Source organism: Mytilus trossulus, chromosome 9, assembly GCF_036588685.1.
Source record: "Mytilus trossulus isolate FHL-02 chromosome 9, PNRI_Mtr1.1.1.hap1, whole genome shotgun sequence".
In the NCBI taxonomy this organism is placed as follows: domain Eukaryota; kingdom Metazoa; phylum Mollusca; class Bivalvia; order Mytilida; family Mytilidae; genus Mytilus; species Mytilus trossulus.
In genome coordinates this window covers 13,539,984-13,612,072 of record NC_086381.1, presented here as the reverse complement: position 1 = coordinate 13,612,072, position 72,089 = coordinate 13,539,984, and the positions used below count along the sequence as shown (strand labels likewise).

The following is a 72,089-nucleotide window of genomic DNA, read 5'->3' as shown; positions in this document are numbered from 1 at the left end:
AATTTAAAATTTCTTTTATCTACATTGTGAACTTACATTTTCTTATAATTGTTCGTTACATATTTCAAATTTCTCCCCCCCCCCCCCCCAGAATGTAAAAATAATACGAAAAGTACATACATTATGCTATGGTTACGTTGTAACTGTAACGCTATAGTGAGTGACGTTATTGTATTATGCATTACCTATCACGACAGTCAAAGGTAAATAGAAAACACAACGCATTTATTGAGATTCTTCAACAATCATAAATTCGGAACTCCTAAGATTGCTTTACGGCAAAGTTCCGAACGGGACCTAACTCATTTCAAAGGTATTGACCCAAGCTATTACCCACTTAAATATTTTTCTGGGATCCGGGCCCGTCTGGCCACCACAGAGATTCAAAGTTGCCCATCTACGTATTTTTCATATATACCACACATTCGGTACTTTTCGGCATATCCCTACGGCAAAGTTCCGAACCGGACCTTGCTCACTTCGTAGGTATTGACCCAAGCTATTCCCCACTTAAATATTTTTCTGGGATCCGGGCCCGTCTGGCCACCACAGAGGTTCAAAGTTGCCCATTTACGTATTTTCCATATCAACCACACATTCGGTACTTTTCGGCATATCCCTACGGCAAAGTTCCGAACGGGACCTAGCTCATTTTCAATACCCATAACCCAAGATCCTTTTAGAAACGTTTGTATATCACCCAAATTTATATATTACAGAGTCTATATAATATGTTGAATTTGGGACATTGAAAGCCCACGGGGCTATAGGTTTCACTATATATGTTTTTGGCTTTCCATAGATATTTCTATTTATATTTCAGTATGTTTTTACAGTGGCCGGCTTTAGTTTTAGTTTTATTTATCAAGTTAAATCTTTGATGAATCTTTGATGTCGTTTTATTGATAAAAATCTATATAACATAAAGACAAATATGCAACTTATATAAGGGTTTATATTCGAGGACAACGAGAACTTATGACAGACTGAAGGGGTCATTCATAAAACTATTTGCGGCGTATCTTTTCACTACTGTTAATTGTGAAAATCATACTTTTAACTGATTTTCAACTAAATTTTAATTTTGAACCGACTACTTTCAGCCGGTTGGATATTGAATATCGAATATCGAATAACAAACCGGCAGCTTACTTCATATACATATTAAAAACGGAATGAAATACTTTAAAAATCAATAGAAACTGTGAAATTGTCGATTTCTCCTGTTAGATTGCATTTTACTAAGATTTAGCGATTTTTGGAACGTTTGGGTCTCATTCAGTTTTTTGGTTTTTAGATATATCGTCAAAATTGGCTGCTGGAAAAAAGTGGCTGCTATCTTGATTGGCCGATAAAAGTGGCTGCCAGCTTGAGTCTAGTAATCAAAGCAGAATATTTAAAAGTCAAGTATGTATAAGAACCGAAACAGCCATTCTTGAGTGCAACGTGCTTTCTGGAGACGCAATAAATACTTTTGATGAAATTTTGATTTTAGTTCGTCTCCGCCAGAAGTTTATTGAAGCCATGCCCCCCAACCATCACACACACACACATACACACATACTCACAAGATACCACGAGACCAACGATGCGTTTACATAGCCTTTAATTTTTAAGGAAGAATTAAAATTAAAAAAACAGGACACAATTGATAAGATATTTTCCTTGTAAATGAAATAATATCTTATAGACTGTGACTTATATGAACATTTAAAGTTAACCAATGATAAACAGTTCTATGCACATAATTCATGAACAAAACTGAATGTGCATGGGTATATATAAGTACAAAATATTTTAATTTCTACAGTCAACACGTAAAGTTGCATGCATACAGTTATTGAAGTAAGTGACAATTTCATATATTTTGTTTAATCTTTTTTTTGCGCTAAGAAATTAATTTCCTTATTGAATTAACATGTTATCATTTATGGTAAATCCAAAGAGAAATTAGATAGCAATAAAAAATGACAGACAATGAGGACAAGACCAACTAGAGAGTGGAAAGTGATAAATTTAAGTTGAAATAACTTGTTTCCAAATCCACTATAAATAAATATGTTTCAACTAGATACACGCATTAGTAATTTAATTTAATAAACGTTGTATGCAATATCCTTTGATTATCGCTATTTTGTGCATTTTTCCTTTGATCTTTTTTTGTGATAATTTTCATATCATGCTTCTCGCTTGAGATGGAAAAATTATCGCTAGAAACTAAGGAGGCCACGTGGCGTTGCTAACGAAATTGACATTGAAATTGACAACGTCGTCTTAGGTCAAATAGCGATAAACAGATTACCATTGGTCATCTCAACTCGATTGCTTTTCTCACTTTCGCTGTACCAGCTCAAGCGAGAAAATCAATCTCGTTGAGATAATCAACGATAATCTATAAATATAGCTTTACAGATTTAAAGATATCAGTGTATGTGGTAGGTTGATGCATATATCTCACACTCAACAAACGAATTTTTATACATCTGATACGCATTTTAAAAATTATTATATCAGTGACACTCGAAGCAACAATAACTGTGAATAAACTCACAAAAGGGTATCACATGTTTTATATTGTCTACAAAACATTTTTTCATTGTGTACGTTACACCTTTGTAAAGTTTCATCAAAACCAACAAAGCCGTTTAAAACAATTCCAATTAAGTAACATCGGTTATCTCCCTCTCAACATCTAGGGCTAGGAAGATATTCCTACATCTTCATTCTCAGATTTTTTGTTCTACATCTGTAAATTTTCATCAATTTCCGAAGATAACTTACATTCCTAAGCATGTAAACTTTTTTCGGTCCAGGTGGCTTATAATTACTGTTTCGTTTTTCTATGATTTCTTTTGTTATTGGTTTATATTGTAGCGATATTCTTATGTTTCTAGATGGACAATTTATGATTCTTGTCTTGTATCACATGTTTTACATGTGCTATGTTTTCTATAATTCTTTATAATATACGATGTATGATACATTAAGTGAGAACTCAACTGAGAGGTCTTAACATACTTATTCCCAATTTCATGACTGTACCAAAGCATATTTTATGTTTTGTTTTGATTATTCAGTGATCATGCTATGACTCTTTTTTTAGTAATGGAATTTCCAGCCGCGCCGCTGAAGTCAAATTTCTCACTAGAACTATTTGATTTTCTCTGCAAAATTGTTGGCTCTGAAAAAGACGTCCGATCACGACGAATTTTCTTTAAAGTGCTAGATCATGCTTTACAGTACAGTCCTAAGTGGCGAGTAGTGACAAGTGGAAGTAAATCAGAAGGATTAGACTTACAAGGGAGCGACTTGGATATTATGTATATCAACCAGGTGGACACAGTATACAATACACAATCTGAAATACCGAGTGACTTGCCATATGGACTCTTTTTAGATTTCGAAAATACACCACCGGGGTATGTTCAAATTGCGCTACATTTGAAAAAAAGAAATGGGAAAAAACTAAATCATGAGTACTCTGGAAACCATATTTTATTATCAAATGAACACTACAAAAACTTAATACAAGAAATGAATATTCCAAAAGCTCGAAGCAAAATATTAGACGAATTTTCAGAGATACACGGACCTTGTTCTTCTACCATTCGTGGAACGTTTGATTTCTTGTCTACTTACAAATGTCATTCGTGGCCGACCATAGCTGTTGAGTGGATAACAAGACCTCGCAATTATGAATGGCCACCTACAGAATTGATTGAATATATAGTACGAGATAATGTCTTACTTGCTCCTATCGGAAGTAAATTTAATAACAAGAAGGACAATCCTTACGAATGGAGAATGTCATTCTCAATTGCGGAAAAAAAACTTGTTCATTCATTCAGTCATACACAAATTATGTGTTATGCATTACTGAAATATACATTAAAAGAAGTATTAGTAGTTCACGAAAAAATAAAAGATTCCTTGTGTTCATACTTTATTAAAACGGTATTATTCTGGATGATTGAAGAATCTCAGATCTCCGAATGGCAACCTTCAAAATTGTTTAAATGCTTTCAAGCATGCATTAAAAGACTAGTATTTTTTATACAGTACAATATCCTTCCGAACTATTTTATACCACAAAACAATTTGATAGAAGGTAAAATAGATGGACCTAAAAAGAAGTTTTTACTGTCAATTTTACGCAATTTTTTAACTAATGGAAATGATTCCTTAAAACAAGTACATACTCTTTCATATTTTTTTGACCATATTGAAGCACCTTTAACATATAAAATGTTTAAATTAAACTATTGTAACATAGACTCAATCATATATCCGCTTTTACATTATATGCACGGGATAGGATATGGAGGTAGTAATACCATATATCAGCCGATTTATTTAATAATGGCTCCTAGAAAATGTAAGCTTTTAAAGCACATATGCTTCCTTTGGTTTTCAAAACTGTGCGGATCGTTGGCGAAGCATTATCCATTTATGATATGCCTTAATGGATATACAAATTTACAAAATCGAAAATGTAATAAAACATTTTATCCAGACTACAAAAAATGCATTTGGTATACCATACTTGGTACGTTTTCTGATTCATATACCGGTTGGCTTCTACTGGCCGAATTCTTTTTTCAACGCAATCAACTAAGAAAAGCTGTGGAAATTATTCAACTATGTCAATATAAAAGTTCGACCAAACCTCAGATGATAACTCCTGGTTTGAAACCACCCTCCAGTAGTAAAATGTTGGAAAAAATTGGATTACATTTTGTGCAGCGATTTAAGCATTCGTGTTCGGATTTGTTTTATCTAACCCCAAGAGGAAAGCCACATATAATGTTTTATCAAGAAGATTCTCAAACTATAAATATTGAGGAGGACGTGCTAATTGTGCATCCGCAGATACGAATGTATTATTTACAGTTTCTCTGCCATCATTATTTAGGGAACAACCTTGAAAAATGGAAGGCTCTTCGTTTACTGAAAGACTTTAATCTACAAAGTACAACTTCGGTGGATTACCTAAATTCGATACTGAATTTGGGTCTAGCAATTCGAGAAGCTGATGAGACAATACCTGTTTTCATATTAATGGATTTTTATCGCTTCTACTTCAAACTTCCTCTTATATACAAGGATTTGTTTGTTAAACATTTTAATCCTGGTAAACGTATTGCAAAAAATAAGGCAATTGAGATTCTGCAGCCCTTAGTTGAGGGTGATTCGCTGCCGCCTGTTTTGAAAAAAGGTTTAAGCTTAGTATCTGATTTCTTAAATATTGAATTTTAGTAACGTTTATAAATATTACAAACGTTACATACAGTTTTAATGTCATGTTTTCTACAAAACTTTTAATATCCGAGAAAAAATTTGTGTGAAATCTTGCAGACAAGGAGATAGAGAGTTTTACGCTAACTAGCTGTCATCTAACCAGATAATTTTATATATTCAGCTACTACTTCTAACTTTCATGTACACTACACATTTTTTTATATAATTTCTTCATTGTAATTGTATATGCACATACTAGTAATATAAAATATGTATATTATGTATCATGTATCGTGTTCTACTCGCTCTTTCCGAGACTCTTATACCCCATTCACAATGTGAACCCAAAGTGAAGTTAATGTGAGGTTGTTGCTATAGTGACACTTGACGTTTGCTTTTAAAAATAAGTCTTCAATGTGACGTAACTAATATTACGTGACGTCACATATCTAATGAGGCAATTATATTTTGACAAACGTTAAGTAACCGTATTCACTGGGTCACGAGTAATATTACTCATATAAAATTAGCGGCAGCAAGAGGGATATATATAGTAAAGTATACTTATCTATGTTGAAAAGCCTGCATAAAGACAAGTTATGAACCCTATATGATTTCCGTCGCTTTTTGTTTGTTTGCGAACAATGGGTGCAATTTGGATCAAGTGACGTTTAACATTTGGGAAGTGCATGGTTGATGGTGACCGAGCACCTCCAAAGCACCCAGTAAAAAATAATGCATCTAAATATATATGTACAGTGGACAGAAACGGGTTATAATTTTGGCGCTATAAACATTTCTATGTTTGTTTATAGGGAAAATCCGGCACAAACCGGGTTAATTTTTGTATCAAATGTGACTGGGGTGACTAATGCATCCCTCACGGAAGTGAACACATTAAGTCTTATTATTCTCTAAAAAGACTGATTTATTGCATATAGTATCCGAGAAATAGACATCAAACAAAAACATAACAATTTAGGAACAATGATTAGGTAAAAGTGGAATGAAAATAAATTAATCTATTAATACCTCTCTAAAACATGTTGGTTATGTTGTCAGATTGAAAGTTGACGAATGCTTATTTAATCAAACAAGGAACATAATTCTTCCACTGTTTGGATCATATAAAATATATTTATCGGTGTCATTTATTCTGTGTTGTTTAGCAAATATGGACACAATTTCAGCCAAAACGTTCAAAACCTGCTTCCTCCTATGACAACATGGAAACAATTCAAAGTTTAATAGACAAGATGAAGTACAGCCATTAGAGCGAAAATTCCATTTAACTTATTGGGATTGGATGGATATTTTTTTTTAAATTACGCTTGCTACTTTTTCCTTTAACTTTTATTCTTCCGTATTCTAGGTAAAATGGACGAAATTGATACAATTTAACACGATTTGAAAGAAACACTCTTATAAAGTTTCGGTTGTGAAAGATTATACGTTAAAAAAACTTATCTAAAAAACATGATTAAAACGTTATGATATTCATTTGCTACTACAAAAGAATATTTTAAGGTTATTATATTTCGGATTTAACTTGTCGGATGTTAGAATAATTATAAGATATCCGACAAGATGAGAGAAGACACAATAGGGCAAACAATGTTCATAAGTTCAACTTGAAGTTCAAACGAAGAATGACGAAAACAACAATGAAAAAATATTACATTTAAAAAGAAGATTAGCAACACGAACCCTAAGAATTCATATGTCCCAGAACGGTTAGCCGTAGAACCGCCGTGTAGCTCGTAAAAATACGTTTTATTCTGTAATGTCATAATCGAAAACGAGGATGGATATAAACTCCTCAACAAGGACTGGTACAATACTATATGATTTTTGAATTGATGGCAGATATCTACCAGCGAAATTTGAAACTGTTCAAGTATCGAGCTTCTGTATGTGGCAATCGAAATTCATATTAAGCTGACTTTCGAAAATCTAATTGCTTCATTGTTATGCCATCCCTTTTAGAAAACCATAATATATTTTTCGCGATAACGAAGAATTATGTAATTGAAACACTCAAATGTTTGCTGAGTTTTGAAAATATTTGACACAGATATTCCATAACATATGATAATGTTGGAGTTACAGTTTCCTTGTAGGAAGTTTATCTCCCTTAAAAATGTATGATAGAAAAAACAAACATTGGCATCACCGAATAACACTTTTACCTAATCAGTACTAATCGTAAGCAACAAGGTGCCAAAAGTGGAAGAAGAAATGCTTACTTTTCTGGAACATCTAAGACCACCCTCAAATTTTGTTGGTGTTTGTGTTGCTCTATCTTAAGATTTTATGTACGTTTTGTGGACTCATCTCTTCGTTGTCTTTCGTTTCTTAGTCATGGCGATTTCAGTTTCTTATTGTATCTTGATATTATCGCCTTTTTAATTAGATGATTATTATTATTGCCATGCTGGCTTGTCCGTCAGTTGGAAAAGTGTTTTTTTTTTTTGCCATTTTTGATTATTTTGTTGCATCACAAAATGATTATTATTATTGCCATGCTGGCTTGTCCGTCAGTTGGAAAAGTGTTTTTTTTTCTGCCATTTTTGATTATTTTGTTGCATCACAAAATAATCCGTTTAGATCCTTATTGAAATATGCAAATATTGCGACAGGAATTTTGAGGTTAAGATTTTGTTTTTTATCTTACAACATGCAACTATCATCCACCGCAGATTATTCCAATTGTTTAACCGCCTAAGTACATTTTTACTTGGCTATCGGAAATTGTCTAGTATGTATTTAAAATCATTATACATGTTCGACAATAGTAAATTGCCGAAGCAATGGTTTTAGATCTTCGAATTTTCGCGAAGTGTAACACTAAATTTCATGGCTGCGTTCTAGGTTTGGAAGTTGCAACACTAACATATCAACTGTTTATTTAAAGGTTATTTTATATGTGGTGTATTTGACAAACCATTCGTACTTTATTTGGGCTTTTCGAACGTCACATATGAATCTTTGTAGACGAAACGCGCATCAGGCTTACATAATTTTAATCTTGAATCTTTGATGAGTTTATTTTGTAGTTATAATGTTAAAAAAAATGATGAACTCTGTTCTCTTTTTCTCAATTTTAACATTACGGAAGAGTGAAAATCGTAACCAGTTTTTGTTTTGCTTGCTTGGGCATTATAACGGGTATCACATTTGGGTCAGGAACTGCTTACCCTTCTGGAGCACATGAACCAATCCCGATCTTTGGAGAAGTTCGTGTAGCTTAGTCTTTGGTTTTCTGGTTTTTTATGTTGTTTTATTTGGTTCAATGAAACTTGAATTTTTGTTTTGGATTTTGATACATTTTGGCTTCACGCATCACTGCAGACATTAATTGTATAAATACGTATGTGTGCAGTGATTATTTTGATTAAACTGATTGGTTAAATGGTTGCTGATGAAAAGAATTCCATTAGACGGTAACGAAAATGATATGTTTTCGTATGATATACAATTTTTTAATGAACGATAGGCAAGTGATCATGCAAGTTAAAACGTGTTGCTTTCGCGTACGGAAATATAGAATATCGTGTTGCTCTAGGGTATGATAACTTAATGTGTATGCACTACCTGTATGATACGGAAACAATTGTAAGGGATTTGTCTACATTATCATAAAGCTACATTTTGCCTTTACAAAGGTGCACGTGCGTACCCCAAAAATACTTCAAACTTTGTACATGATAATGTTATGTAAATCGGCTTTTAATAAAACAAAGATTTTTATTTTTATTCTACGATATTGTGTGTTTAAAAATTTACACGATCTGTTGTTGCCTTTTTAATGAAAAGTTTTACATTATATTTTCCCACAAAAATCGATCCTATACAGAGTCAACTTTTGTTTTTCATTTCATCTGAAATAAAACAAAATTAAATTGTCGATAGAATGTTCAAATAAAGGAATATCGTATGCAACATTTTAAAACTAAACTAAACAGAAATCGTCATTGGCATTCAACATCAAGACTGATCAACAAATTCGTCACTTTCGGAAACTAGTTCATGGTTGCACAAGCTGGCATTTTCAACAGTGTTATACAATTGAAAATGTCTGTACCAAGTCAGGAAAATGACAGTTGTTGTCCATTCGTTTGACGGGTTTTATCATTTGATTTTGCCATTTGATAAGGGGCTTTCCGTTTTGAATTTTCCTCTGAGTTCAGTATTTTTGCGATTTTACTTTTCTTTACATAAATATTCGCAAACGATATCATAAATACATAGGACCATTCATACGTTTACAATTTCCCTTTCAACTTGAATGTTGTCATACATACTCATCTATCTACAAACTAAACTGTACAATTTAAAGTAAACTAACATTGCTTCTGTTTTGACATTGTACACTACAACGTATAATACAACTCCTGGTGTTTATAGGTTACATGCATATTCTAAAGGAAAAATTTGGTTACACCACATAGGCGAAATGTATTTGTTAACAACAGATGCTTTGTGGGAAAGCAATATGTACAAATGGATTATTTTGAATGTCAATCAATATTTATAAAATGTGCAAAAACATTTCAATTTAATGCTTTTTGTTTGATCATTTTATCATAACTGTAAAACTTACACAAATAGCTGGCACGTTGAATACGGTTGGGTCGTGTATTCCTTTTGTGATTCCCATGTAAGTTACTGTTGTCTTCTTACTTCCCTCTGTAAAAATACTTAGTGATAAGATACCATGTGACTTTCATAAAACTTTTAAATCTAAGTTTCAGTGTTCAGTTTCATAAAAAACATTTTAAGACTTACGTCGATTGAGATTTACTCGGGTATTCGTTTCTTATGATGATTTTTTTGTAAAACTGATCACTAGTTTTCATTGAATTTTTCTTATAATAATTTTAGTCTACCCTTTAACAGTATGTCTCTACGTATGATACGATCTATGTTTCTGATTGCTAGTAAAACAGTTGTTGTGGCTATGGTGTACATCAGTCTAGTCTCTGTCTCTATATGCAATTGCAGCACAATGGATTTTGCAATAACGTACTGCGACAGTAGATTTTGATATGTATTACTAAAAGCATTTGATTTAGCAATTGCCAGACTTTTCTTTAACATTGAAGACCCATTGATGGACATCGGCTGTTGCCTGCTATTTGATCGGGTTGTTGTCTCTTTGACATATTACCAATTCTTTTGATACACACACTTGTATCGTCAACAAAATATTCACTCGTTTATAAAACTCTTTTTCGAGATGTAAACAGAATATAATAATACTGTAAATCCTCTACCTCCGAGCCAGTTTGGACTTTCTGTATCTGTCATCAAAGGAATACAGCCATCGTCGACAGCCTTAAAGAAAAATCTCGTTCCTGTTATATCCATATACTTGTAAAGTGTTGCATTTACTTTTGTCATTCCAGTGCCAACATATGACCTTGACAATATTTTATATCCTACTGAAATAAAATCAAGAAATCACATTCTGTAGTACATGTTAGAAATTAGTGGCTATAACTTGGCATACTAGTAATTATTCCCCAATATATAGAGATGAACTGATATATCGTTTTAAGTATGTGAGCTCAGATTTGTTAACGTTCGTCAATGCAATTAGGAAAGATAATATTTTTTTATATATAAGCCGATTCAGCATATTCAGATAACAAATGTCGTTTAAAGTAATTAATTTCGTAGGACAGCTTTTTTATGATTGTTTTAAAAAAGTCGGGCCAATATTTCAGAGTATTAGGAATAGAAAACATGAAAAAACAACTTATGAAATAGTACATGTATGTGGTATATCAAACTTTACGTCCGATTGAAACTGTCAGATATAATTGTTACCTTCAAGACTTCGTTCCCTTTTTTTTGGAGATAGTTACCATGATCAAAAATATTCCTAGCACTTAGTTATTATTGGTAAAAGGGGTTTCGATAATCGAGTGGTCTATGAAGTTTAAAACGGAGGTTGTGAATTGGAACCCAACACGAAGCCGGTGCGTTTTACTCCAATATCAATCAAATATAATTGTCAGTTTACTTGCATACATTTGATGGTACTATCCGACTTTCTCAAACAATAACAACTGACCGCCAAGAAATAGCCAAAAGTGTTGAAAGTAACGTTAAACTTAAAAGTTCCATCAAATGAATATAAATGTAGTGTTCTCTCACAGAGACATTGTAATCGTTTTACAAAATAAAAGATTTGCACATATCACGTGTTTCTGATACGTCAGGTACGCTCGTTACAAAAAGCTTGCAAGGCCAGCAATATGAACAAAACGACATCAAAATGCTTGTAACCTGTTTAATAACCCTGAGCGAGTAGATTTTGCATCTTTTGAAATTAGTCACTTTTGATATCCTAAGCTGTTGAATAGAAATTGTATCCCTGCAGCTCAGAATGAGCAATTGATAATACTCAATTATGATTGTGTCGATCATGTGTTCAATTTATTGTTATCTACATTGTACTTACATGGTATACATGCTAATTCAACAGATGTTGTGTGGTTTAGTATTGTGCATTTATTGTCTTTTATCACGTACTCTGTATTCTTAAAGATAAAATATCTTCATGCAGACATCGATTAAAAGTTCACTTGGTTGTCATCAGAAATACATTAATTTTGGAATGATAAGAGTAATTTGTCATACAAAGACATTGATATCAATATTTATATTGTGCAAACTTTTGAGGATAATAATATAAAAGAACCGTCATATTATTTTATGCTGCATTAGGATAAAACTTGTATATTTTTAACTGTAGTATGGTATTGTTTTTGTTCAGTGTTGATTCAATGCTGTACGATAACATATTGACACTTACACCTACGTCATTTGGTGTATAGAAAAAAAAAGCGCTTTGGACGATTAAAGTGGGGTTTTCAATTTTATAGCACCGGGTCGATACCTCTGCTTGTGGACTATCAGTCCTCGGGGGAATCATTAACTCAGTTGTCAGTAATTCGGAACTGGTTAGATTTATAACAAGCCTTTCTTAAAGTATCTGTTCATAAATTTTCAATTTATAAAAGAAACTATAATGTTTCAACTCCCTCTGAAAAAGGAGACTTTAGAAGGATTTTGGATACTTAATTTTTAGGTCCTTTTAGTTACATAGCATTTCCACTGGTTTTGGTTCATATAAATCCTTGACTTTTAAATATTCCGTTTTGATACATGTAGTTCCTAATGAGGGTTAATCTAGAAAAGCGCTTCGGAGGCATGACATTCATAACCTGTTGTTTTTATTATCGAGTGGATAGTTGTCCTTTGGCAGTCACAGAGGCCTTGTTAGCTGACTATGCGGTATGGGCTTTGCTCATTGTTGAAGGCCGTACGGTGACATATAGTTATTAATGTCTTTGTCCTTTTGGTCTCTCGTTGACAGTTGTCTCATTGGCAATCATACCACGTCTTCTTTTTTTTCATAACAAAACATGTTGATAAATTTCTTTGTGGTGTAAAGTGGGTATAGAGATTGGCGTACAAATTTGCAAGCTATGCTCACATTACCTTTATTTTTTATTAAGGAATTTAAAAAAAAAATCTTTGTAAACGTGTTGTGATTGGATCTTTGAATTTGTGATTTTTACGTTTTTATTGTCAACAACCCTTGCAAGACCTATAGGTCGTAATATTGGATATTCGTTTATTGAAAGATTTTGTGTTTTACCTTATATATTTATTGGTTGTAACTTTTTCTTTCTCTGTTTGGTCTCCTATCAACTGGTTCGTCTCAAGTGGAAAGAGGAATTAATTGATATATAATGCGATATAACTACTACAGAAGCGTCTTTCTATCGTACTCAACGCAATTAAACTGAATTTCAAGGATAGTATACCTTATTGAAATCTTGGAGGACGATCTGTTGAGTCAGTCCACTGTTGGTATTGATAGTTTGATTGTAATATACATAACCTTTACTATAGTCAACAGACGCCGACCTAGATTCCTGTAGAAAAAAGAAATGTCATTTATCTTATTTCATCAATCTAAGTTACATTTGGTCTGCAGGATAAAACAAGAATAGTCAAACATATATCCTTGCAGATGATTAAAATAATTGGCCCCAGGTACCAATAGACCGCTTTAATATAACAAAAGAATGATGTGATACGATTGTAGATTGGACAGGTATCCACCAGAGTCCAAATGAGTTCAATACAAGCAAGTGCTCGTCATCGTACGGCTTTCAACAATGAGCAAAACCCATACAGTAAATTTAACCATAAACGACTACTAAACAACAAAATAAAAAACAATTAAACAAACAAAAACAAACAAAAAACAAAAAACGGCATAGTTGATTTACAAAACAATTAACAAACACCAAACATGATAAAAAGCACTATCGATAAGCACTATCGATAAGCATTGGTATTCAAACTCCTTATTTGGGAAAGGCACACACACAATTTGGCGTTGTTAAACGTGATAGCGAGCACTCACCATTCCCTTACCTTGGACAGTGGTGTACCAGCACACCATAAGACGAAACTCCTATTTGAAAATACGGTTGAAAAAGGTTTGACTCATTAGATCGACACAAAGCACAAACAAACTAACAAAAAATAAAGACATGTAACATACTGATCTAAGTGTATTTGTAGTTATTGAAACTTACTTTACGCTGAAAATCCTTAGCAACCGTGGCAGAAATCTTTCGAAAAATAATTTAAGAATAAGTAGAGTTGCTGGCATATCAGAAACTATCTAGTAGTCCTTTGTTAGTTTGTTAGTTTGTGTATCATTGTCATTTTGCTTAGTTTCTTTTGTTACCTATTCTGACATCGGACTCGGACGTCTTTTTTATGTTTTACTGTGCGTTATGCTGTGTATAAAAAAGAAGATATGGTATGATTGCCAATGAGACAAGAGACCAAATTGACACAGAAATTAACAACTATTGTTAACCGTACGGCCTTCAACAATGAGCAAAGCCCATACCGCATAGTTAGCTATAAAAGGCTCCGAAATGACAGTGTAAAACTTTTCAAACGAGAAAACTAACGGCCTTAGTTATATAAAAAAAAGTGTGTTTCTTTATTCTACATTGACTAATGTCATAGGAGGATGGTTGAAATCTCACAAAACATGTGTAAAATTTTTACACCTGTTCCAAGTCATTTGGCCCTTGATAGCCGTGTAAGTTGTTTTTTTTTAACTTTAATTATTTTTTATTTTTTTTTAGTTTAGTATGACATCCTTTTTCAGTTAACTAGTACACATTTTTTTATTTAAGGGCCAGTTGAAGCCCGCCTCCAGGTGCGGGATTTTCACGCTGTGTTGAAGACACATTTGTGGCCTTCAAATGGTTTTGCTTTTTGTTCGGGTTTTTGTGTCTTCGACACATTCTCATTTTCCATTCTCAATTTTATTTTATACATAGCCATTTAAGGACCAAATAATAAGAATTCGACAATTATTTTTTTACGGATTGACTGCTCTTCACTGACTTCACTTTCATTTGTTCATCGGCTATGCATACTTATTTTGTTTCTTTGTGAAAAAAAAATTTCAACAATTGAACACATCTGTTTCTTATTATTTTTGTCTTTTAATGCCAGGATATTCGTTTTTATAATTCTCCCATTCTTCTTTCCAAAAATCAAACTAAACCATTCAATTATCAAGCAGTTGAATAAACATGATAAATAACAAATACATTCACTTACCTCTTCAAAAGTGACAGATCCATTGTTTAGTGTGTGAGAAGATGTTTGGTAAGTCCATCCTTCCCATTGCTTTGGGAAACAACAGCATAAACCAGAACCAAAAAACGAAATGAAAATGAAGTATTCAAACATTTAACCCAAAGTTAACCGTATGTCTAGATAGAAATGAAAACTTTAAACACCTGCACGAATTTAAACGTTATCATATATCAGCAGAAATGTGTGATATTCTTTGTTATATATACACGAACATAAGATATGAATTCAATGGACTTACATTTGACATAAATAAAACATGTTTCTTGCAGAATGTTGCCGAAGATTGTTTCAAATGTGTTGGCACTTCTGCTTTATTTCACGTTTGCTCTGTTATATTAGAAAATCATGTTAGATTTTTTTTCTTTTTTTTCGAATGATAAAGATATCAATGTATACATAATACCTAGTTCAGTTCAACGTCATATAATAATATCATGTCTAACCGTAAATCATTTTAAATTTATCAAAGTAATTATACTGCCTTTTATGCAATTCTCTTAATTTTAGTGAATTTATCACTTTTAATCATATAAAAAAGAAGATGTGGTATGATTGCAAATGAGACAACTATCCACAAAAGACCAAAATGACACAAACATTAACAACTATAGGTCACCGTACGGCCTTCAACAATGAGCAAAGCCCATACCGTATAGTCAGCTATAAAGGCCCCGATAAGATAAATTGAATTTTTAAGCCAGGGATTTCGTGATCAGGTCCCATCAGGCTCCCCCCCCCCCCCCCCCGCCCCTTAACTCTGCATTAGATTTTTTCTGATTTAATATCCAATCTCTTTTATAGATTCTTAAAAAAAGGGGTTGGGTCTAATTACAGGCTCCTGTCTTGGGACAGGCACATACATAAATAATGTGGCGGGGTTAAACAAGTTAGCGGGATCCCAACCCTTCCCATAACCTGGGACAGTGGTATAACAGTACAACATAAGAACGAACTATAAAAATCAGTATAGTACTGGTATCTGTAGACTACATGAAAATTAAAAGTTTTAAAATCGATGATCCTCTTTCAGTACGGAAAAATCCATTTCTTTTCCGTTGTTATTTTCATATTACAATTTGTGCAAGAGGTCAATATTTAGAACAAATAAATCAACAAAAAATGCACTTCAGGAAGTTTGATAGTGCACATGTCAAACAATAGAACATTAAGCTGATAAGCGGGACCACTTTTTCTGGATACTGGTTATTTATTTGGTGACTTATACCAGTTATTGGGTTTGGGACATTTCTACATTGTTTTCTGAATACCACACATTCTGTACACGAGAATTCATGAGTAGCTGGAATGGGTTTATTACTAAGATTAGTAAATCGAACAGTTAACCTCAGATATGGTAATGTAAACCATTTTAGAACCCTCGGACATATCAGAAGTATAGGCAGTACATCTAAAGATGATGCAGCAAAAGAATCGTCAACAGCTGCAAAGCCTGATTTACCTGATTACAATACACCTATTAATGTAGAATCTCACAGGTTGACAAGGCCAAAGTCAAAACCAAGAACAGTTGCTCCCTCTGTCGCTGGGAAATGGATTGGTCTTGATGCTCTGGCAGAAAGGACAAAGGTGAGTCTGAAGATATGCTTTACATTATATGCTTAAAAGTAAATAGAAATCAATGAATTTTAAACACAATGTTTATGACCACAAAAGGAAGGTTGGTATTGATTTTGGGAGTTGAGGTCCCAACAGTTTAGGAATTAGGGGCCAAAAAGGGACCCAAATAAGCATTTTTCTTGTTTTTTTGCACCATAACTTTAGTATTTATAAATAGAAATCTATGAAATTTAAACATAAGGTTTATGACCATTAAAGGAAGGTTGGTCCCAACAGTTTAGGAATAAAGGGCCCAAAGGGTCCAAAATTAAACTTTGTTTGATTTCATCAAAAAATGAATAATTGGGGTTCTTTAATATGCAAAATCTAACTGTGTATGTAGATTCTTAATTTTTGGTCCCGTTTTAAAATTGGTCTACGTTAAAGTCCAAAGGGTCCAAAATTAAACTAAGTTTGATTTTAACAAAAATTGAATTCTTGGGCCTCTTTGATATGCTGAATCTAAACATGTACTTAGATTTTTTATTATGGGCCCAGTTTTCAAGTTGGTCCAAATCAGGATCCAAAATTATTATTTTAAGTATTGTGCAATAACAAGAAATTTTCAATTGCACAGTTATAAATTCAGCAATAGCAAGAATCTTCAATTGCACAGTATTGTGCAATAGCTAGAAATATTCAATTGCACAGTATTGTGCAATAGCAAATATTTTCAATTGCATAGTATTGCACAATAGCAAGAAATATCTAATTGCACAATATTGTGCAATAGCAAGAAATTCCAATTGGATTTCAATTGAAGTTATCTTTCTTTGTCCAGAATAGTAGTTGAATCAACTTAAATCATTGTTTTATACAATATACAATGTATATTCACTTTTACTACCAACTGATAGATTAAAACAATCTTTACCATTCAGTCATTGTCAGTGATAACAAGCACTTTTTTTACATTTTAATATTTTATGATGTATTTAGATGAGTAGTTATTGTTGCAAACTTCATTAGAAATTTGAATTGAGATCAGTTTTGAAATAAGGGAAAGGGGGATGTGAAAAAAAAATTGGGGGGGGGGTCAATTTTTTTCATTTCAGATTTCATAATAAAAAGAAATTTTCTTCAAACATTTTTTTGAGAGGATTAATATTCAACAGCATAGTGAATTGCTCAAAAGCTAAATTTTTATTTTAAGTTCATTAGACCACATTCATTCTGTGTTGGAAACCTATGCTGTGTCAACTTTTTAATCACAATCCAAATTTAGAGCTGAATCCAGCTTGAATGTTGTGTCCATACTTGCCCCAACCGTTCAGGGTTCAACCTCTGCGGTCGTATAAAGCTGCACCCTGCGGAGCATCTGGTTTACTAGGGTGACATGTATTCCTATAGACTGCTTCCTTTTGAACGCAGTTCATGAAAAATCCTGCCAAGCATACAGCTCTTTACCATGTTTCTTTCTGGATATGAATCTAATATTTGCTACTGGATGTTTAATACACATCCATTATCATCAACATTTTTTAAGTTCATCTCTTTTTTTTATCAACTATGAACAATTTTAATTTTCATGATCTCAATAAGTTGAAAATCAAGTTGCATAATGCATCAATGTACTTAAAAAGAAAATCGTACATTTACAATGTGCAACAGTACAGAAATTGTGGAGTACTACATGTATCACCCGCAGATATAACTTCCAAAATTGGCAGACAACCAAAAATATGTACATGAGCACAATGAAAATTACATATAAATCAGTACTTACATGTACATTAATTGAAAGCATACTTTATGTAATTGTACTTTTAAAACCTTTTGATATAACATGTATAATGTTGGACTGACTGTAGTGAAGATTTTACATGGCAACTTAATTCACTTACAGTGCATAAAGTAACAATTGTGTGCAAAGTCCAAAGTATGTGGAATGTAAAATATTTTAAACAAAAACCTTTTATTCTTGTTTCAGAGTTTCACATGTTTCAGTTATTTACTATTTTAGAGTTTTTAAAACTCTTTAATTTTTAGATACATGTAAGCAAGTATATATGTCTATCCCAAAAAAAATCCAGATGTGTGATTTAACAAAATATGTAATTCTAATTGCAAGTATTAAACTAAAATGATTAGAATACTTTCATGACTTTATTTAATTCCGAAAAAGTAAGAAAATAATGCATAAACAAAGAAAACATTTTTACATCTATTTTTTTTTTATTATTTAGTGTTTTCAAAATGTACTGTATACATGTACATGTAGTTATAGATGATTACGAACATCATCTATAATAATCAAACATACATTTGTTACAAATATAAATATATTTTTTAAAGAAATATAAATTCATGTATACAAATGTACATCACTTGTGAAAACAACCCTTTTTGGCTTCTTTACAAGTTGAAGGTGCTCACAAACCTCCAAATTTCCTACAGTGGTATCTAGCTAGACCATACATCCCAAACATACATGATTTTTTTGAATTTACCTTCATTAGGATTGCCCAAATCAAAAATTTGAAAGCCAGGTATGCATAAATACTTTTAGAAGTACACAGAATAGGATCTGAAATGTTCTTAAAAACATATACAATAAAACATGCTAGCACATTCTAGTTACAAACAGAATTGTTTGTGCTTATTTTTTTTATCATTCATTTCCACTATTGCTGGACTGGCCTCTATGAGAAAACCCCAAAAAAATCAATAAGGAGTATTGTTTCGGATTTGTTTTCTGTTGGTTTGCTTTGTTTCTTGGGTAACAGTACTTAAGGGAAAACGGTACTGTTTATTCTGCCATAGGCGGCAATACTAACATTTTCTAAATTTACTAGTTTTTATAATAAAAACCTGGATAAAACAGTTATGTGTGGTGTTAGAACTTTATTACTGTATTCTAAAAATTGAAGCCAAATAGTATCATGACCAATTTCCAACGGAGCTGGTTTATGTTATCCATGCCCACCGTCATTTTGCACCAAATTTATGAAATTTTGGAAGCCTTTTCGAATAATTCTCTAGAAAATATTTCAATAGGTTTTAAAATTTATATTATAAATTTACACACTGCAGTTATTCATAGATAAATAAAAAAATATATTGTACCCTTACATCCAATCACAGCGCTCCTAATTTGACTTCCTTCACCTGTCTTGGGTACACAAAAGGCCAACCTAATAATGGGAAAATTAAATACTACCGTTTTCCCTTTCAGGTTCAACCAACAGTTGGGCACCAACACTTTTTTTTTTACCTCGAAACGTGTAGCAAAAAAGACGTTCAACATTAGATACATGTAAATTGTATCATGGCATACTAAATTAAAAATTCTCCCATATGGAACAATACTTGTAGTTTTTTCATATTATGTTCTAAAATATCAATGAAAACAAATGATTCGCTTTATCTACATGGGTCCCCATTTATCATTGAACTATATGTGCATTTACTATAGGGGTCATTGATTCCAGACACGTTGAAAGAAATGGAAAATGACCCTGACTTCAAACTAACAGCTGAGAAACTGAAAACCTTAGGCCAAAAACAAATGACAAAAGAAGAGAGAAAGAAAAGACAAAGAGCACTTGATGACCTTGGTGTTCCAAACTTTGTTCAGTTCTGGAAACAAAAGGCAGAAGAAAAGACAGGTATGACCATTTAATTCAGAAACTTGTGTTTATTGTAGGTAAATTTTGTACAGATCGTCAGATGTTTTTTGAAATACAGTGTTGCGTAATGGGTTATTTAATTGGTTAGAACATTTTACCCATATAACATAAACTTTCAATTTTTATAAAGATTCTGTCGGTCAGTTAGTTCGTCCATCCATCTGCCCAGATTCAGGTTAAAGTTTTTGGTCAAGGTAGTTTTTGATGAATTTAAAGTCCAATCAATTTGAAACTTATGTTCCCTATGATATTATCTTTCTAGTTTTTATGTCAAATGAGAATTTTTATCCCAATTTCACGGTCCACTGAACATAGAAAATGATAGTGCCAGTTTCAGTTAAATAAGATTTTTGACCCCAATTTCTCGGTACACCGAAAATAGAAAATGACAGTGAGAGTGGGGCCTCCGTTTACTATGGACACATTCTTGTTTATATATATATTAGACCGTTGGTTTCCCGTTTGATGGTTTAATACTTGGCTCTTTATAGCTTGCTCTTCGATGTGAGGCAAGGCTCAGTGTCGAAGACCGTTCTTTTCACCTATAATAGTTTACTTTTAAAAATTGTAACTTGGATGGAGAGTAGTCTCATTGGCACGCATACCACATCTTCTTATATCTAATTAGTCAAATAAAAGTATTGTGTTCCTACCGTGACATGTTTGTCTTGCTAGCAGGAAATGATATTTGTATCAACTCTAGATCTGTTAGGATAAGATCTGTTAGGATCATATGCATTTTATCATTGTGTATATTTAATTATTCAGGAATTCAACCATCATCCCTAACAAGAAAGCCTTGTGAACAAATGCAAATTAACATAGGGCTATACTGTAACCAAGCTTGTAATCACTGCCATGTAGAATCATCGCCAAAGAGGAAAGAAATGATGGATCATAAAACAGCTGTCAAATGTATGGAGATCTTAGAAAACAGTCCGTCTGTAACAATACTGGATTTAACAGGTAAACAGTCAGTCTGAAGTCTGTAACAATACTTTGAGTTAACAGGTTAACAGTCAGTCTGAAGTCTGTAACAATACTTTGATTTAACAGGTTAACAGTCAGTCTGAAGTCTTTAACAATACTTGGATTTAACAGGTAAAACCTCTAAAACAAAGTGGTGAAGAAATGATAACTCCCTTATATACGAAAGAGAGCCACGGTTTTATGCTTTCTTTTTAGGATATACTTAATCCCTAGAGGTTAAAGATAGTATACAGATTCAAACCTATGACGGTTGACTTATAATGAAATGAGTTGAAGTAAGACGTATCAAAGCAGAGGTCAAGCTTCAGATATACAGTTTGGATCAATTATAATCTCTCTTTGGAACTATCAGAATAATCTGTTATAGAACTGTTCTAATTAGTTCTCGTTATGTTATAGTTGAGAGCTGTGAGTAAACTGTCCAAATCTGTTTCAGAGTGGGACTGTTTAATAATTTTATAGGGTACAAGTCAGAATCTATTCTAGGTTAGAAGTCCAAAACTTTTTTTACGGTGCATATGATGTAAGTTTGGTAGAGTATTCGATTGGTAAAATTATTTCGGAAGTGCTTAAGTATTTATTGTAGAACCTTTAGTCTGTCCCGTTGCTGTGAATTCTATTTACTTAACTCATGGATATTGCCGACGCTACATTGACTGTTGGTGATGTTTATTTTTGGCATACAATCTAAATCAAGATTAAAATCAATTCCAAAAAGTTTCTTTAAAGTTTATAATACCACTGAAGTTTTGATTCTGGACAGAAAATCAATTGACAGATCTGAATGCTTCCCCACCCAACGCATTTTCAAGTAAGATATCTTTAGGTACCATTATATTTTTGTATGCCTTTTTGAATTTCACACATTTCTCCTTAAAATAAGATTTTAGTTTATTGTTGTTTCAGAAAAACACAATGAAATTGATGCTTTTTATATATATACTGTAATACAAAACGGTTTTCTTTCTTCAACTATATGCATGTGCTTTAAAAACTAAAACCGATGTTTATAGACAGTAGTCAAGTAAATATTTGAATATACATATGCTATATGACTATATACATGCATTCCAATTTGCTCATTGGTTGTCGTTTACTAACTTTATACAATTTAGATAAAAATTCAAATAGTTGACTCTTGTTTCATTTTCTAACTTTTTTTCCTAACTATCATGTTCATGCCGACTGACATATGCTGATACCAGGTCTCCCAACTGATTTCTGTCCTTTGCAATCATTTTAATTTCATACCATTCCATACCAGCTCTTTCCCATGCTTTGAAATTCACTGTCAATTGTCCTTATTCATGTTTCTTTTTTCTGGTGATGTTATTCTGGTTTTTGGAAAATGACGCAGTCATTGTTCCATTACTGCCGACCTGAACTTCATTACATTTCTCTGCCTACCGCGCTTGGTTTCGTATTTACTATTTTCCATACAAACTGGAATCTGCTTGTGTTATCATTATGCATGATCATTGTGTAGTTATCAGCCAGGAACCAGTTTACACTCGGTTTCATATTTACTAACTGGTTTCTGCTTGTATTCCACTACACTCGAACAAAGTGCTGTAGTTTGACGGGAACCAGTTTAGAATTTGTAAACTACAAAACGTAATCGGTTATTGTTCATTCCGTTTTGGTGTTTCATACCGATTTAAATGGTTTGAATAAGCTTAAGACCCTTCAAACATTAATGTGATAGGTATATTAAAGATTGTTTTACAAAAGGATGGAACTGTTTTACTTTCAAAGTCGTACTATAGTGATATATGTCATGTACGGATTTCCATTCTCACCGGTTTATTTCTTCTTTTACATGTGCTTTTGAAACTTCCTGTTTAAACATCGCAAGTTTCAAAATTGTTTAGAGTGAATTAAACTTATTTTTACAATCATGAAGCGTTCCAGAATCATTTTCAAGCAGTTTCTTCTTCTCTTTTTTGATGGAAAATAAGTTTTCAGAGGAATTGAAACGTACAAGTCAAGTCGGCACCTGGTTAAATTGGCGTATAGTCAAATCGGCACCTATTTGACGTCAATTCGGCATCCAATAATATTTGTTATAATATTTTCTATTCAATTAATTAATAACTGTTACCAAGTACATAGTGAATATGTTGTTGTGTATTTAGGTAAACAAGGATACCAAAGTGAATATGTTGTGTATAAAGGTAAACAACGAAGCCCTTACCCAACTGTTGTTTTAACAATTAGACAATTATAAAATAAAATGGAAAACTATGAGTCCCTTTCAATAAATCAAACTTTCATGCCAAATAATTAGCAAATTTAAGGTGGTTTTTTTCAGTAAAGTTTAAACAGCATTAAACCAACAATCCTGTAAAATGCTCAACTGGTTAAAATAATGCATAAAAATATCCAATATATCATGTATTAGTCAAAATAATTATGACGTCTGGCAAGGATATTTTATTTTTTTCTGGGACGCCTTCCTACGACATTCGTAGGAAGGCGTCCCAGAAAATAATTAACATAGCCTTGCGGTCATAGGAAGGTGTCCCAGAATAAAATTAAAAAAGCCTTGCCAGACGTAATAATTATTTGGACTACTCATATATAAAAAAAATGTGAAAGTTAGTATTTAACTCTTTTTGTTTAAATACTGAAAAAAATTCTGGCAATCCCTTTCTTATTTTTACTCTTTTTGCTTAAAATACTGTTAAAAATATATATTTAACATGGGTGACGAATTGACTATATCAGGTGTCGATTTAACCAGGTGCTGATTTGTCCAGGTGCCAATTTAACCAGGTGCCGGTTTGACTAGAATTCTTTGACAAATGTTTGAAATTACCTGAGTTTCATTAGACCTTTGATAACAGTAACAAAAAGATTATTTACTTAATATTTTGTGGGAGAAGGGGGTTCAGACTGCGGTATCAGGTCTGTTCGCGCCCAATACACTTTCGCACCCTACACGTTCGCAGCTCCCACGTTCGCACTCTACTCATTCGCGCCCAATTTTAATTCAAATTCAAGTTGAATAATTGGAAAATCATGATTGTTGTTTTAAATTGCTTTGGTGTAAATACTGAATGTATTTATAGCTTTGTATGAGTAAAACATTGAAGATTTTAAAGGAAAAACACAAAAGATAATTGTTTTTAACAGCTTGGTCCCTTTGATCTGAAACAACGAAGCAATAAAATATAGGAACCAAAATATAGCAATCCACTATTATAACCAAAACATGATAAAATTTATTCAACACACAGAAAAAAGCATAGTCAGAATCTCACTTCATTTTGAAACAAGTCAATGAAACAAAGTTATAGCAATACACTAACCAAAACATGATTAAGAGTTATTCAACACAAAATAGAACGTTGACAAAATACCACTTTATTCAGAAAGGATTATTATTATTTTTAACAATACCCTATCCAAAACATGATTATGATTTATTCAACACTTTATTTTGAGACAATACAACAATTATACTTATAAGAAAACACTTGCTTACAGAGTTATTAAACACAAAACCAATTAAGATTGGGTGAGAACATGTAGGGTGTGAAAGTGAAAGGGGGCGAACATGAGTGACGCAAACGTGAATGGGCGCGAACGGACCCGGATTCAGACTATGTACCAGTGAGAAATATACAAGCCTTTCTACGGTATTTATTTGTACAATTCAGGTAGTCTTGACCTATTCATTTGTCTTTAAAAAACCAGCCAGTTGTCACCTTCACTTCACACACACACATATACAAATATCAATTATATGCTTACGAGACATGTTGCATTGTTAAACTAATTAAGGTATGTGAGAATCAAGACTTGCATAAAAACTATCCCAATATTAGAGACAGTGGCGTCATTTTTCCTCAGAGCTTTCAGCTCTTTGATTCTTAAAGTGTGTCCTAGTCTATTTTCTATGTTCATATTATTATGGTAACAAAATATTTCTAATGACTTTATTTTACCATATACTTGCCATTTAAGGTACAGGAACATTATCAATCAATCGGTATGCTATACAAAACGGCATTGTTTTGCAATTCATATATACATTGTAGTCATACCATGCCAAATGATCATATTCATTTCACAGGTGGCGCCCCAGAACTAAATGAAGAATTCAGATATCTTGCAGCGAGAGGAAAAGAACTCGGTCGAGACGTTATTGTGAGAAGTAATTTAACCTCTTTGTTAGAACCAGGTAAATTAGAGTTATTCCACTTTCATTAGTAATCATAAATATGACCAAATAGACTTATGTAGTAGTAATAATAATGGTGATGATACTAATAATATGAATTACGTTTAATTGGAGTATTAAATTTGCATATTATTCAATCATAACGCACATGTTATAGGCTTAATGTCCATACTTTCGGAACCTCAACTCTACCTTTTATAGTTCAAAGAACAGTGCAATGTGTTGAACATTCTCGATCTATGAGTTTGACTGTCTCTCTGGTATCTTTTGCCACATTTTTCATCTTCAAGACAAGCAATACTAGTTTATTAATATACACTCAAGTTGAGTGTGTATGCGTATATTACCCATACTTGTCAAAAAAACTGTTTTTATCAAAAAATAAACATCATACACCATGTCTGTTTTAAATAAATTGTCTACAGACAAATGGTGCTAACTCAGATTTAAAATATTCCTGAATTGGTTCTAGAGATCATTAACAGTTAAATGTTTAAGCTTTAGCTCATGTTGCAAAATGAAAACATTATTGTCTCTTTAGAGCTCAAAGGTACTTTGGTTATTATGTATTGATTTTTTCATTGTTGTAACAAATGTTCCACATTTTATTTAATCTGTGCATTGTTAGAATTTATCAAAGACGAACCAAAAGTAGAAGGACCCAATTCTAAAATGAATTAGATCTGGAATAGATCAAGTGATGAATTTGAAACTTCAGTCAAAGAGTTAAACAGAAATTTCTTAATCGCAACTTCACAACAACAACTCCTCCACTATACTCGTAAAAAGTGTAACTTTTAATGTGATAGAAATTGTTAATTATGTTTGCGTATAGTATTTGTGATTAGATGCATTTGTTTCCAATGGTAAGCAAGTACAAAGTCATGAAAGTAATTATTCAACTCAAAATAATCATATTGTTAAGTAAGTCTAGTTTTGCTCTGGTTTAATAATGATTGTTGTTTAGGTCAAGAAGATACTGCACAGTTCTTCGCCGACCACAAACTGCATGTTATAGCATCACTGCCTTGCTACAGTGCAAAAAATGTCAACATGCAACGTGGAAAAGGAGTATTTGATAAGAGCATCCATGCTTTACTGGTCCTTAACTCTTTGGGTTATGGTAAACAGGATGACTTGCAGTTGGATTTGGTTTACAATCCATTAGGTAAGTTCAAATTTATCAGGGGCATAATCTGTCCAATTTATTAGCATAGTAAAACATTAACCAGAATAACCAAAATTTCAAAGATGTTTCAGAATGTACAGCCTCCATCCCCTAGCCTGTGAAAATCTGAGTTTGAAGACTGATAAACAATGCATGAACTCATAATAAAGTTTAAGAATTGCAGCTGATCAAATGGCAACATTATGTTGACAAAACTATTATCTTTTTTGAGATGTTGACATTTATGCTATAATGTATTACTAATCATGTCTGTGTTGTTAGACCTTAATTGAAATAACTAAAATCTGTAAGCAAATCAATGTAGTGGAAATAGTTTTGACTCTTTTTCGTATTATATTTAATTATTAGCAAACATTTGAGTTCAATTGGAGTTTAGATTGGTGTATTTGATGAAGTACAAGTCTACAAGAAAATAAATGTCATTGTATTCACAAAAATGTTCTATGAATCGATGAACCCTAGAACAAAAGTATTTCCAACATTTCTATTTCAAGGTGGCTTTTTACCACCACCACAGGTACCTTTAGCAGAGAAATACAAAGATGAACTTATGGAACATTTTGGTATAGAATTTAATCAGCTGTTCACCATGACAAATATGCCAATAAAACGTTTTGTTGATTTTCTTTATCGAAGGTATGCTATTCTAAGAAATATTTTAAGATATATTAATTTAATGATCATGTTGATAAAAAAAAATACATGATTTTAAGTCATATTTCTGCATAGTGGTGTTGTTGGATTGGTCATTTATTTTTGTTATTTACCATAATGTACTGCCTTTTTCGACTATTTTACATGCAGTTTTAGACCCTTTAAGTATTGTTACAATACTACCTTATTAGAGCAACTTTTCTTGTACCATTTAACACAAAACTCGCATACTTATAATGATTGTTGTATTATGTGTAATGTATCACTATGAATCGCAAATTAAATCCTACAACTTTCTCATATGGGTTAAAGGTGTTTGGCCACTTTTATAGTATTGTTACATTGACAGTGCCAAATCACATTTGTTCATCATCCACACAACGGCGGAGGACATTTCGTTACGGAATAGCAATCTTTGTTATAAAAGGCTAATAATTAATGCAAATTGTTCTAAGTTCTACGAGATATTCAAATAAGAATGAACTTCTTCGTCATACATGAAGGAGGGGCAAAATATACCGAATCGTCATTTATACTCAAATAAAAAATATACTGACATAATTACGATAGCAAAATACAGAAAAAGACGAAGAGACAATTCAGTGTAAAAAACACAACAAAGAAAACATAAAGTTAGCAAGATTTACCCCACAAAAAACTGGTGATCCGGAATGGTAAGCAAATACGGTTTGAAATGTGGCACCCAAAATGTTGCTCATACAAGTTTAACCCCAGTTTATAAGTTTACTTCAGTAGGTCACATTCGAGGAAAAGTGGACGGGATTTTGGTAACGATAAATTGAACATTTCCGTTTTAATCTTTAATAACGGATATTCATTCACGGTCAACCAACTCGTGATGGCATTCATAAATATTTCAAAGACTTCACCGCTTGATAATTTTGTTTAATAGTCTTTTTGTAAGTGTACACAATGATTCACATTTCTATTTGATTGAGATACTGTTTGTCTTAATACCGGTGTACAATTGTACACAATTTTTATGTAGGGGCCTAGTGAGGCCCACTTCCGTGTGCGGGATTCGCTTTGTCGAAGACTTGACTGTTATCTGCTCTTTGGTCAATTTGTTGTCTCTTTGACATATTCACTATTTCCATTCTCAATTTTAATTGCATGTGTTATTCACTTGATATATTTCTTTACAACAAAAATAAATATTCTTAATAATATTAAAATCATCACTATGGTCAATTATGTCATCATATAGGTGGATTACACAATCTTTTTAATTTTGCATCAAACTATTTTTTTATCCACAATGTTACTAGTAAAATTAACCTGATTTGGGTTCATTTTAATACTTGTTATTTCCCTTTAAATATATAATTTTGATTTTATAAAATTCTTGTAATCTCTACTATACTTTTTTTAATATGGATATAAATGTTATTTAGGTTTGATTAAATAAAATTGACAAAATATATCAAAATTGAACGTCTATGAGATTTTGGGCATTTTAAATATTGTCAAAATTTGAAATGCGCCATAGTTAGTTAAGGCCGCTAGATGTGATTATGTAAATATGAGAAAAGGAATTGATACCCTTCATTTGGGTGGTCCATGTGTGGAATAATTGACACATATTTTTGTGCTGATAAACTAAATAAACAGATGAGGATTTCTAAATTCAAAATGCATTTCTGTAGGAGAATATGAGTCTCAACTCTATTTAATTATTACACAGATAAACACGGATATATTAAATTATCGTCTCTACAATCCCGACTCCTTCTTTAGAATTTGTCCTACCGAATTAGACATGTCTAAATAAACAACGTACATAAAACATGATATACTTACCCTTCCGCAGCACATGAGATCATCCTAATCTTTTTTTAAGTGAGTGTTCAATGCTTATGTCACTCTGGTTTTCTATGTTGTTGTTTTTTGTATATATTTTGTCTGTTTTTTTTAAACGTCCCTTTAGTACCATTCGTATCTCTTCTACAACATTTGCATATTCCAAACTCGAATTGTTATGACAGATATCATGTATCCTTACAGTAAATATTTAATATCTTTAAGATTATTAGCTTTTCAAGAAAATGTTCAAAAATAAAACAAGTGGTTTCTTTTACATGTGAAAAGGAACGAGCTCCAAGAATATATGGAGTTACTCGTAAGAAACTATAATCTGGGCACAATAGATGGTTTAATGTGTAGAAACCTGATGAACATCAACTGGAATGGGCAGATCTATGACTGCGACTTTAATCAACAACTTGACTTGCAGTGTCGAGGAGAATCACAAAGTAAGTTTATCCTTTTGAATATTGTATATACCTGTCATCTCAGTTCTTTACCCATTTCTAATATTTTGACTCAACGTGAAAACATGAGACGATTAACCAGTAAGTATGGTTGCTCACGGTTCTCTATGGAAGCGCATATGGTACACCCCTTTTAAAGTTATTTTGTTGCTAATAAGTCGGAATTATAAGTTATGTTGTGTGTTATAAGCTGGAATCTAATAATCATGTTGAGTCAGCTTGTCGGAATGGTGAAGTAATAATTGCATTACAATGTCGACTTGCTTATATAATTGTAATGACATAGTAGTACGAAGTCGACATGATAAATTCAACTTGTTAATTGATTAAGTCGACTTGTTTACTTGAAGATGAGGTAAAACCACGTGACTTCTTTGGAAAAACAAAGTTCTATTTTTAAATCGAGTTCCATATTTCGTTTGTTTACTTTACGTCGGTTGTGTGAGTTATTTTGTATGAAAATGGGGTACGACAGGCAAATATCAGAAAAAAAGGACTAAAAATAACAATATTTCGGACCGAAGGGGGACGTACCCCCACCCCCAGTTAAGTCAGGCCGTTTATTTTCTTTAGTTCTCAAATGGAATCAGTATAATGATAAAATTCGTAAAGGATTCAATGGAACCTTCTGTTGAATGAGATTGCTGATGTCAGTGTAAAATTGTATTGGGGACTATAAAAAGTCAATTTTTCTGTAATGTACAAGATTTAAACGATAGTTTTTTTTTTCTGTAAAGGCCATATTTTGATCTTTTAAATTAAAGCATCTACATTAAAACAACATTTTTTTAAAATCTTGTATGGTCTCAAATATTAACGCCTATAACAATTCATGGAGATTTACAAAACCGTTTTACTTACTGCCCTTTTCCCTAGTATCTAAGTCGAATCGCAGTGAATTATATCAAAGAAAGCGCATGGGGAGAGATCTACTAGCTAAATACAAATAAGAAGGTTAGCAAAACCTTTACCGCATAGTAAGCTATGAAAGCATCCGAAATGACATATAAAACTACACAGGCGGGAAACCTAAAAATCTATATGAGGAAGACGCCGACGCCACTACTCAATAAAGTTGTGAGATGTTGTGTGTATGCAAATGAGACAACAAGCTAGAGTTTAAATAAAGAGGATGTAAGCAATCACACGCAGTCGTACGACCTTTAACAAATCTAATAGTCGGCTATAAAAGACCACCACATGGAAATATGAAACAATTCAAAGGAAAAATGTACCGGCCTTATTTATAACAAAACAATTTACAAAAAATAATTATGAACCAACGGTTACACGCCATTATTCCGACACCCCATTAGTCCGACAGCCAATTAGCCCGACAACCCAATAGTCCAACAACCTATTGCCCCGACAGCCAAATACTCCGACAACCCATTTTTCCGATAGCCAAATAATCCGACAACCCATAAGTCCTGACACTTATCAATTCAAGTATCAGGGTATCAGGGTAAAAAAAAAATTGTCTGTATGTAACTATTACGTTTATATATGTAATAACATATTTTAAGAAATAGCTCCGCATATATAAAATAAGGCTAAGGTAGTTCGAATATTTTCTAAATACTCAATGCGAAATCTGAATATAGAATAGAACAGAAAAGAATACTTCATTTTCCAAATCAAATTGTCTATATAAAGAGTGTATAAATCAAGAACAACCCGTGATGGTGCTAGCTACTGATAATACCCCGCCCAAATATTTCGGTAAACTGGAAAATGTTGAGATGTGAATCTGAAAAAGCATCACACAGTATAGGTGACTAATATAAACCTTGAAACCAAAATTTCCGAAATTATTGTATTGCAGTTTCAGAGAAAAATGTTACGAAAATTTTCCACTTAGCTGTAATGTGACTTTGAAAGGGAGTTGTTGGGTAATGAATCTAAAAACGCACCACATGTTAGCGGAATCATAACCCTCCCCATACCTGGCACAGTGGTGTAACATTACAATAAGAGTGAACTCTAAAAATCAATTAAAAAAGGCTTAACTCATCAGATGGATACAAATAAAAATGATACAGAGTGCACATGGCCGGGAACTTGTATATCCCAACAACAAACAGATACGAATTACAATTCTGAGAGTTTTGTTTTGCAGTTAATAAACCTGTTTTGTCCTGATAAAGTAAAATCTCTATTTATGTTATAAACCGTATATCGTTGTACATGAGTTAATCTTTTAGATCAAGATAAAGCATCTACAGAAAAAATATTTTTTAAATCTTGCATGTTACAGAATATTTTTTTTAGAGTCAATTGCAATCTCAGGCGAAACAGAGGGTTCCGTGGAATCCTTCACAAATTAAGTATAGTACTGATTTCATTTGAGAACTAAGGAAAATAAACGGCCTGACTAAATGGTGGGGGTATATCCCCTTTATGACCGAACTATTGTTATTTGTTTTGTACATTTTTTTTCTAATATTTGACTGCCGTTCCCCCATTTTATACAAATAACTCACACAACCGAAGCATGTTAAACAAACGAAATATGGAAATCGATTTAAAAATAGACCTTTGTTTTTCCAAAGAAGTCACGTGGTTTTACCTAATCTTCAAGTAAACAAGTCGACTTAATCAATTAACAAGTTGAATTTATCATGTCGACTTCGTACTACTATGTCATTACAATTATATAAGCAAGTCGACATTTAAATGCAATTATTACTTCACCATTCCGACAAGTTGACTCCACATGATTATTAGATTCCAGCTTATAACACACAACATAACTTATAATTCCGACTTATTAGCAACAAAATAACTTTACAAGGGGTGTACCATATGCGCTTCCATAGTATGGAAGCGCATATGGTACACCCCTTTTAAAGTTATTTTGTTGCTAATAAGTCGGAATTATAAGTTATGTTGTGTGTTATAAGCTGGAATCTAATAATCATGTTGAGTCAGCTTGTCGGAATGGTGAAGTAATAATTGCATTACAATGTCGACTTGCTTATATAATTGTAATGACATAGTAGTACGAAGTCGACATGATAAATTCAACTTGTTAATTGATTAAGTCGACTTGTTTACTTGAAGATGAGGTAAAACCACGTGACTTCTTTGGAAAAACAAAGTTCTATTTTTAAATCGAGTTCCATATTTCGTTTGTTTACTTTACGTCGGTTGTGTGAGTTATTTTGTATGAAAATGGGGTACGACAGGCAAATATCAGAAAAAAAGGACTAAAAATAACAATATTTCGGACCGAAGGGGGACGTACCCCCACCCCCAGTTAAGTCAGGCCGTTTATTTTCTTTAGTTCTCAAATGGAATCAGTATAATGATAAAATTCGTAAAGGATTCAATGGAACCTTCTGTTGAATGAGATTGCTGATGTCAGTGTAAAATTGTATTGGGGACTATAAAAAGTCAATTTTTCTGTAATGTACAAGATTTAAACGATAGTTTTTTTTTTCTGTAAAGGCCATATTTTGATCTTTTAAATTAAAGCATCTACATTAAAACAACATTTTTTTAAAATCTTGTATGGTCTCAAATATTAACGCCTATAACAATTCATGGAGATTTACAAAACCGTTTTACTTACTGCCCTTTTCCCTAGTATCTAAGTCGAATCGCAGTGAATTATATCAAAGAAAGCGCATGGGGAGAGATCTACTAGCTAAATACAAATAAGAAGGTTAGCAAAACCTTTACCGCATAGTAAGCTATGAAAGCATCCGAAATGACATATAAAACTACACAGGCGGGAAACCTAAAAATCTATATGAGGAAGACGCCGACGCCACTACTCAATAAAGTTGTGAGATGTTGTGTGTATGCAAATGAGACAACAAGCTAGAGTTTAAATAAAGAGGATGTAAGCAATCACACGCAGTCGTACGACCTTTAACAAATCTAATAGTCGGCTATAAAAGACCACCACATGGAAATATGAAACAATTCAAAGGAAAAATGTACCGGCCTTATTTATAACAAAACAATTTACAAAAAATAATTATGAACCAACGGTTACACGCCATTATTCCGACACCCCATTAGTCCGACAGCCAATTAGCCCGACAACCCAATAGTCCAACAACCTATTGCCCCGACAGCCAAATACTCCGACAACCCATTTTTCCGATAGCCAAATAATCCGACAACCCATAAGTCCTGACACTTATCAATTCAAGTATCAGGGTATCAGGGTAAAAAAAAAATTGTCTGTATGTAACTATTACGTTTATATATGTAATAACATATTTTAAGAAATAGCTCCGCATATATAAAATAAGGCTAAGGTAGTTCGAATATTTTCTAAATACTCAATGCGAAATCTGAATATAGAATAGAACAGAAAAGAATACTTCATTTTCCAAATCAAATTGTCTATATAAAGAGTGTATAAATCAAGAACAACCCGTGATGGTGCTAGCTACTGATAATACCCCGCCCAAATATTTCGGTAAACTGGAAAATGTTGAGATGTGAATCTGAAAAAGCATCACACAGTATAGGTGACTAATATAAACCTTGAAACCAAAATTTCCGAAATTATTGTATTGCAGTTTCAGAGAAAAATGTTACGAAAATTTTCCACTTAGCTGTAATGTGACTTTGAAAGGGAGTTGTTGGGTAATGAATCTAAAAACGCACCACATGTTAGCGGAATCATAACCCTCCCCATACCTGGCACAGTGGTGTAACATTACAATAAGAGTGAACTCTAAAAATCAATTAAAAAAGGCTTAACTCATCAGATGGATACAAATAAAAATGATACAGAGTGCACATGGCCGGGAACTTGTATATCCCAACAACAAACAGATACGAATTACAATTCTGAGAGTTTTGTTTTGCAGTTAATAAACCTGTTTTGTCCTGATAAAGTAAAATCTCTATTTATGTTATAAACCGTATATCGTTGTACATGAGTTAATCTTTTAGATCAAGATAAAGCATCTACAGAAAAAATATTTTTTAAATCTTGCATGTTACAGAATATTTTTTTTAGAGTCAATTGCAATCTCAGGCGAAACAGAGGGTTCCGTGGAATCCTTCACAAATTAAGTATAGTACTGATTTCATTTGAGAACTAAGGAAAATAAACGGCCTGACTAAATGGTGGGGGTATATCCCCTTTATGACCGAACTATTGTTATTTGTTTTGTACATTTTTTTTCTAATATTTGACTGCCGTTCCCCCATTTTATACAAATAACTCACACAACCGAAGCATGTTAAACAAACGAAATATGGAAATCGATTTAAAAATAGACCTTTGTTTTTCCAAAGAAGTCACGTGGTTTTACCTAATCTTCAAGTAAACAAGTCGACTTAATCAATTAACAAGTTGAATTTATCATGTCGACTTCGTACTACTATGTCATTACAATTATATAAGCAAGTCGACATTTAAATGCAATTATTACTTCACCATTCCGACAAGTTGACTCCACATGATTATTAGATTCCAGCTTATAACACACAACATAACTTATAATTCCGACTTATTAGCAACAAAATAACTTTACAAGGGGTGTACCATATGCGCTTCCATAGTTCTCTCTTATTTTTTTTGTTGAGTTTATGTGATTCCGTCAGTATTTGGTTTGTAAACTAAGTTTGTCTCTTTTTAATCGATTTGAAGAAGTCGAACATCGGTTAACTACTTTCGTCTTAATTTAACAGTTGGATTATGAACATTTTATGTCAACTATCAGTTTAATAAAGTAACACGATTAAAGGACAAAAATGAATATAAATAGTTTATAGTATGAAGATGACTATTGGGATAGTCTTTAAATATTTTTGTTTATCGATGCTTAAACATTCGAAATAATTTTGAACTATAATCTTTTGCCAAAAGGACATTGATTTAGTCTGAAACTGTACTCAAAATGATACTGATAGAAAAAATTGTAACAAATTTTATGGAATATTTTACCAAGTCATTATGATTGATTTTAGATAGACTGTCTGTTTGGGACATCAGTTCATTAGATGAGATGGCAGATGTCAAGATTCGTACAGATAACCACTGTTTCGGTTGTACAGCTGGAATGGGGTCCAGTTGACAAGGGGTAACTGTCTAAGGTAATTGTTTGTTTTAATGAGACTATGTATCCACAGATGGGTCTCAAAATTATTACTTTTGAAACTTGCTGGTATGCATACATAATTGGTTTACATATTGTAATATTTGTAATCTGTGAGAAATTATTCATATTTGTATGCTTCCAGTATGTGCATACAATATTAATCGGATCAAATTTGTCAACTCATATTTGTAAATACCAATTAAAGAACATACTCTGGTTTTTTATTTAAGCATTAGTAATTAACACATTTTCATACATGGTGATTAGTATTGTAAGTCTAGCATTTTCTTTCATAAAAAAATGACAAAAAAGTACCATCTTCTTTTTCTTTTATTACTATTGTAAAATAAACATTGATATGACATTGCATAATTATCTCTCGATAAGCATAAGAGTTAAACTGTAGTTTTAAAACCCGTGTTACTCGAGAATGAAAGACGTGAGGATTTATTTCTACAAAAGAGCAGCACATAAACAAAATAACACTATGAAAGACATCTTGAAAACAATTGGCCTCTCATATTTTAGCACCACATTATCGAAGAAAATTGTGCAAAAGAAAACACCAATGGCTTTTATCAACACCAAATGCTTTAAAGCACATATACACCATTTAGATGCGAGTTAATAAAATACACACTTTATTAGCCCCTAGTTTTTGGTGGGGTCCAGGTTGCTTAGTCTTTAGTTTTCTTTGTTGTGTCTTTTGTACTATTATTTGTCTGTTTGTGATTTTGTTTTTTGACCATGACGTTGTCAGTTTGTTTTCGATCTATAAGTTTGACTGTCCCTCTGGTATCTTTCGCCCCTCCTTTATGAACTACTACCTTCACAAAACACTACAAGTGACTTTTTTTTACTCTGGGAAAACAGTTAGTTTTATTTTACTCTTAATTTTTCTAAAGTTTGTCATTTGATTGGTTTTAGTACTGCTATAATGGCTTGGGAAGCTTTTTTCAATTAAACAAGCTTAAAAAGGGTTAAAAGAAATATGCTACATGTATAATTATGAGAAGAAAAAAAGAAGATGTGATATGATTGCCATTGAGACAACTCTCCACAAGAGACCAAAATGAAACAGAAATTAACATCTAAAGGTCACCGTTCGGCCTTCAACAATGAGCAAAGCCGAAACCTCATAGTTTTTATTTGACTTTGGACTTTTTGATTTGTTCTTCACTGATAATTGACAAGCCTTTTGTGACAAAATGAGCGTTTGACGTACAAAATTGTAAGCCTGATTTCTTTGATGCTTTTTCACAAACCTACTGTTTAAATCTAGATATATATGTTGCCTAGTTATAAATCTGTAGATGTGCCTGTTACTATTTTCTCAGTCTCTGTTGCGTTTAACAACTTGAAGATGATCTTAATTATTTAAAATATTGTGTATATTTTCTTGAAATATTTATGTCTTATTTTAAAAAATGTTTTTTTTCTTTTTCAGACCAGAACCATTGATGGATCTGTTGACTTAGGCAGTTGATTGATTTTTATTGTGCTTATTCATCTAAATGCCACAACATTGATTTTATAAACCATTAATGTGGTTGTATTCTAATCTGTTGGTCGGTCAATCACAACAACTGTTATATCATTCAGTATTAGTATTTCTTATTATCAATTAAATATATCAAATCATTGGTTGTAAGTACAAACATGCACCAAAAACACTTTGTCAACCAGGACGCCATAAGGACACTATTTGGCCAACTTCTTCCATTCCGGTACAAAACAAACAAATTTTGATTTTTTGGAAGCTTGATAATATCCAAAATAAGTACACTTTGGGATTTCTTTGGCCCAAAGCATTCAACGAAATTAAATTAAACTAAACTAACACTGGTAAAGCAGTATAAAATAAAAACTTTGGACTCAATAGGACAAAAAGCACTTATAAAAGGTAAAAATTAAAACAAATATTCAGAATTTGTAATACTTTATTTTTATGGCCAAGTAAGGTCCTTCAGGCGCCCAACTCTTTTATAGACTATGTCATAAACAAAAACCAACGAGATGCAACTACAGATATAATGTTGTGAATTTGGCAAAGTTAAACATAGTATCTAATAGATTAATGTCATTAAACCTCTAATATATCACCATGAAGTGTAATGATAATGAATACGTGTATCTGTTCATGAAGTTATTTAGTTTAAACCACTGTTGGTAACTAGATGACTGATGCTTAAAAGATACATGTACCAGTTATAAAAGAAATGCTTTGTTTTATAAAGTGCTATATTGTGTATGATGCTTTTTTAAGGGCTCTGTATTGTGTATGTTGCTTTATTTATCACATTTATTACAGTGTTCACTCGTGTGGACTACCTGTCGTCCTGTGTTAACATCGGAATATTTTCATTTTTTCTTTCATAAACCACTTAACGGAAACTGTTCTGACATGTGTTCAGGGAGCGATTTTTCTCCTCTCATTTTTGATGTTTTATGCTATAATTTTTTAATCTTTTTAAAATAACCTAACTCGCATCCACCATTCTCTAAGAAGAACTTGTCCTTCGTCTGTCATCGAATAGGAACAATTCAAATCTGAAAAGTAAACTATCATAAACTGCTAAAGTGCAGAACTTAATCATCTTCAGTAATTTCTGAGATCCAATTTGAGAATTTTTTATTGCTTAGAGTATGGATATTGACATCTTCGTCAGACAAAGGTTATGATATTTGTCCCTCCTCTATAAGTGGAGACGAATGTAGTTGATCGTAACCCTTGACTAGCTAAGATGGGATATCGGTCACCTGTTTCTAGTCAGCGATTCCCATCACACCAGTGACAGAACTAAAACAACCTTGCACACAATCTATAACACGATTTGTGCATCTCTTATTCCATCTCTGTTCTTCAAAATCTACACCATCGAATAAGCATAACTACTTCTTTCTAAACCGAACGAATTATCTATATCCATTTACAAATAACTATGTCAAACTATGTCAAACGACAAAGGTCTTTCAGGGAATATTAACTTTTTTTAAACTAATACAGTTGTTAAATTACGCACCGGTATATGACTGTAAGAATATCTACATTGTAAATGCTTTTACTTAATCATTGTGTTTTGAAAAAAATTGTTCTCTGTCAAAAGTATGTTTAATTAATTTCTAGTCAAGTAGTGCCAATATTCTATAATATTTTGTGGACTTTTCTAGTTTATATTTTTTGTTGTGTTCGTATATGCTTAATGCTTTTGTTTATATTGGCTTACAAAGTTATGAATTCTTATAATGGCTGCAATTGAGATATTTATGATATATTGATTATAATAATGCTTTCATTTGGTGAATTCATGTCCAAGAAAAAATAACAAAAATAAAGATTATGGTAAAATACAATTGTTACATTTCTTTTCATTCCTTCAGTTCCACAATACTGTACACTAACAACTAATGTTTTGACTTAAAATCTCACAAAAAGGCAAAGATTAGCCATAGTTGATCCCAGTGGAGGATTTTATTTTAACTCAACTGACCCTCAGGACCAAATGAGCTGTTTTCACCACTACAGACTTTTTCAAAAATCTTCTCCTCTGAAACAACTTGGCCAAAGTAATTAAACTTGGGCACAATTATTATTGGGGTATCCAGTTTTAAAAAAATGTATTCAATGACTTCGCCTGCATGGCCGACATTGCTTAAAATAGAACATGAGGATAACATGTATTTTTTGGCTTATATCTCTGAAACTAAAGTATTTAGAGCTAATCTGACAAGGGGTAAAAATATGTCCATTATGTTTAGATCTTAAATTTTCAGACAAATCCGATAACCTGTTGTTTGGTTGCTGTCCCTGAATTGATAATTGTAAGGACATTTTGCAGTTTCTTGCCCCTGTTGTAGCGGAGGAAGCCTTACGTTTTATCCTTGTCTGTCTATCCGTACGTCCAAAAGTTGGTTTCTATTCTCTAATTTTAGTTTGCCTCAACCAAATGTTATGAAACTTATACCCAATGATTATTATCACAAAACACAGATCAAGTTTGAATTTTGATGGCATCAATATCATTGTTCTAGAAGAGGGGAGAAAGATACCAAATGGACAGTCAAACTCATAAATCAAAAATAAACTGACAACGCCATGGCTTAAAAAGACAAACACAAACAGACAAATAATAGTACACAAGACACATGCAAAATAGAAAACTAAAGAGTTATGTCCCTTTACATATTGAAAAAAATGCTGGATTTTTCGTTTCCGTTCTCAAACTTAACTTTGCTTTTATCAAAAATGAAATTTGTACACAATGCTTATTACCACAAACGCAGATAATCATCTGTCTCTTTTGTCTTTTGAGCAAAAATTTAAGAAGATAGAGAGAAACTAAACAGAATAAATTATCAGCAATACAAAATCAACAAAACAGAGATCTTTGTCATGAGTTCTATTTTTCGTGTTTAATGTTGGTAAATGCCCCTTGTTGAATATGCGTATAGACCAAGGTGAGCAACAGAGGCTCTTTGGAGTCCCTAGTTTTGTTTGTTCATGTATAAGTACCCTGTTATGTTCACTCTGTTTTTCTTTTTTATGTATTTCTACTTTTTATCCAACTGACGTTTGAAGCCCTTTTGAGCTGGATTTTGTTGTTTAAATTTGTTCTAACTTATATTATATACTGCTACACCACTGTGTCAGGTTAGGAGAAGGTTGTTTCCATCAAACTTGTTAATCCCTGTTACATTTTGTATGTCTGGTGGCTGTAGTTCAGTGGTTTTTGGTTGGTTCATATCTTTCATATTTGATTTTCTTTCATTATATTGTACATAAGTCAAGCCGTTAGTTCACTCGTTTGAATTGTTTTACATTACTCATTTCGAAGCATTTCGTAGCTGATTATACAGTTTGGGTTTTACTCATTGTTGAAGGCCGTATACTCACCTAGGTTGTTAATTTCTATTACAGTTGTTATCTTGTGGAGAGTTGTCTCATTGACAATCATACAACATATTCTTATTTTTATAATAATCAATTGCGAAATTAAAAGAGTAATACATGTACTATAATAGTAAAAAAAATAATAATATACAGTAGTTGAAAAATACAATATACAATTAAATAATAACACATGTCGTAAAACTAGTTCGAGAAAGATTTGATCAAGTGATGAATTATGAAACTTAAGATATAGAATATTTGAATAGATTAAATGAAAATCCTTTTCAATTGTATGTCCCTGTTCGTCGGTCTAGAGTGACTTGTCAGAAATAGCATGCATTCATTTTCTGGATAAAAGAGTAAGCCCCATTTCGAACGCTATTCTTATATCTAGCATTGTTTAATAAATTTTGTAACTTACCATCGCCTTAATTTTAATACAGTAAAATGCAGAGGAGTATCCAGTCATCTTCAAAAGGTGGTCCAAAACCAGGACAAAAGGGGGGCGGGGGTTCTCACCATATGTTCCCATTCAAATGAATCGATGGTAAAAATAAACTGGAGGGGGGGGGGGGGGGGCGGCAATGCGATGAAGATGGCTCTTATAAAAAAAATGAGACACAAAACAGATATTATAGTTTTCTACATATTTGCAGTTTTTTGTTATTATGACTGTAAATTATTTCAGACAAGATGAAATGGTCAAATAGATCAAACTAACGCAGAAATGGTTAAAAAGAAGTATAATAAATGTGCCTTAAATTCATTTCACGCACGTGGTCAAAATATGAAAGTGGAAACAACCTAGTAGCAATTTTAATATTAAATATGTCTGAATAATTAATGAAAGAATGTTACAACACTTCCCCATATGGTCATGAAACCAAAATGTTATTTCAAGATAATAGTATGTGGTTGATGGCATGTTTGATAAAATATTGTAAATTATTCACGTTATTGTAAAATTTAGTATCTGTGGATCATTAACCGAAATAGAATAGTTTGTATGTGAAAGACAAACTTGAGAATACCCGGATGTTTATTTGCCAGGACCATCCCTGCTGATGCTAATAGACGCTATGTTACTGCAAGCACACGAGTTGACGCTTATCAGTATTGCTTTATATTGTTACAAATACTTAGAATTGGCTGCATCTTTCTAAAATGCAGTTGTGAGCAAAGTTTAGGCATTTATAACCAGGCTACACGTTCAGAATTATAAGATCCTCAAAGCTCACACACTAGGCTCTGGCACGGGAAACGCTAAAAAAAAATTCAAGAATTTTTTGATAATGGCCCTAGTTTGAAATTACTATTGGGAAAGTGACCAGAACTTTTTAATGAAACAATATTCCAAATTCATGAATTCATGAACTCGTGAATTAATTTTACACCATGGTGAACCAATTGGCTAATCACAGAGTGTGTTCCTTCAGTGCATTGCATGTTGTGTGTGCACTATACGTCAGCATATATTTGAATCGAATATAATTATGCATTTATACATTTTTCGGGAATATTTTAAGATGATTAAACATTGTGGAATTCGAAAAATTCATACAACCCTAAAATTTGGAAGTTTTTAATGTAACGATAACGTTTCAATTAGTATATATAATATAACTTATTGGAAATGTATTAATTTAAATAAAAGATATTTACAAACTCGTGACAGTTACAATTATTATATCAATTTTAGATGACTCAAACATGCAAAAATTGAATTTTATTTTTTGGTTGTGACACCTTTACTTTCATGTAATGCCGTAGGCAAATATATATCTTACAACGGTGAATGAACAAATATATATGTACGGTTTAAAGTGTAAAGCTTTCAGCATTCTCTCCTGAAGATATAAAAGTATGAGTTATTAAGTAAAATTAACATTTCATTTTTATGATTTATATAGTTATAAAACTTATAATAGGGACCTGTGCGTGTCAATTGCAGTAATTTATTATTTGATTGATACAACTATTAATATGCTTGTCATTTCAAATTAAAAATAAAGGAATTTATCATTCAAATTTTATATTGTCATTGTGAATATGAATATGAATTTGAAATTGATTCTGTTTTTTTCTTTCTTTCCAGGAAGTGCCTTACATATTGAAGGTCGAAATAGAACTTCACTTTCAACCAAAACCTAGTACAATGACATTGTTAACAACTTATTTATTTAAAAATCCTCCACATTGCATAGCTTTTCATTACATGTGCAAAGTTTAAACTAATTATTATTCACATCTGATGGGATGATATAACTGCAGGCAAACTTTAATATGCATGAAGGAAGACTGTTTACCGATGTGCAAAATACAGTACTAAGCAGATTTAAGTATTTAAATTTTTCGATTGATAAAAAAGGTCTAGACTTACTCAAAATGACTAGTCTGAACAGGATGACAGAATGAAGTCTGTACTTGAAGCAATCAGAAATAAAATAAAATTATACTATCTTTGACATGTTCCCCAATTCGTAATTATTCATCTGCTTAAAACTGTCTCAATAATATTGCAACACACTTTAATTTTCTCAGCATGTGGCATTGCCTAAATTCTACTTGCCATATAGCAAACCGGCTGATTCCAATAGAGCGAAAGTGAGACTACGAGTCACTTACTAAAGCTAGATTTTGTTTTAAAGGAACCCGCTTGCATTCGCATTAGGTTTCAATGTTGTATTTTCTATGTATATTTCATTATTTTAAATACTTTGTGTCGTTTCTAAACCGGGAACAGTTTTTTCAATCCTTTGTTAAAAAAAAAACTATTTTCATATTAATTTTCCCTACTCTCACGCTTTGTCTAGTTTTAGGCTTTCAGAACGAACATAACACCTATGGTATCTTACATTTATACAAGATATTTACCAGTCCCATGTTTCATCGGATATCACTTGTAAGCTCTTTTTCAGAAGTAATACGACGAATGAACCTAGAACAATTTACTATATTCAGGAAAACATGAGTTGGATTAGTGTTGCTTAATTTTTAGCTTTCTGTCTAGTGTTTTGTGGATTGTTGTTCCTTTTTTATTTTGTCATTTTGTTTGTTTATGATGTTGTTATTTTTTCTTCGACTGATCAAGGTGCTGATCAATTCACTGATATCGAAAATCGTTTACCAAAAAATGATGTCCATTCATCCAGTGTCACCATGATGCAGATTTCACGATCATTGGTTTAAAAGCAGTAAAATGTCTTAACTCAGTTCCCACATACTCCTGCAAGTTTCAACTTTAAACAAATAATAGTATTTGCTGATATTGAAGTTAATGTAAAAAATCTTTATCGACAAAGCTTAACTATTGTTTTTTTTAAATGTTCAATGGAAAATATTTAAAATGAAATGAAGTAACTTACAAAACTTCAATGTATTGGATCGTTGCATGTTGTGACAATTTATACCCAACTTTTTAATTTTAATAGTTCTAGACCAAGTATACATTCAAAAAAGGGAATGCAGGAGCTACACCTGAAACTCTCCCTCAAAGCTTGGGGCTGGCAAATGTTTGTTTGCACTCCAGTCCCTTTCACTTTCAACTAAAAATAATTCAAATAAATCATAAGATACTGTATGTATACATTATTGTTTTCATAGGTTTTTCATTTTCTTTTCGAACATGTTTCATTTTCTGCTTCCTTTTATTTGTATTCTTGTCAAATTATTTTACGTCCTATATGTTCCGCCGCCACAAATTGTGAAACAAGATGTCACAAGAACTTTTTTATACATGTACATTGCCTATACGTTTTGTGTGTCTACGTTTGCGACTCGTATTTTTAAAAGTTTCTTTTTACATCAATTTCCAAAATATGATGCAACTTTTGTATAAAATAAAGGTTTAAATTTTCTTCATCTATAAGAAATTTTATTGTTACTTTAAAGTATTAAAAGGAAATGAACGAAGCAAGCTTCACATGATACTGCGGACAACAATGAAATCAGTAGATTCAATGCTTATATAGAATAACAAATATGCAAATTACATAATGTTAGATGTAACGATCAGCTTATTTCCTTGCGGTTGTGTTCTTAGCTCTGGTAGAATTTCTCTTTTATCAAATGCATGACTAGTATCTTTGACCTATTTTTTTCTTTTCGATTATTCTAACTTTTATTTTGTAATTCATTAAAATGCTTAGGTTCCATATTTGAATGGATTCTATGTGGTTATTTACTGTTTGATCGAATCGACTCCTAGAAATACGTTCCTGCATTATAAAAATAAACTCCTTCGAAATTTGTAATGTTAACTATCTTGGTTTTTTTTCGGTAAAAATAAGGATGAATTTTCATAATTTTTTCTGTTGTTTTTTTACCATTCGTTTGAACTGTTTAAATCAAAATCAATATTATTCTGCGACTTGCGCATTTGTAAACCCAGAGGAAAAAATATAAACTATGATATATAGATAACAATGATAATAATAAACATATTGACATTTTAATCACATTTAGTATTGATACCATGTAAATATTGACATTTGAGTACAACAGTAACGGAGTTTGGCCTCGAGTTGAATATTACTGATATAATATACATGTATATCCCTCCAGGAGAATATAATCCAGTTTAATAACTAGTAATACAGTATTTATTGTATGATTAAGATCATGATCATGATCAACATCAAGATCTAGATAAGAATTAGGATACATGGAATACACATCACTGATCGAACATAACACGACTTTTAATTTTGTATTTTGAAATATTTCGATATACAAATTTTTTGAAATGTTAATGACATTATTTTTTCCTCCAAATGTATTTTTCCTGTACCTCCTGTAAGGATTATAAAGCCTCATTTTGAAATAGAAACCAAAAATTTAAAGAGCTGCATGCGTGTATTTTTTTTATTCAATAACTGACAATTTTTAAAATCAGCAGGGTTCTTGGCTGACTACTACACTTTGTTCATTTGTTGAGTGTAGCGTAATACTAGATGATTCCAGTTTACTCTTTAAATGATAAAATTTTAGACATGAAAAACCAAGGAAATGGTATCTTTTATAATTCATCCATACTCATGATCTTCTTTAATTGAAATCTTGTTAAAATATGCATTTAAAGTGCATGGTCTGGATCATGCATTAATAGATTCAGGGAACAATGGAGGGAATGGGTAAGGGTTCTAAAACTGACACCAAAATTGTTTCATTGCAAGTACATATATATTAAACTCTTCTTGAATTAGATATTGAATAATCATGTTTAACAGTTAAAATTAATGTCAGTACGTGATAGAAAAAAACCTGTATAGACTATTGTACTGTGGACATTCGTTTTATAGCTATACCATTCTATAAAAAATTCTTTCTCAGCAAGGAAGAAGAAAAACCGATTAAAGCCTATGTTCCCTGAAATTGTTTCACTTATGGTACAATGTAACTGGAATCTGAAAACCTAAATATTATCATAATAATTATGATATATTGGTATACCTAAAGTATTTTAAGGCAATTTTTCATACATGCCTATAATCAAATTGGTTAAGTGCTTTGAATTGCTAAACACATGGACATCATATTTCAAATAGAATTATATATATAAGAAGGTCAAATGCAACAAAAATGATCTTTATACTTAGTTTATCAACTGACCAGAACCTGTTTTAAAAGCACGATGAATTGGAAATTAAAGTTAAAAAAATTAATATAGCTTAAGCATATACATTTCATGCAGACAACATAGACACTAACATCCCTCTTCTCCCCCTACAGAAAAAATAAAATAAAAATTAATAAAAAAATATATCAAAATAAAGCCCTTATACATTATTGTTCAAACGTTAAACAATACGATCATAAAACTGCCACAAACAACAATACTGGTTTCTATATTCATTTACTCTTAATATTGTTTATAAAAACAAGTTTTGTCTTATTGACAGATTAAGTAGCCTATTGTAAATAGTGGTATCTGTTTTACCTCGGGCTTTTAGGAAAGCAAGCATAATGATAGCTATAATGCAGAAATCGGTATCATATTGAACTTTTTGAAATTAAGTGATTGCATATTATGCATATGTTATAACAAATAAACTCCATTAATGATATGCCCAAATTAAAAAAAAAAGCAACCAAGCAAAAAATCATGGTTTAGGAAAGAAAAACACAGCATTCAACCGAACGTGTTCATAATATTACTTCTTACAAGAAAACAACTAACAATAGAACTTGTTTCAAATATTGAGTTATTAATAAATTCCCTGCAAGTATCACACATCATTTTTATTTCATATTGCCAAATTAGATAAAAAATAGCTCTGTCAATAATACAATTTGCATGCCATAATGTACAAATAAATACCATATATAAATATACTTACTTTCCAAAAATAGTGCTATTATAATTCATTTGTCATTTCGTAATAAAAAAGAAGAAGATAGAAATATGTTATTTCCTCGTAAGTAAAAACACGTTACTACCTTATATGTATCTCTCATTCAACTTATTTTGAGCAGTTGTATTTTTGAAGCTATGAAATTCATTGTTCATTCGTTCTAGGAGCAGTGAAGAGAACGAGTTCAATAAAACAAATATGTTAAAAGTTTAAAATATCATGACAGAAAAAGTGCAATTTAGAGAAAGTACAAAAAATGTACAAAGGTCAATGGTCGTCCTTGTTTTGTACCATATTACCTCCAGTAACTAAATGTATTTGTTTAAACTATTTCATTTTAAAACCAAACCTACATATATCGTTGTGACAGATGATGATGAACACCGTGAACAAATAATCCATTAAAAAGTAATAAAACAAATGAACCAAACTTAATAAATGACTTACTTAAAAACTAAATACTAAATGTTTCAATATTCTGGTCAGATAGTTTCTACGTGTTTTAATATGATGTTTGAGTATATTTAATGGACTAAGTATATATAAGAAGATGTGGTATGGGTGCAACACGGAGCCTTGGCTACCGAACACCAAGCTACACGTATAAAGAGCCAAGATCCATTTTACAGACTGAATTTGTTTTCACTATTTTTGAATTTTGTGTTTGTTTGGTTTTTTTTCTTTTCTTTGTTGTTTTTTTTGGTATTAGCTAGATATCTTTCCTGCTTTTTTTAGATGATATGGAAAGACAATTACTAGTACAACATAATTAACCACACACCAAAAAACTAATGACATATCACATTAAATAACGTATATCAACACACTATACACTAAAACAATAAACATTAGTTCTAAAAAAATACTACTAACATGTACATATATATATATATATAAATACACACACATGACTGCTGCTGCGACAACAGGTTCATATAATACATGTAAGGTAAAGTCTTCATATAAACATACTTGGCAGAGAAACATACAGAAGTTTGACATTTATTTTAATATTTTATTGTCCTCTGAAATTCAGAGCGTAACATGCTGAGTTCGCATGTTTTATGAAATCCTTGACAATGTTATTGAAAACTGAAGTCATGTAAAATTTCAATTATAAATTTTATTTTCAGATTCAATTTTAAAATTAATTTCATTGTTCTATATAAAACTACCATTTTGTTAGGAGGGGCGAAGTTTTTGCACACTACTGATATTTCTAGAAAACGGTTACACTATTTTGTCATTGTGAGATGGTTTGTCCTTGAATGTGACTAAATGTATATATATAGTATATGAAGTGTACGTGTTCGGGAGATATTATACATTTGTTATACAGAATGACATGTATAAACAGAGGAAAAAAATCTACATTCATAAAAAAATCATCACCTATAATATATTATTTTTTTACTTCATGAAATGATCCATACAAAAAACAACAAAAAAAGCCATCGAAAAAAATTACACCATATTACATATATTATCTTACATATGAACTGCTTAGTATGCAGATTTTTGCTAAAATATACAGCAAGCGACCTCTTTTCCATATTGCCTTATTATGCAGATTTTTTTCTTCTAAGATATACAACAAGCTTTATATATTTATATATATCTTTACTGAATTAATTTATAATGTTTTATATAAGAATCTAGTTGTATTGGCAGTCATGCCACAACTATTTATTTGTATAGGAACAACTGTACTGGTTATTGAACAGGAAACCAAAACGATACCAAATATACATACAACTGAATAAATGGAGAAACACTCAATATAAATTACGTTTACACATCTCTTTACATGTAAATGAAATTCTTTTCATAATTTGGAGTGTGTTTAATTATTTATTGTTTATTGCAAAGTCGCTGTAATCATAAAACAAATCATTGATAGTTATGTAAGTTCCGAGCTTTGAAAGAAAATGAAATGGGTTGAATATTGCATATTTTCGACCATCTACTAATCGTTTGATCACGATTTACAAGAACATTTCGGTACAGAGGGTTCAAAGCTCGACGTTATAAAGGAGAAAAAATCAGTAAAGCACAAATTAAGATTCGTTGTAATTTTTTTCAAGAAAAGTGAGTCCACCTTTATGTTATACTACAAAACATGTATCCTTAGATTAACATAAGTCAAAACTATTCATCATGTTTATGTCGCTAGGTTCATCATTTACTTTTATGGCACGCCTTGTATTTTAATGTCATATTTCCTGTGGTGCGATTCATACTCTCTTAAAGGAACTATTTTCTTGTTAGCCCAAGTAACATTTGACTAACTATATGTAATACACAGGCCAGCCATTCCCGTGGGCAATACACATCACTGATCTGTATGTCATGGCGTTGGCTGTGTTGCATGCTAGCTACTCCTTCTATTTTGGCGTTTTCTACATATTGCTCGATAGTTTACTTGCAAACTGACCAAAAACTGTTGTTATGGAATTGATATTTACCACAATCCTTCCTTTTGAAAGGATTTTGTGCTACGTTTATAAGAAAATGAATGTACAACAACTCAAGGACGAAGGGAGGACAAAATGGCGGTCCTGTTTTTCATATTAAACGGTAATTAATTCACATTTTTTACACAAATATCATTCAACAGGATGCTTAAATCTTTCAATACTTCTTACGGTGGCGCGAGAGTTTTAAAGCGAACGAATGGCGGTCGTAATTTGCTGACTTCTTCTTGTTTTGTAATTATTTACATATCATTTGCACAACTAAAGCCGTTTCGACTTTTCTTCATTTCAAAAATATTAATATTCAACTTTCTTTTCATTCAGCCGTGGGTCAAATTGTGCAAAATCATAAGTTTTTATCTTTAGGTCAATAATACTAAACATTGACCAATCAAAATTGTTCTCAATAACAAGTTTTTTTCTGAAACAATTATATGTTTTCTTGCACTTACCTTGTGGCTATTTTGCTGTGTGGTCATTGCATTTGATTGGTTTGGCTCAATTCAAAAGACTATTGTTATGCAAAATTAAAAAATGAAATAAAAGGACTGCATTTTCAAGAGATTGTCAGGAAACAACTTGACCTTCCTCAAGTAACATCTAAAAAGCTGGAAAGATCTTCAAGAAAACAGTGAAAGGTTTGTGCTATTTTTTCTTATTTATCAAATAGACATAAAAGTAATACAAGAAAAACTTTAAATACATCTTAAATTTGACTCCTGCAATAATTTGAGTTTTTTATCCTTTAAATGCTATCTCCGTTGTATAAGCCTACTAATGTTAAGTCGTTGCATTGCTCATTAAATATTTGATTATATTAACTTTTGTAGGGGCAAAATTTGAAAATATGTAAAATAATCATTTTGGAAGAGTATTTTATGATGATGTGTTAGCTGTAGAATACAGAAAATATTACGGTTTTGTGTATAACCCTCGGCATATTAAGGTTAACGTGTATTCATAATTTTGGATACAATTTCTTTTGTCCTGTGGTAACAGAATGTTTACAAATAATAATACTATATAGAATTCACGAATGAATGAACAAATTTTGAATATAAAAATTATCATTTGTATCTCTTTTGTTTTACATACTTTTATTGCAAAAGAATAGCGTTTCACAAGGCTAAGGGCAAACTATTTCATTGCCTACTTTAAAGAAATTGTTCATACATTTAACAAAGTTTCAACCATAAACATGTGCTTTTAGTCTTTTTTTCAAGAATTCACAAAACAGAGAAGAGTTGAACAGAAATTAGCAGAGAAAACATGTGGTACCAAACAGTAAGTTGATGGGGTCCCAGGTTTAAATTTTCCCGGGACTACGTCAACTACTTGCCTGTGTACCACGCATGCTTCACGTACCAGAGAACAGACGACAAGAAGAAAAAAAAGTAATCAAAATTCAGCAGTGAATTATTTTACAGCATTGAATATCTAATGTGAGAATGGCGACGGATCCTGTCATAAATGTCATTTTCATAACGCATATATTATATTAATTACACCACATGTCAATCAAAAAGCTTTCTTAAGAAATATAATCGAAATCAAATCATTCATTCTTTTCCCAATCATCCAAGAGGGCAGACAGAATACCAGCAGATAAAAAAGTTGGCGATTGGAGTCGCGGGTCGTGGGGAAGATCACTGTTTTATTATAAGGTGGATTTCCCAAGATCCGTGATTTCAGTATGTCGTTTATTCAACACAAGCATAGTGCTGTATGCAGTTAGTTAAAGTTTTGGATTACTGCTTTGGAGAAGAAATATTCTAGAGGAATTCAACTTTATTTCTATTTCACTGTAGACAGCCATGAAAGGAATGTAAGGAGAGATGGTTTATTTGTAATGTGATTTTAACTTGAAAAAGAGTTTCTTCAAAGGAATCCTTCATTATTACAATTTAATTTGCTGGATTTCTGATGCTTTAGTTGGAAATATGTCGTGCAATGCGAATACACTTTGAATTTTAAGATTGTTTGGTATTCGATGAAGCAGTTTCATCTTTTATTTTATTTTAGATCCTTGGACCAAACTTCTTTCAAACTAACATGATCAAAATGGAAAAATCACAGTCATAGATATAGGAAGATGTGGTGTGAGTGCCAATGAGACAACTCTCCATCCAAATAACAATTTAAAAGTAAACCATTCATGTTTTTTTCCATCAATTAATTTTAATTGCAGGAATACTGAACATTTCAACAGATATTGCGCCTTTGATACTAGAAGATGTGCCGTGTTGTATACTACTTGTAGAAGCATCATATAATATATTGTTATAATCATACATGTACAGCGCTAGCTTAGAAACATCATATAATATATTGTTATAATCATACATGTACAGCGCTAGCTTAGAAACATCATATAATATATTGTTATAATCATACATGTACAGCGTTAGCTGCACTGTTTCGCTCAGTCATTAATTATACTTTTTTGTTACAGATTCAAACATTGCTACAAGTGCCCGCTCTAATTTCAATTGATCAATACATTTCATTTTGTTTTGTTCCTTATAGTACGGGAGAAACTTTTTGAAACAAAAAATAAAAAATAAACTGTTGATGCATTACAGTTTGTAAAACACATGCGTGCATATGTTTAATCTATGGAAGCTATAATTGAGAAAAAAATAGCATCTAGCTTGCGAACATAAATTCAATATCTTTGCATTCAGCAGAAAGATTAAAAGATGAAAAAACGTGCTTACTATGTCATACACTGCTCAAGTTTTCTTTCTGTAAGCTTTGTTTTACGCTAGCCGGCTTTTTATTGAATTTCTCGTAAATATTACCCAAATTATAATGTTCTTTTCACATAACCTTTAATTCTATAAGCATGTATAGCACTGAGCACCAATCTCGTCGTAAGTCGTAATTTTGGCTTTTCGGAATACAACAGCTTGAATGATCTCGGAAACAGTATGATCTCATTGAGACCGAGTTTTTATATATATATCTATCTGAAACTTTATGAGACTATTTCATAACCTTAATATCATAGATTTTGTTCTTTCTTTGGTATCAAACATTGTAGGTGAATAGATTCATTCTTTTTCATACCTTGAAATACTCACATTATAAAAGTAAAGCTATTTTTACTAAGTGCATAATAACTGCAAAGATAAAGTACAATTGGATCTTGAAAAGTTGTTAAATATTATGATTCTAATTCGGGGACGAGTCAGTTTCTTATAATTTTATATTTTAATTGTTTGGTTGTATCTTCTTGCTTCGAAATTAAATATGTTCTATCCATGACTTTGAGGCTATTTTTTTACTCCGTAAATGGAGATAAATTTGCGCGTTCAATGCGTTTTTACTTGTTTTTTGGATCTTTTGTTAATCATATCAGTTTAAAAGTCGGATTTATTTTTACAGAAAAATGTTGCTATTAAACAAGGCATGGCTCGTCGTGTGTTGTTTGGGTACTAACTGCTTTATGAACTTTCAGATCATTTTAAAGATTTCAGCAACCAGGTTTTAAGTTTAAATTTTATAGATGGAAAGAAACAAGAACAGTTGCAACGCTTCACCGTTTTTATTTTTTGCTAACGACATCTTTTTATCTAAGTCTCAAAATTGTCCTTCATTATACATTCAAGCACACCCTCTGTTCTTGTTTTTATAAGTAAATTTTCTAGTTTGTGACTAACCAAACGTAAAACAACAGGACCATATTAAAGTCGATCTGTCATTATTAAACAAATTAAGCATCTATCAGCCCGAGGCATACAAGTTTATATGTAAATCTGACTTGTCTTGCCACGTACTACAACGCTATAAATCAGTCGGTAAAATATTCCCAACTTAAAACAACCAGTTTATTCATAAAGCGTTGTATTTTTTTTCTCGTGTTTGCCGACGTGGCAAAGTACAGACAGGTCCTAAAACATGTACATGAATGAACCTCTGTTAAAAAGGAAAAGATTCGCTTTTTTATTGCTTTACACTTTAACTGGGTTACATACATGACATGCTAGCCACAACTTTTCATAGATATTTTCATCAATTATATATGTTTATTGTGGACGCATGATTCTCATCCATATTTTATGGCATATAAGAATTGATCGTCAAATCTTTCTCTGACAATAATAGATTTTCAAAAGATGTGGTAATCATTCTTCTGTTATAAAACCGTTGCGTCTTCAAAAATATTTGGACTTGGTATTTCCTTGACATAAACGTTTCGTTAATTTACTTTTATGTATCTTATTTCTGTACAAAATTACTTTTAACATTACATAAAGTTTTACAATTTACATGCGATGGCATGATTTGAATTTTTAAAATATTCAGGACTTAATTTTAGTTGGTGTAAGTATTCTTTCATAAAGTATAACAGTATTGTTTCGTTAGTGCCTGTGTTGTTGTTTTTTGCTCGTCTGATAGTTAGACAGTTGTTTGTTTAGTTTTTTTACTCTAGCTATCTAGATATAAAAGATTTTGGGAGAAGAAGGGTTTTTTATTCCACGACCAGCGATCTTGTTTACAAAAGAGGAATTTGAGTATTCAAAAAGCTTGTTTAATCCTACAATATGTTGACGTGTCTGTTCCAAGTCACCAATGTCTGGCTTTATTTACATCATAGTATGTTAGACCTTAAAGGGTTTCCTGTTACATGGAGATCTCTGGTAGTCTGGTAATTTTGTTCTCAAACTTAAACGTTTATGAAGTAAGACCATGAACTTGGGTTACTTTAGTGTAAAGATGAAGTCCTCTTTCAAAAGATGTATGCACGCTATCAGGATTTGGTTTATTTTCAGGGAATATATGCGGCACAGACTCCGATTTCTTCCAATAGTCCTAATTACGTTTGTCTTTTTGTCGTTGGAGTTGTGACAATTGTGATGTTTGTTTTGCTTCTTCTTCATACTATATTGTACCGTTGTCATCTTCTTACTGGTTTGTCTATTTATTGAAGACTTCACGTGTTTCATGTGTATTGCTATGTTGTTGTCTCATTGACATATACACCACATCTGATTTTATTCATACCGAAGATGTACTTGTTAGATCACAAAATGAATTAGATAAACACAATGACAGGTGTTCTAGGACAATCAGTCAAGAAGCCCAGGTGCGCATGCATTGTTGCTTTTCAGTAATGAGCGAACTTAATTTCCTCACACATGAATAGTTTAGTTTGTTATAACAACGAATGACAAAGATAGATAATAGGAATACTCTATAATATTCATACTATGTAGTCTAGACATACACTCTTATTATAAACCTTTTGTGGAGAAAAAATACAAAATAATGCAACATACAATTTTCAAAAGTAGACCTGTATTTGTGCACTATTTGAATCTGATAATTAACCATTGTTTTGACTTTTTGAAACATCTATATTTCTGATATAGATGGTTAGATGTCTCTATTGGGTCCAATTTCATTAACAAGATGCCTTTAAGGGCTTTACGTAAGGCATCTTGCCTGCTGCTTTAAGAGGTACAGCGAGTGATAATTTCATGTACTTTAAGTTTCGTCTTTAGTGGATATAATATTTGGATAGAAATCATACAACCTCCTATTTTTTTTCATTGTTGTTATTTGTTTTACGGTAAACCAGTAAAAACATAAAAGATGCATCTTTGTAAAGCAAAACCCTTTTTATATGCGTCGGACCCTCCGTAATGCAAACCACTAGCTGATACAGAAGTTTTTAAGTGATTTTCAAAAGTATGCTTTTGATGATCACATGCTTTGTTCAATATTCTGGTTCTACATTGACATGACAATTCATTTATGCGCAAAGCACATGTGTTAGTTCTCACTGATATTCGTTAATTGTCTAAAAAAAATTATTAAATTTGTTATTCTTTTTAACACATCGATTTTCAATGTACTGTAAATTGATTTGGTATAATAAGGAACTCTCACTTCATTTTTACGCATCGTCATGATTCGAACAACACACATGATTAGTTGACGCCAGAGAAATGAACTTACAGGATTTATTCCACATGTGAAATGACTAATTGACGCCAGAGGAATGAACTTACAGGAATCATTCCACATGTGAAATGACTAGGAAATGATTAATCACGGTCTTTCATAATTGCAACCAACGTACAAAAGGTTATTTTTAAAGCTCCTTTCTTAATTACTAATTTGCACATATTTGGCTTTCCCTAAATAAGATTGTCTCAGGATGGTTATTACGATTGTAAACTTTCCAAATAGGCAAAAAGGCAAACATAATTATATAAGCCTAGTACCATTCAGTTCGTTGTAATAAAGGTAATCGTTTAAATTTGTCTCCACAATATACATTGACTCAATGAAAAATCCTTAAGATTTGTTAAAATTAATCTGTTGAAATACAATACAAAACCACGTATTGTTTTTTGCTTCTTCTTTTAAAGAATTAACGCTGTGAAATTAGTGACAAGTACAAAGTCATAAAACCACAGTAAAAAATTAAGTGTCTGTCATTTGAAAAAGTGGAAGAATAATTTTGTCTTAAGTGCTATAAAAAGCATAATACATAAGAAATGTCTCATAAAAAGACAAATTATAAATGCAATGTAATTTTATTTGTTTGACAGAAAGTAGAATTTTATTAATTTTGACAATACTATTTGTATCTCCACATAAATATTCACCCAAACTCTTAAAAGGTTGTAATTTTTCAAAATTTACACTAGTAGATTGTGACAAACAATTTAGTAACTTCGATTGAAATATTCAATTCCTAGAATGCTGACAAATATGATGTAACTAACTTGGTATTTTTAATTGCTGTGTAATAAATAAGAAAGAAAATGAACAATAGTGCATGTGGTATGATACTGAATATTATCTGACTGTTAAAATTGTCAAAAGGGAAGAGTTATAGTTTACACGAGTTTGAAGCATAAAAAGGGGGGTGTCAAATTTTCGAGATGTGTTTTAGGTGATAAAAGATGTCGGTTGGGATGTAGAGTCTAGTTGGAGTCTAGTTGGAGAGTGGGGAAATACAACAAAAATGTATTACCAGTGTTAGCTTAAAGGTTTGGTTATAGTTAATTGTCGGATTTTGATGATATGTTTAGTGTGATTTGATAAATATAGCATATACACTTTAAAAAGATATATTAAGCTAGACTTTGCCCACATGTATGTCATAAATTATGTATGTGGTTTTCTTAGTGTACAACTCTGCTTGTCGTAAATGACAATTTCCGCATACTTGAGCCATTATACAAACTAACAAAAAAGATACGCTAATACATTAGTAGGGGAGACATTACATGGCGAATTTTTTTTAATAAAAAAAAACTTGGCGGATCATTGTTATTTATTTTTCTTCGAGTAATTAATGATTATTTATCGCCACTATTACATATTCTGTTAACTTATTATTTCAAATGATAAAAAACATCATGTTATTTATTACTGAAATTCGGAAACTTTACATACTCATTTGAAGTAAATAAAATATCATTTCTTTTTTTTAAACTAATATCCCTTTTAAAGAAACACGATGGGCTTAATGAAAGACATCTTTATTTCTTTTGCGGTACAGACACTTTTTGTTTCACGATGATACATCAGATTTCATTTAAACATAATATCCATTTAGAAGAACTAGATCATTTTTTAACTAAATCGTTTTCAAAAGTTAAGTTCAAGTGTACTCATAAAAGTAAGCATGGGTGTTAAAGGCACACACAATGTTTTTTTCAGACGGTGATCTTAGCGTTTATACAAATAAACGCCAACGACGAACCATAGCGAAATTAACACAATATATTTCGTACGTCCGAAGAGCTTTTCTGTTAATGACCTTTAATGACCTTTCTGTCATGTTTCCGTGTATCCAGACATCTGTTATAGCCAATGAGACGCTCTCTACAAGAGCTGGTGTACTCAAAACTACAAACAGCTTGTCATTCTACAAACACGTGTCTTTAGATTAGACCAAATAAGACTGCCATTGCTATTAGGTCGTTTCTTTGTGCCTATTGATGGCCACTCTGGCAAATCCTGGAAAGGACCAACTCTCTTTAATTAAAAACGGACAAAAATAGAAACTACCAAACTGCTAAGCCCTTTCCCCACTTTTGTTTTTTTCCAATTTAAGATCACTTGAAAATCCATACAGTACAGACAACCTTAATTTGCACGAAATTTTTTAACTTCAGTTTAGTCAACCAAGATTAACCAACCTTATGAACCCATACATTCATACCAGAAATCATAATTACCCTGTATTACTATCAAAAGCTTTTTAAAAATAGCTTAGAATATAAGAATCAGTGTATTTATTGTTCCAGTTACAGGCCTCTCATGAACAGCAACATGGTACATTTATTTATCTTACATAAATCATGTGCGTTTTAATCCTGTAGGACAAGAACAATAAAGTCAGACAAATTTGACTAAAATGTTTCAGAATATATCAAATTGTGTGATTTTGTATTGCATAGTTATTACTTTTCCCGATAAAAAAAAACCAAAAGAAGCGGTAAAATTACACGACTATGCCAACAATTAAAGAAAAAGAAGAAATGTATTACGATTTCTAATAAAACAGTAACTGCTTGTTTTACGGTAAAATAAAACACAGAACATCAAAGAAAAAGTCCATTAAATGATGTTTGAATGCGTTTGTCGTAAATCAATGTCCTTTACACGATGTCATTCTCCTGGTTTGACAGGCTTGTATTCGTTAAATTACATGTCAATGTATCTTCAAAAGACGACACACAAATATAAGTCTTTAATAGTAGACTAATTTGAATAATTGCATTTATAAAAATCTTAATCATCATCTTAGAAGTCTTCATCTATATCATATTTTATGAAGGTTTGATTTAAATCTTACTGATGGTTATCTTATGAATATATAGCCGAAAACATGTATTTATTTACATAGACATCCATTTACAATAAACAATGTGGTAGATGCAACGAGGAGCTGTAGTTCTAAGATTTTGTTTCATACATTTTTGCGCATGTCCTAAGTCAGAAGACTCTGGTCTTTGTTAGTCTTGTATTATTTTAATTTTAGTTTCTTGTGTACAATTTGGAAATTAGTATGGCGTTCATTATCACTGAACTAGTATATATTTGTTTAGGAGCCAGCTGAAGGACGCCTCCGGGTGCGGGAATTTCTCGTTACATTAAAGATCTGTTGGTGACCTTCTGCTTTTGTTTTTTTCTATGGTTGGGTTGTTGTCTCTTTGATACATTCCCCATTTTCATTCTCAATTTTAGTTCTTTTATACAAATTAGACCAGAATCACATATGCATGTGACTAATTCAGCAAGTATGCAATCAGCAATTTTTATAGTAGCAACAAAATGCTGAAAATAATAGAAAATTGAAAAATATTGAAAGGACATTCAAATATGATATATCCAGACTTGGAACTTCTTCTTCTTCTTCTTTTGTTACAGAAAACCATCAACGTACTGATGTTAACTTTCCGGCGCATGCCTGGTTAATGTTTTCAAAATAAATTTATGTGAATATTTTTTGTCAAAACATAAATTAACAAATATTTCTTGTTCAAAGTTGTTGTTTTTGGTCACATATTTTCGTATTTTTCAATTTTTACAATTTTTCTTTGTTTTTAATTTATACATTTTTTTTAACTTATATGAACAACACAATTTTGGCCGTAACAATTCATCATTACGCTAAAATACTAACAGTTTTAATTGTTAACGTTTTACAAATTTAATCTAGGACTGTCATTCGACTCGTTTGCTTATTTTGCTTAGTATTAGAATTAGTCCATAGATTAGAAAGATGTGGTATGAGTGCCAATGAGATAACTCGCCATCCAAGTAAATTAAAGTAAACCATTATAGGTCAAGGTACGGTCTTCAACACAGAGCCTTAGCACTTCTGTTTAGTCTAGTGTCTTAGTCAGGATTGGAGTAGTACATTTTATATACTTTTACTCGCCAACTTAATTATACCATACAAGTAAGATCTGGCCTTGAAGTCATAAAACTTTCGAGTCAGTTTTCTGTACTAGTGCTCCCAAATCATATTTTGTCGAGAAAAAAAATCAATTACCGATCAAGCACTGAAAAGTGAAAGAAGATTCGAAGGATACAATCAAGACTCATAACGAATTCGCTATAAAAAAATATAAAAATGGTATCTTTTTCGGGAGTAGCCTTGTAAAAATATTCAATACAAATTCCAAACAATGAGATCCGATGGTCTGCAAAATATGTATAAAAGTTACAATTGTCAAGCTCAGACTTGTTATATGACTCCTAAAAAGAATAATCATTATCTTCGTGAAGCGGACGTAAATATAGCTATCAATTGTGAACATGGCTTGTAAGACAACTTACAGGGCTCTCTGAAATAACAACTAAAAAACAAATATTTATAATTAAACAGAGAAAAACTATGCTAGAAGGAGACTCACTATAAGCTCCCACCGTTAATCAGCTAGGTAGGAGAAGAATGAACAGCTTTTGTTTTGTGTGTGTGATCAAGAGAAACCAATGAAGGAAACTCCATCATTACAAACACACAAAACATTATCGGTGTTTTGCATTTGCACCGATTTTTTTTCTCAGGTAAATTACAGGTGAATGTTTAGCCTCTGTTTTCTGGTCATCTGCCTAATGGTCACGGTTATGCTCGTTCTGTGTTTTTGACCATGGTTAGACCATCAAAATCCGTGGTGACTCTAGCTTTTCACGACTTGATGATACACCATTAAGCTATGTTGGTATGTTTTAGGACACTGACCTTCCGATATACATCGAGGATCCCAGAATTGACTCCTCGGCTCGGTTCAGTGTGTAATATGTCCATCGTGGTACAACGAACACTATGAATAAAGATTAACTTCAACATATTAAAAGTGAACATTGTTTAAAACCAGATTTTACCAATATACCTTCACGTAGATATAAGAGATGTGGTATGAGATATTCTACATGTACAAGACTTGGTATTTTCTCACATGTGTTAAACTGTAAATGCAATTAGGAGCAAATATAATAAGATTAACGGTACCAATTTTCTTGCACCAGATGCGCATTTCGACAATACATGTCTCTTCAGTGATGCTCGTTGCCAAAATATTTGAAATCCAAAGCTTATATAAAAGATGAAGAGCTATACTCCAAAAGGTCCAAAAAGTATAGCCAAATCCGTGAAAGGAATCAGAGCTTTGCACGAGGGAGATACATTCCTTAATTTATAATAATTTCTATCAGTTTGTAACAGCAAATTTTAATAACACAAAAAATCCGTATTTTCATGCCAGTACCGAAGTACTGGCTACTGGGCTGGTGATACCCTCGGGGACTAATAGTCCACCAGCATATAAAGTTGGCGCAAATGAAAATATGAAATCGGCGCAAATGAGATTGAAAATAAAAAAATCGTCGCAAATATCCATGAAAATGTGAAAGTTTTTAATTTTGTGTTTATCACTTGTAAGGAAAAAAAATCAAACGAAAGCTACTAACTGCCACTTGTTATAATTGAAGCGAGGTGCTTTTGAATAAACAATGAGTTGCAATAGTAGGAAATGGACTGCAATTCGTCATGTTATATACATATACACATTCATGGATCTATAATCTGTCGATACCTGTAACTTGGCATTGCACATGGTCATGTTTTTCTCTGACTGTTTATGACTTCATTACACTAAATCAATTGGATGTTGGGTGTATGTGGATTGTTCATGTGATAGCTTAGTCTTAGATGCATGATTTTTGTATTAGTTGTTAGTGTCTTTGAACAAGCTGTCAGGTAACTGCGAGTACTCTCAGATCTGTTCATTTTGTCTTTTTGTGTCGGGTAGTATTAGTACCCGGCCACGTCCACTATTTTTGTCCATTTGATGAGTAAAGCCTTTTTCACCTGAAACTTATAGTTCGTTCTTATGTTGTACTGTTATACCACTGTCCCAGGTTAGGGGAAGGGTTGAAATCCCACTAACATATTTAACCCCGCAAAATTATTTATGTATGTGCCTGTCCCAAGTCAGGAGCCTGTAATTCAGTGGTATTCAGTTTTATTTATATAAATAAGGCCGTTATTTTTCTCGTTTGAATTGTTTTACATTGTCATATCGGGGCCTTTTATAGCTGACTATGCGGTATGGGCTTTACTCATTGTTGAAGACCGTACGGTGACCTATAGTTGTTAATGTATGTGTCATTTTGATCTCTTTTGGACAGTTGTCTCATTTGCAATCATACCACATCTTCTTTTCTATATGCAAACTCTTCTGAAGCACATGTCATTGAGTTTAAACTCGCGCCAACAACTCTCATGATTTAATTTGTCTTGGGTCATGGTTGCCTCGTTCTGATTTTCTTTTTACCCCGGTTTAATCTTTCTTTTTAAGAAATGATTTTCTGTCAAAAACCTCCTTAAAATGTTCTTTTAATGAAAGTGGAACACACACGTAAAATCGCCTAAGGTTCACATATGTTGGCCCATTTTTAGCATTCATTAGTCCTTTACAAGAAACATATTTTTTTCACCTGCTGTACCACTAAAGATCTGTGTGAATGGACTCATCCACATTTCAAAGAAGATTGCCTCTGATTCGTCATGTTTATTACATTGTATACAAGATAAGGAAATTATTACTACATGTAAAATGTATGAAAGACTAACCTTTCTTACCTTTTGCATTAAATCTGGAACAGGAAATAAACGCGCCATGTCTGCTCAATACTAAAGATGCTAACCACGTGTGCTCACCTATAAATTAACTATGCATCTGACAAGGAGAAATGGAAGAAACAACCACGTGCGCTTTAGAAACAGTCTTCTGTCGTTCAGAAAGTTCAACAAAGGTATGATCGTTGCTCAAACCCGTTATTATTTTAAACCACATACGTAGATAAAAGGGACTGTATATGACCTATAGTTCCTATCAAACATTTATGTTATTTGGTCTCTGGTGGAGAGTTTTCTCATTTGTAATCATACAACATCTTCTTATTTTCATATGGGATGATACTGCCCTCGCAGTGTGTGATAGTGCAACTGTGTATAGTCAATAAGTATTGATAGCTTACAGCATGACAATAAAACAGTTCTTTCATTAGAACCAATGTAGTTTTAAAGTATTGTAAAATGGTCGACCGGTTTGAGGGGGGCCCGTGACTGACACTGACATTTTATCATGGAACAAGTAACCTAGTATACCTATAAAAAGAAGTTGTTGCAAGGATTCTTTAACTACAATGTATCTACACGAACAATCGGATTTAATGCCCACATTCTTAACGGACGTTGGTACGTCTTCATACATTTCACAAATCCAAACAGTTGCTTGGGTTTAATGCTGAATATAAATAGACCAATTATTACTGGCCATATTTCAATGACCCAGTCAACCCTTTGAGTTAGATAATGAATTAACTTATCTGACTGTTAAGACCTTATGAAAAAAGTAAATATACAGTTATACAAATAATGTTAGAATATGTAGTGGTTCTGTCTTTGACTCCACATCTAACTTAATTATAAAAAAATAAATCTTGTTTATCTCATGTATTAGCACATATAGCTCATTAAAAACTTAATTTCATTTCAATTTAAATTCACTCTGAGGAAGTCGAGAGAAAGGTGCTATTGTAAAATACCCGTGTTAATTTCTGCGAACAGCCATCTGTAAGAAACTTCGAAACATACAATTATATTAAATGGTAAACAGATGCAACATACCACCATTCTTACAGCTTACCTATGTGCCATAAGATGAAGATATTTTTTAACATTAACAATATCTAATGGCTTTTTTTTTTTAATTTGAACATAAGTGAATGGGTTATGGTCATCCGTCTCTGTGATGATGCATATTAGTAGGTGTATCAGTATCCACACACTTGAGTTAAATTGCATTATGTTTAACGATTTATTCCCCGCGGTTTGACAATCTAATGAAATATGTCTACCTTGACACTAATCTGATATGAAATCCCATAGGATTTATCAGTACACATCAAAGCCAGGTAGGAGTTAAAACTGATACCTAATGTTTAGAGAGTGCCACTTTGTTGTTTGCCACTTGAATTCGAACAAAAACCCTATCAAATATCATTTTTATGATATTTGGACATAAGACTATCGGACTTCAGTAATACTATTTGTCAATTTCGTATAATAGATTGGTTTTTGGGCTTTAAACTTATAACTTTTATTGTAAAACAACACAATCTGACAAAGTAGCCTCACTTTAAGATCTGCTTTTTCATATGTAGATGTGAGTTACAGCTTCATCAAAACATTTACTTTGCTTAACGATTTTCTAAGATGTTGATGCGCGCAAAATAAAATATATTTTTGAGTAAAACAGTTGCTGATATATTTTTTTATCCAAACAAATGCAAGACATGGCCATCTTACGTTACCTTTGGCTATGGGTTTTTTTTTCTGGACAATTTTTTTTCCCCAAAAATAAACATAGCCCCCCCCCCCCCCCCCCCCCCCCCCCCACCCCCGAAAATAAAATGGTTGCTGCCTAAGGTAATCTATGCCTGGGATACGAAAATCTATAGTTTTTCGAAAATTCAGTTTTGAAAACAGATATTTTATAAAATTGACCATATAATGAATATTCATGTCAACATCGAAGTGCTGACTACGGTGCTGGTGATACCCTCACAACAGAAACGTCTAACAGCAGTGGTATCGACTTAGTGGTGTAAATTGTTATCAAAGGTACCAGGATTATAATGTAATATGTCAGACGCGCGTTTCGTCTACATACGAATCATCAGTGATACTCAGATCCAAAATGTTAAAAAGGCAAACAAGTACAAAGTTGAAGAGCATTGAGGACCTAAAATTCCAAAAAGTTGCGCCAAATACGGTTTAGGTAATCTATGCCTGGGATAAGAAGATAATGACTGATCCTTATTTTTTTCGTAGAATTCAGTTTTGAAAACAGAAAATTTATAGAAATTACCATATAATAGATATTCACAAGTGACCTATATGTACAAAAGTGTCCAGCTTTGGAGATTTTGGTATATGAGCTGTGTATTTGAAAAAAAAGTTGGCTTTACAAAGTTTGTGATAATGTTTTATAGACAATTTAGAGTTAACTATAATTGATACTTTATATCAAGAATATATCGAATTTAGACGCAATAGTTAGGCACTACAAAGTCGGTCGACCGGTTTGAATCCGGCCTGGGAAATTTCGACTAACACTGAAAAAAGAGTGTGTTTTGAAGGCTAGACATCTTGCAATGCAAGATCATGCAACAATAAGCAACAAATTGTGCGAACCTATAAAGGAGTTTTTCAAAAAAATTCTATAGTGCAAATTGCTATGCACTCTTTAGTTTTATACACAGAATCAGATTTAATGCCCCATTCGAATTATGAACGGACGTAGAAATTTATGCATGTATATACATCTCACGAAGCGAAACGAACGTCAGGGTTTTGTTGTTGGATAGAAGCAGCCAAGGGATTATCATATATCAATAACCCAGTCATCCCTTTAGGTTATATAATGAATAGAGTTCTAACTTTGTTAGTCCTAATGACTAAAAGTAAAAAGTTGTAATACTAATGGTAAATTATGTAGCTGTTGTGTCTCTACCATATTACATGTAACTGTATTCAAAATTTAAAAAATCTGGTTTATCTTAAATAAATAAGAGCAACAGTAGTATACCGCTGTTCAAAACTCATAAATCCATGGACAAAAAACAAAATCGGGGTAACAAACTAAAACCGAGGGAAACGCATTAAATATAAGAGGAGAACAACGACATAACATTAAAATGTAACACACACAGAAACGGACTGAGCATCAGACAAAATCCCACGAGAATAACAAATATAACATCAAAACCAAATACATGAATTTGGGATAGACAAGTACCGTGACACGTCTTATCGCAATGTGAATTTACACTAAAAAATAAGAGAAACAAGCGACACAACGTTAAAATGTAATACACACAGAAACGAACTATAATATAACAATGGACATATTCCTGACTTGGTACAGGGCATTTTTAAAAGGAATAAATGGTGGGTTGAACCTGGTTTTGTGGCGTGCCAAACCTCGCACTTTTATGGCAATGTGAAATATAACATCAAAATGACAACACAACACAACAGGACTACAATATAAATAGATTGGAGAACACAAATGACAAAGAATCACACGAACAACAGCCAATCAAAGGCAACAAGTTCAAAATTTTAATACGCCAGAGGTGCATTTTGTCCACACAAGACCTACTAGTGACGCCCAGATACAATATTTTGAAAGCCGAAACAAGTACAAAGTTGACCAGCAACGAGGACCAAAAGATAAAAAAAGTTGTGCCAAAAACGGGAAGGGTTTTCTGTTAGTTACCAGAACATCCCTATTATTTAGAATAATTTATACTTTTGCAAACAGTAAATTTTATAAAATGACTATACAAAAGATGAACATGATAAAACTGAAGTATTAACTAATTACAGGAAACAACTGAAATACATTACATAAGCAGACATTTGAAACACAAAAGTAGACACATCCGAATAAGTTTAAACCTCAACGCCAAGTGACGTCATATTTGAAACTGTAAAACATGACGTCATTTGAATTTGTAAAACAGATCATCAAAAAACGAAAAATGACGTCACATTAGAATGAATAAGATAGAATTAGGATTGATTTAAGATTATATATTTTAACTACATACCGATATTGCATTTAATAACAAAGCACATTCATTTCAATACTTATTAATAGCAAACTAAGGTAGCAATTAACTATATTATAAAGCTATGTCCGGTTTGTTTTGATTCTAACTTCAAACGTAAAATATCGTACTGATTACGTTGAACGAAATCAAATATAATAAATGAAGGTGGTGATTAATTTTCTTTACCATAACATAAATATAATAGAATAAACTCATCAAAGATACCAGGACTAAATTTAGTATATACGCCAGACGCGCGTTTCGTCTACAAAAGACTCATCAGTGTCGCTCGAATCAAAAAAAGTTAAAACGGCCAAATACAGTACGAAGTTGAAGAGCATTGAGGGCCAAAGAAAAGACGTCAACACATTTGACAAAATCCGAAGAGAATTACAAATATAACATTAAACATTTAAACTAAATACATGAATTTGGGATAGACAAGTACCGTACCACGTCTTATAGTAATGCGAATTCATACTCAGCAAAGCAGTCACAATCGGGAATAAGTCACATTGGTAATTAAAAGATTAGACGACATAATGACAAACCACAATCTACCATGTGGTAAAAATGTCCTTGGCTAGTTTGGTCAAAGACACATCGTATGGATCCACCAATTCGTGATGGTGTCCAAATAAACTCATCGTAGATACCAGGACATAATTTGGTATATACGCCAGAAGCGTTTTGTTTACAAAAGACTTATCAGTGACGCTCGAATTCAAATAAGCACACATAACTTCATTTTATTTTTGATTCACCTTGAGGAAAACGAGAGTTAAGCTATTATATAATCCCTGTGTTAAATTATGCGACCAACCATTTTAAAGAAACTTACAGGAAACTTCACAGCATACATTTATATCAAGAAAAAGGGACGAAAGATACCAGAGGCACAGTCAAACTCATAAATCGAAAATAAACTGACAACGCCATGGCTATAAATGGAAAAAAAACAGAAAAAAACAATAGTACATATGACACAACATAAAACAATTGAATAAGCAACACTAACCCCATCAAAAACTAGGGGTGATCTCATGTGCTCCGGAAGGGTAAGTAGATCCTGCTTTACATTTGGCACCTGTCGTGTTGCTTGCTTATGTGATAGCTAATCCGGTAAATAGTATAATTCGGTCACATTCATGAAAGGGAAGGTGATTGTAGTTACGACGAAAGAAACATATCCAATATCCTAAATGATGAGAAGATGCATCATACTATTCTTAGATCTTTCACTCATGTGCTATAAAATATTCCATTGCGAATTTTAAATTTTACTTTCTAGTTCGATTCTCAATAGTAAATGGTCTATGGTCACCCCCGATTATGTGATGATGCATCTGGGTAAGATAGCAATATCCAACACAAAGGAGTTAATCTGCATGATGTTAACAGATTTATTAACTAACGTTTTGGCAGGTTTATAAAAAAAAATCCGAGAGAGTGTCACTTTTTTGGCACCTTGGATTCAACAAAATATATAACATAACATCTTTAAGATGTTTGCACTTCATTCTGTCAGACATTAGTATCTGTATTAGTCAATTTTGTCTTATAGATTGTAACTCGCGCTTCAAACTTTTTATCATTAGTGCAAAACGGCACAATCTGCCAGATAGCCTTAATTTTTATGTTCTCATTCATATTTATATATATGCAACAGCTTTATGAAAACTTTTTATTCGCACAAAAAAATATTTTCCGTAGATGTTGATATGTCCGAAATATCGTTTTTGATAAAACTGTTGCTGATACTAGTATATATTTTTGACAACAAAATGCAAAAAAAATGCAAAACATGGCCATTTTAAGTCAAACATGAAAGTTATGACATGTTTATGACGTTATAGAAACACCACACGTGACCTATATATACTTCAATGTCCAGCGTATATAAGTATGTTCGTTAGCATGATTTTGAAAGGCTTGGATTCTTATATCGCCTTTGTTTTTTGCAAGAATCAATCATGCTCCTATTATTTACCCAATCAAATATTCAGTAATCAATTTTTGGCGAAGAATGCAATAAGAACTATGACAGTACTACACAGACAACAAGGAATTGAATGTTTTTCGACTTCGACTAAGTTAAATGTCAATGCTCATAAAACTTAGTAGTATTTTCCTTCTTCTTCTATCAAGTAATGGCCACCATCAACAAACTGATTACTCTGCCATGATTTGGTGCGCATACATGTACGTTCCCTTCCTTCAACGTTGTTACCGACGATTTGAAAGCCTTGAATGGTGGGACTGATGTAACCATAGAACCTAGAAGGAAAGTATTCTCATCTTTGATCTTCAATGGGAAAATGAAATATTTCAAGTTATTACTCGAGGATGGAGGAATTAAGAAGACAATATTAATTATATATTGCATTTTACTAAGTGGTAGAAAAACATCACTTTATGATATTACAAAGGACGTCTATTTTATTCTCCCTTATCCTACAAAGATTTACATGTTGCAGATTTGTCAATGCAATTCGTTAAATTCATCATTTATTGAATAATAAGAAATCAGAACAGTTCCATTAGTTTTTGAATTACATAACTCAAATTTCACTTAGAAAAGCAAAACTTGTTTCCCAATCCACTATAAATAAATATGTTTAAACTAAACTAAGCAAATAACATTTGACATGCTTTCTCAAAGACGTTCCTAATAATATTTTGATTTTGAAAAGTCAAATTACATAGAAATTCAAGTTGGAAAGATCTATGCTAAAACCCTTTACTTTCAATGTAACTCCAGACAGTATAAAGAATGACTTCAATAAGATTTTTACTGGCAAACTATAACAGTTCCATGTACTTATATGACAAACAATTTCAAAGTTCTGATATTGAATTCATGTGTACTTTTTAAAATCAGAATTAGGTCAACTTTATAATATCACAATTTTTTGGTTTAATATGTAAATGGTAATACGCAAATAGTAGGTTCTAATAATGTTCTGGCTTACGTTTACAGAAACCATAAGTGATACATTTGTATCTGAAGGTTGTTGCATCTTCATCACCATACTGTTATATGACCAGTCAGATGAAATAATTAGCAGTATTTTACACTTAGAATAGATGGTTGAAGTGTAAATGTATATTGAATGCATATATAACGACTTGCTACAAAGTTTCAATGTTGTGTTTTGTGAACGGTTGATTTTTTAATAGTTTCAACTCCTGATTTTTTTGTTGTTGTATTTTTTTAGTTAATTTTTTCGACACGAATTTTTTTTTCATTTTTAGGAGATTGAAACATTGAACAAGATCTATACTCTCTGAACTTTCTGACGTTACTGTATGCAATATGTTGTTAATTTACCAATATCAGAGAGTAGGGCGGTAATATTAATTGGACAGTGTACTAGTGATATCAAAATGTTAAGCGCGAGCATCATATGGAATTATATTACCAAATATATAGGTCACTAGCACATTGTGTGACGAACTTATCTTTACGACTAACTTAACATATGGAGTTTAAACATAGTTTTAGACTCTAATCATGTTTTGTTTTTAAATATGAACACATTACAATCATATATGTTGGCAATGTATGTTAAATTAAGAAAATATGCCGTTTTTTTTTAAAGGAACTCAACATCCTATCGTGTATTTAAATTTAAGATAAACAATGTCTACTGACCGGGTATTTAGAATAAAACACACACTGACCAAATATGAAATATACACAATTACCAAATGTTTTTTTTAACTATTGATAAATCTAAATACAGATATGAAGTAATTGACAGATTTTTACAGTTTGTTCTTATGATGTGGCGTTACGTCACTGTCCAGTGTATAGGGGAAGAGAGTGAACATTCTTGTTCTTATGATGTGCTGTTACATCACTGTCCCAGAGTATAGGGGAAGGGGCTGAGCACTCTAAACATGTAATCTCTCATGATAACAAATGGGACAAGATTTACTTGAGTACAATTACGACTGACGACAGTACAAAAAGGACAGGAATGAGATCTAACAATTGTATATCTTTCCTTGGCCGTATTTGGCATAACTGTTAGGAATTTTAGGTCCTGAATGCTATTCAATTTTATACTTTTTTGGCTTTTAAATGTTTGATCTGAGCATCACTGATGAGTCTCATGCACTCCGACTTTCTTCACCTATAATAAAAACTGGCTGCCACAATAGTTATCAAAAGTACCAGGATTATAAAAAAAAGTCCAAAATGGTTGCTTAAACGTGGCGTTAAAGCACAGAAAATTAAATAAAATTATTGCGTTTGATCCCACATCTTCCTTTATTCACACCAATCTAAAACCAAAATTAACACTATTTCTCTATTCGGATTCAGAATTCCTTTGACCTTCACAAGCATTTGTAGAATGTTTTCACTTTGGCCGTTTTCAAACTTTGATGAGCAGAGTTCAGAATTGCTTTTGTCAGCCAATATTTGCAGTCAATGTTCAAGCCAAGTTTTGTTCAGTCTATTTAAAGTTAGTTTATCTATAATAACGATATATAATTTTTAAGAATTTAAAAACATATAAGAAATTTACACTTTGTCAATTCAAGGGGAATAACCTTAACTGAATACTGCGAAAAATCAGTGTTTTTTTTGTAATGCATAACGAGCAATGGCAAATATCTGATTCATATTTAGGTCTAGAACAAGTACACAAGAAACTAGTAACGTTCTGAAAGTTGTAAGACCTGAATGAACAGTAGGAAATTAAGACTGCCACTAAATGAAGAGAACATGTTGGATGTAGGCAGAACTTTCGCGTAAACCAGGCCACTAACGGAGTTAATAGAAGGGATTTCTAACCTGCAGGGGCGTGGCATTCTCTTTATGCATACAAGGTATTGCGTATAATGTCCCCGTTTTGAAAAAAAAACCCGACTGTGAATGCGTATGAAAACAAGGTTGGTATTTCTAACATCTCTATTTCTATTAATTAGGCTTTCTTCTGTTGTATTTCAGAAACTAATTCCTTATTCCAAAGTGGCAATTTTTTTCCCTTTTTAAGAACACGTAAAGATAAGATTTCATACAGTAATAATAAAACATGATTGTTAAAAATTTGCATGATGAACTATCTTAAAAAATGTTGTTCAGTTATAATTTCGTAAAAATATCTGTTTAAGCATAAGACAATTTATGTTAATCGATGTTAAGTTTTAATCCATAATAAATTACCCGTTAGAACAATGCGTTAATGAAAACTACATGGCAAACCATCCTTTTATCCTTTGTTGTTATGAGACGCGTTGTTGCTATGCTGCTCTCTTTGAGGTCCGCGCTATTGGTATACAAAGACACCAATACAGTGTGTGCGAGTTAGCTCATTAGTTATTTGGCTGTTGATGGTTTAGTATTGGAAAGTGAATACCATAAAATGAAGAGAAAAGGAAGAAGTTGGAATTGATAAGTTTTTAAATCTATTTCGAGCTTGTGGTTTTGAAACAAGTAGTTTAGAAGTTAGTTTAGAAGACTTTACGATTGCTGCAAGCTACCGGGTTGTTCAGAAACTGTAATTTCCCATGGGAATGGTCGCAGTCCCTAAAAAAAGTAGCTTTAATAGTCTGATGACGTCGGTTTTGTTTTAGATCAGCTGTCGCAGGAACATCGTGCTTCAGAGACTATGTATTTCAAAACTAGTTGTCTCAGAAATTAGGTTTATCAGACTCAAGGTGTTTCAGAAAGCTTTTTAAAGCTTGTTCTTTTATAGATTTTGAAAGGTTACAAGTGTTGAGCAAATCAGTTGAGCCCTCGGAGTCATTGAAAGGATTAAGGACAGATTGAGGTAACAATTTTTATATCACTTTATTTTGTGTGAAAACGAATACAAGCAGATACTTTTTCAGCCAAGCACGTTACACTTCTTTTATTCTGAAACTCGTCACACTTACAAATATAAAGAACACGTCGATGAAGATTATAGATAAAGATCAGACATACTTTATTCAGGTAGAAATTCACAGACAATATATAGATATAACAACGATATACTATAAACTTCATTAATAAAACGTAGCAGGATTCATTGAGGGATCAATTGACATTCGAATGTAAATTGTATAAAGCGATGCCATCATAAAGTTATAAGGCTGATAATAACAAAAAACATTATTCTGAGTCTATGTTTCG

General features: G+C 32.2%; 3 protein-coding genes across 3 annotated transcripts in view; 2 read left to right on the top strand and 1 right to left on the bottom strand.

The window, feature by feature from the left end:
• Positions 1-1,770: 1,770 nt before the first annotated feature.
• On the top strand, positions 1,771-5,462 carry LOC134685171 (uncharacterized). Its single transcript, XM_063544649.1, has 2 exons — positions 1,771-1,845; positions 3,104-5,462. Exon 2 carries the CDS (start codon positions 3,106-3,108, stop codon positions 5,254-5,256), a length of 2,151 nt encoding a protein of 716 aa, XP_063400719.1. The 5' UTR covers positions 1,771-1,845; positions 3,104-3,105; the 3' UTR covers positions 5,257-5,462.
• Positions 5,463-16,030: 10,568 nt separating this feature from the next.
• On the top strand, positions 16,031-38,928 carry LOC134685170 (uncharacterized). The gene is made up of 9 exons (XM_063544647.1): positions 16,031-16,539; positions 19,985-20,177; positions 20,967-21,164; positions 25,267-25,374; positions 26,342-26,542; positions 27,058-27,199; positions 29,327-29,490; positions 35,449-35,574; positions 37,027-38,928. The coding sequence occupies exons 1-8, from the start codon at positions 16,258-16,260 to the stop codon at positions 35,553-35,555; spliced, it is 1,395 nt and encodes a 464-aa protein (XP_063400717.1). The 5' UTR covers positions 16,031-16,257; the 3' UTR covers positions 35,556-35,574; positions 37,027-38,928.
• Positions 38,929-71,921: 32,993 nt separating this feature from the next.
• Positions 71,922-72,089, bottom strand: part of LOC134684308 (uncharacterized) — a 17,130-nt gene continuing 16,962 nt past the window's right edge. Inside the window, exon 4 of the mRNA XM_063543595.1 lies at positions 71,922-72,089. This exon is cut by the window's right edge and continues 58 nt beyond it. Within this exon, the coding sequence (XP_063399665.1) occupies positions 72,069-72,089 (21 nt within the window). The 3' untranslated portion in view covers positions 71,922-72,068.

Coding starts and splice junctions, on each gene's coding strand:
- LOC134685171 (XM_063544649.1), top strand. CDS start 3,106: ATGGAATTTCCAGCCGCGCCGCTGAAGTCAAATTTCTCACTAGAACTA.
- LOC134685170 (XM_063544647.1), top strand. CDS start 16,258: ATGGGTTTATTACTAAGATTAGTAAATCGAACAGTTAACCTCAGATAT. Junction 20,178..20,966: donor AAAGGCAGAAGAAAAGACAG/GTATGACCATTT, acceptor TTAATTATTCAG/GAATTCAACCATCATCCCTA. Junction 29,491..35,448: donor GTGTCGAGGAGAATCACAAA/GTAAGTTTATCC, acceptor GATTGATTTTAG/ATAGACTGTCTGTTTGGGAC.